General features: G+C 38.1%; 1 protein-coding gene and 1 pseudogene across 1 annotated transcript; both read left to right on the plus strand.

The window, feature by feature from the left end:
* Positions 1-10,282: 10,282 nt before the first annotated feature.
* Positions 10,283-11,116, plus strand: LOC149186236 (uncharacterized). Its single transcript, XM_089409268.1, has one exon. It carries the CDS (start codon positions 10,283-10,285, stop codon positions 11,114-11,116), a length of 834 nt encoding a protein of 277 aa, XP_089265394.1.
* A 9,436-nt stretch (positions 11,117-20,552) lies between these two features.
* Positions 20,553-57,386, plus strand: LOC149186237 (E3 SUMO-protein ligase MMS21-like; annotated as a pseudogene).
* The last annotated feature ends 14,703 nt before the right edge of the window (positions 57,387-72,089 follow it).

Consider the following 72,089-nt stretch of genomic DNA (forward strand, 5'->3'; position numbering starts at 1 on the left):
AAACACATTAAAAGCATTTAATCCCCTTCTCGGCGGTCAACAAAAACTTCACGCAAAATCTGACTTGTCGTGGGCCCGTGCACCTTCCGGAGATCGACGGCGGAGATCGCGCGTCCAAAATACTTGGCTGATCCAACGAGGTTCGCACACCAACCTCCAGCAAAACAAACGGACTTTAGCGTCTGGGGAAAGCAGTTTTCGGTCGCTCGTACATGGGACGCGTGGCGGCGAGTGAGGGTGTTCGGAGCCTCCGCTACGGAAACCGCCTTCAGCGAATGGTGGTGCGGGGAGACCAGGTGGTTTTCCAAAAGACCACCGCGCGCTGTAAAATTACAAATTTAACACTCCCCTTTAATTTTAACAGCCGCGCGTTCAGTCATTCCCAAGCACTTTCTCAAAAATTCGAAACTCTTCTGAACCAGTGGCTTTGTCAAGATGTCTGCAACCTGTTCCTGGGTCCTGCAATGTTCTAGGACAATTTCTCCATTGCTCACTAACTCTCTGATGTAGTGAAACCTTGTGTCGATGTGTTTCGTTCTCTTATGAAACACTGAATTCTTTGACAAAGCAATAGCTGAGCTATTGTCACAAAAGACCACTGTTGCTTTTGCCTGCTCTTGGCCTAAGCTTCTCAACATTCTTCTCATCCATACTGCCTGACATGCTGCTGCTGTCGCTGCCACATATTCTGCCTCTGCTGTAGACAATGCTACTATGGATTGCTTCTTAGAAGCCCATGAAATGGCTCCTGAACCCATGTTAAAAACATAACCGGAAGTGCTCTTCCGATCATCTACACTTCCAGCCCAATCGCTATCTGTGTACCCAACCAAATCTGAATGTTCTGAGGCATGATATAGAATTCCAAACATTTTGGTACCTTTCACATACCTCAAAATTCTCTTTGCTGCCTGCCAATGTGCCTCCTTTGGCCTCTCCATGAACCTGGAAATCAAACTAACAGCATACATAATATCAGGCCTAGTTGCTGTTAAATACATAAGGCTGCCCACAATGCTTTTGTACAGGCTAGGATCAAAATCCTTGCTGCTGTCCTCTCTGCTGAGTTTTAATCCCATCACTGTGGGAGTGATGGCTGCCTTGCATTCTTGCATCTTAAATCTGCCCAAAACTTGATTGACATATCTTGCTTGAGATATAAAAATTCCTTTTTCATTTTGATCTACTTCTATGCCTAAGAAGTATCTCAAGAAACCCATGTCAGTCATTTCAAATTCATTCTTCATGACTGATTTAAAATTCTCAATAAGATAAATATCATTTCCAGTGAAAATAACATCATCTACATACAAGACAACAATTAAAATTTTACCATCCTTTTCCTTGATGTAGACTGTGGGTTCTCCTTCACATTTGTCAAATTCATTCTCCAATAGATATGAATCTATCCTGCTGTACCATGCTCTTGGCGCTTGTTTCAGCCCATAAAGAGCTTTCTTCAATTTGCACACTTTGTGCTCTTCTCCTTTCTTCTCATATCCGAGACGCTGTTCCACATAGACCTCTTCCATTAACACTCCATTTAGGAATGCTGATTTCACATCCATTTGGTAGACTTTCCATTTGTTTTGAGCTGCTATGGACAGCACTGCTCTCACGGTTTCCATTCTTGCAACCGGGGCGAAAGTCTCCTCATAATCTCTCCCATACTGCTGCTTGTAGCCTTTGACAACCAGCCTTGCTTTATGCCTTTCAATCTTGCCTTCAGCATTGCTCTTGGTCTTGTAGACCCATTTCACACCAATGACTTCTTTGCCTTTCGGTAGCTCAACCAAATCCCATGTTTTGTTTCTCTCTATGGCATTCATCTCTTCATCCATAGCTTCTATCCATTTCCTATCTTTAATAGCTTCTTCAAAATGAATAGGATCATCAACATGACAATACAAGGCAAATAAGGAATTCATTCCTTCATCATAAATGTCACTTAGATTTCTAAACTTCTTACCTCTTTCACTTGGTGTGCAAGTGCTTGAAGATGCACTTGAATTTCCTCCTTGTGGTGTGCTTGGAGAAGCACTCTCATTGATCCTCAATGGTGTCCCTTGCTGTCCTTGTGTTGGTGCCGCTGTTTGGGGATTCATTTCAGCCACTTCCTCTTCATCTTCATCATGAGGCAAACAGCTTTTAATGTTCACTGTTTTCTCTATGCTTCCATCCCAAGCTTCCTCTTCAATGAATTGAACATCCCTGCTTACAAAGAACTTCTTGGTAGATGGAATGTACAGCCTGTAGGCTTTGGATTCATCACTGTATCCAATGAAGATACATTTCTCCCCTTTGCTGTCCAACTTCCTCCTTAGTTTATCTGGAATGTGTGCATAGGCCACACACCCAAAAACTCTCATGTGGGTGACTCCTTGCTTTCTCCCACTCCATGCCTCTTCTGGCACCTTGTTCATCACTGCTTTTGTAGGACACCTGTTTAGTATGTAAACTGCACAATGTACAGCTTCAGCCCAATACTCATTTGGCAAGTGCTTTGCCTTCAACATGCTCCTTGCCATCTCCATGATGGTTCTGTTCTTCCTTTCAGCAACTCCATTTTGCTGTGGGGTGTACCGAGTTGTGAACTGTTTATGTATTCCATTTTCTCTACAGAACTTTAGGAATTCATTGGAGATATACTCACCTCCTCTATCAGTTCTCAATACTTTTATGTGCAGCCCGCTTTGGTTCTCCACAAGTGCTTTGAAGTTTTGGAATTTCTCAAAGACTTCACTTTTGTTCTTGAGGAAATATATCCAAGTCCTTCTTGTAAAATCATCAATGAATGTCAAGAAATATAGGCTGCCAGCTAATGATGGAGCTTGCATTGGTCCACACAAATCTGAGTGGATAATCTCTAAGGGTGCCTTTGCCCTTATACTTTTCCCTGATGGAAAACTCTCTCTATGTTGTTTGCCCAATATACAACCTTCACAAAGGCTGTCCGGCTTTTCTATCAACGGTAATCCCTTTACCATTCCTTTTCTGCTCAATAAGTTTAGACCTCCAAAATTTAGATGCCCGAATCTCAAGTGCCATAACCAGTTCTCATCCTTTGGCACGCTTTGGAAGGCCTCTTGGGTGACTGCTGCCATTTCCCTTTTGTTTTTCATGTCTGCCCGGATCCGGAGAGGGAACATCCTGTTCCTTGTCATCTTCACTTCAGCAATGCATCTTTTGCTGGGTGGTATGTCCATGATGGTGCACACATCATTTACAAAATAAACATTGTAACCCTTTTGGATAAGCTGTCCAACACTCAATAGGTTACATCTCATTCCGGGGACATAGTATACATCTGCTATGGTTTTCCTTTCTCCTTGTTTTGTAAATATTTTTACCTCCCCTTTTCCCATAACAGACACTTTACAATCAGTTCCTAGTGTGACCTCTGATTTCAAATTCTGATTTAAGGCTGAAAAGAGGGCTACATTCCCTGTCATATGGTTGCTGCAACCTGAGTCTAAAAACCAAATGTCTTCACTATGTGTTTCAGCCATGTTACAAGCTAACAGGACATTTTCTTGACTGCTGTTTTCTCTTGTAACATTTGCATTCTGTCTGCTGTTCATATCATGATGTTTCTTTCTACAATCACTAGCATAATGTCCATACTTTTTGCAATAATAGCATTGAACATTAGATTTATCATACCTTTGTCCTTGAGCCTGATACTGATCTCTTTGTTGGCTGCTGCCTTGACCTTGGTTCTGATTTGGATTGCTGCCTCTTCCTTGTGCATTTGCTGGGCTGTTCCTTCCACCTCTGTTCTGGCTTCTGCCTCTTCCTCTTCGGTTTCCTCTTCCTTGACCCCTTCCTCTTCCAAAGGACATCTGGGTCTTGAAGGCTTGCTCAAGGGATGAGTTTTCATTCCTACTCAACCTCTGCTCATGAGTTATCAGTGATGCATGTAGCTCATCAACTGAATATTTTGAGAGATCCTTTGTCTCTTCAATGGTGGTGACTATGGCATCGAACCTTGAGGGTAAGACCCTCAATATTTTCTCCACTATTCTTCTATCTTCAATTGTTTCTCCATGAGTTCTCATTTGTGTGATTACACCAATCACATGAGTGAAGAATGAGTCAATGTTATCTGACTCCTTCATGTTCAAGTTTTCAAAATCCTTTCTCAGCATTTGCAATTTTGCTGTCTTCACTCTCTCCATGCCTTGATAGGCTGTCTTGAGAGTTTGCCATGCTTCATGTGATGTTGTAGCTGCTGCTATCCTTGGGAATATACTCTGGTCCACTGCTTGATACAACAAGACAATGGCCTTTGCATCCTTCTTCCTATTGAGCTTCAGCTGATCCTTCTCTCCCTGAGTTAATGCATTGAACTCAGTTTCATCTGCTGGTTCCTCAAACCCATATTCTACTAGTTCCCATATATCTTGAGCGATGAACAAAGCTCTCATGGTTATAGACCAGTAGTCATAGTTCTTCCCATTAAAGTGTGGGAGCTGGGTGTTGAACATACCCATGCTTGTGCTTGCCATTCCTTGCATCTTGAACTATGGTTTTAAATCCTTGACTGTGATTTTTTTAAAAACTGACTGTCTTCTGCAATAACAAGAGAAATGCTTTTGGGGAATACCTGAATCCTTCGCTGTCTGAGTCTTCTAACTGCCTGAGAGGTTTTGCTGCAGCAACAACCTTCTCCCTTCAGCTTCTTTGTCTCCTACAAAGAGCCTAATCCTGCTCTGATACCACTGTTGGGTATTTTTAAATGGAGAAATACCAAAACCAACAAAACAAAATTCACCACAGAGACAATACTCTGTTTCCTCTGTCCAGGATCTTTTGCAGACAACCTCTTAAAAAACAAACTCACTCAGAACACAGCATTACACAGTCACAAACACATTTCTATTAATTTAAAACTGAAACTCTGTTACATATTTCTTCCTCTGTGCAAAGAGGGAATAAAAAAAAATTCTGCTGCTCTCACAGATTTTCCACTGCTGTGGATATTACAAAAATTGTCCTCTGTTCTTCAATGGCTAAAAACAAAACATTTCATTCCAAATTCTATAACGCACTGCTGTGCTTTTTACAAAGACAATCGCACTCACGTGCGTAACCACCACTCACAACATAAAAAAAACTTACATGAACTACATACACTCACGGGCTCGACACAATGTTTTATATAAAACATACATCCCAAAAAAAACTGAACTACCGCACGTAGTCTATTTACTACATCATAAAAAAATATATAAAAAACATATAATAATATATGCCCATGACTATATTAAACACATGGGACGTATGCCCATTATCTCATTAATGGCCGCCACCAAAACTACGTAAACACATTAAAAGCATTTAATCCCCTTCTCGGCGGTCAACAAAAACTTCACGCAAAATCTGACTTGTCGTGGGCCCGTGCACCTTCCGGAGATCGACGGCGGAGATCGCGCGTCCAAAATACTTGGCTGATCCAACGAGGTTCGCACACCAACCTCCAGCAAAACAAACGGACTTTAGCGTCCGGGGAAAGCAGTTTTCGGTCGCTCGTACATGGGACGCGTGGCGGCGAGTGAGGGTGTTCGGAGCCTCCGCTACGGAAACCGCCTTCAGCGAATGGTGGTGCGGGGAGACCAGGTGGTTTTCCAAAAGACCACCGCGCGCTGTAAAATTACAAATTTAACAGTTTCATAGATCTTTTCTCCTTAGTCATTCCTTCTTTCGAATCTGAACACCTTACGATCCTGCTCTCCTGGGAAAGGGAAACCTATCAAAATGATCTTCCTTTTAAATTCAACCATTCATGGTTGGATCATAAGGAATTTTAAGACATTGTCCATCTCTCTTGGAATATTCCTTTTATTCATCAGAGCCCATCCTATATGAAACACCTCTGTTACAAGTTAAAAATCTTCAAGAGGGAGGTCTAAAAATGGGTTTTGACATAGAAAAAAACTGAATCTCTCCAATTAGACTCTATTGAAGTAACCATGAGTGATATTAATAATTTGGATGACCCATCCTTTTCCTCTGAATGTTGCAAATTACTGATTTTGTAATTGGAAGCCACGAAGATGTTTATTGATAAATCACAAGAAGAGGCATTGAGCCTAAAACGTTGGGCTATGTGGGTAGCAGCTGATGACAAGAAATCATAGATTTTCATAGATTTGCCTCTATGAGGAGGAGTGAAAATTCCATTTGGAGCATCAGTGATGATGGGGATAATATTTTCACTTCTCAGTCTGATATCACATTACCCGCCTTTCGCCACTTTAAGGGTTTTTTCTCTACTAGATACCTCTCCACACATGCACAATGGATTTAATTATTCATATGCCACAGTTGATACATGGGCTTTAGAATGATATATTGGGTAGACCAGTTATGAAAGAGCAAATTCATAGCATTCTCCTTGCATGTGCCAAGGACAAAAGTCTTGGACCCTGCAAATGTGGGGTGGAATTATGCATTCATTTATTTCAACTTATGACCTTAGAACTTCTGGGGGTGGCTGAAGAGTCTAAGAAAAATGGTTTTATCTCTGGAGCCATGAATGCTAATTTTATCACATTAATATCAAAAACTAAGTCTCCTATTTCTTTCAAATATTTTTTCCCCATCTCTCTCTGTAACTCGGTCTACAAAATGATCTCTAAGCCCATTGCATGCATACTTAAGATTTATCTGTTGAACCGTATCTCACGAAAGAAATTTGGGTTTCTCGAAGGGAGACAAATACAAGACACCGTGGGCATAGCACAATAATGCATTTATTCTATTAAGGTGAGGATCCTAAATTCTTGTTTAATGAAGGTTGATCTAAATAAATCTGTTGAAAATGTTGATTAGGAATTTTTTAGATTGATTTTACATAAAATCGGTCTCACTCAGTCGAACATAAATTGGATTATGGCATGCGTGATCCCTGCTAATTTTGTTTTCATCTTAAACGACTATCCAAAAACCTTTTTTAAAGCATACAAAGGTGTGCATCAAGGATGTTCTTTGTGTCCCATTCTTTTTCTCCTTGTCATGGAAGCACTCATCAGGAGGATTTATGAATTCTAAGATCGAGGACATATTTTGGGCATTATGATGACTAGACAAATTCGAATTTCTCATCTAATATTTGTCGACAATCTTCTCTTTGGTGGAGAGGCTACTATCCTAGAATGGTCCCGCTTTCATCATCTCCTCTCAAACTTTGGTTCGACATCCAGACTTGATATGAATAAGCACAAAACAAAACTGATCTCCGCTCATTAAGATGAAGATGTGAATTTGGATAATTGTGAACTTTTTGGACTTACATCTCAGCCCTTGGACTCTAGTTTTATTCATTTAGGTTTCCACATTAAGCGTAATCAATATATAAATTTAGAATAGGCTTGGATTATTCAGAAATTTGTTGGCCAATCAAAAAATTGGTCGTTCAGATGGCTTACCATGGGTGTTAGACTAATTCTGATCATACCTGTTTTACAGTCTCTTTCGATATACTGGATGCATTTATATATCTTTCCAATAGAAATAATCAATAACATAGATGTTATGTTGGCCAGATTCTTGTGGACTAGTACAAATCAAACTGGAAAAATTCACCTTGTTCACTTGTCATGACTAGCAAAAGTTGTCGATGAGGGGGGATGGGGGATATTGTACACACTTAATTTCAATAGGGCTTTAATATGCAAGATCTGTTGGGGAGGACTAAATGGCAGGGGCATTCGGTAAAAAATCATCAGAGGGAAGTACATGGGATATAAGGAGTATGAAGTATAGATCAAGGATGGTGCAAAATTCACACAAATATTCTCCTTCATTTTGCGAAGCATGATGAGGAACATGCATTGGTTATTTGGGGGCCTCTATTGGGAGGGTGGGAATGGATCTCATGTCGAAATAGGTTTGTATGCTATTCAGGGATTGTAGGGCAATTATTCCCTATCAGCACCTCTTCTTCTAAATCTTCATGGTAGAGGTATCATTTATCATTCACATATTGTTACTCTTCGGAAACATCAATTTTATTTTCAATCCTAGCTTAGTGCAACTAAAATTGGTCTTGTTGATTGTATGGTGACATAATGGGAGCATTACATATCTCAGATTAATGATTGAGGATAACTATTACGGAGGAACAGGGTCAGATGTTATGGGCAGGACAAACACTTAAGAATTTGATTTCTGTCAGAGAAATATACAAGAGTATCTTGCACTCTTTACCCCGTGTGGAGGATCACATATGGTATCAAAAAGTATGGTCTAGGGAGTTGCCATTGAAACTTAAGTGTTTTGGATGGTTGTCCTTACACAACAAAATTCTCACTTGGGAAAATATTACACATAGAGGCTTCTCTCGACCTAGCATCTGCTCCCTTTGTATGCAAAACTTGGAGGATGTTCTTCACCTATTTATGAGGTGTCCTATAGCCATAAATATCTAGAATTATGTCCTAAACATTTTATGGATTGTGGCTACATGGAATTCTAATTCTTTGGATTCATGCCTTAAACATTGGTTAAAGTCTCATAAAGAACATTGCACTTTACAACTCTACATTTTCTTGGGCATCTGGGGATGCAAAACCGAAATATTTTTTAGAATAAAAAGGTGGACATGATAAAAATAGTGTTGGGGATTGTGGCTTATTTCTCAAAAATTGGACCAAGGGAAAAAGTACAAAAACTGAGAAAGGTGCAAGCATTGGATTTGAGGCAAAGTTTCCCGGTTGGTTTTTTCGATGAAGCCTACTCTAACAATAATTATGGCTATAGTGCTCTCATCATTTCAGAACCAAGCACATTCTATCATTTTTGGTGGGAGGGAGGGAGGGGTTCCAACAATAGGGCATAAATTATAGCTTTATGGGGCACTCTCTTCACCGCAAAATAGCTCAACATCAACAAATTATAGATATTCGAGGACTCTAAGTGCATTATTGATTGGGTTTCGGGCCTATTTAGTTTCCACCCTCCATTGTTAACAAATTGGATAAAGCGCATAAGATTAGTTGAAGGTACTTTTCAGCAAATCACTTACAGGCACATCTACAAGGAACACAATCACATTGCAGACCAGCTTTCAAGAAGAGGAGTTGGGAAAACTTCATGAGTCATCTTTTATGCTACATACCATCATGAAACCAATCCTTTAGCATATGCTTCTTTTCACGAGATAGATACTACTACACTTTCATTGTTATGAGTTTTCACATTTTGAGACTACTATACTGTCATTGTTACCAGCTTTCACATTCTGTTTTGGAAAATGTCGGGTATAAAGAAACAGGTCTTCTCTAACGACTACTTATTAGGCATTATTTTGAGCAAAAATAAAAAAAAATATGTATCTATCTCGAAACTGTTTTGTAAATTAAAGACTACTTTTGAGGTATTTTTAGACGAAGAATCATTATGTAACTCCCAAACTGTATGACAGATCTATATACTGATTAGAAAAAACAAAATTGTAACCTAAACTTTCTTTTATAAATATAAAAGTGAGCGTTCTTTTCTCCTTGAAGAAAAATCTAGCTCCACAGAAATGCATGCCACAGTGCGGAATTGAATGTGTTAAGTCAAGAGACTCCAACCCAAACGTTTGGGGCACGTAAGCGTCTTTGTTCAAACTAGTCTAGCTACAGTATTTTCTGTCAAACAAGGTCGAGCATCACTATCATTGACGCGATCCACGCTCCACGCTTGACTTCACACTCTATTGGACGCTCCCACATGTTGAAAATCTATCCGAGTCTCAATACATTGATGAATTTGTCGTACCTTCGAACTTGGCATCATTCACATGGCCACCACCGTATTATAATGTGGTCTTCAGTCTCGAGGAAGCAACGAGGAGGGTAGCGTAGACTGTAACAGTACACGGGACTCTCTCAGAATAAACAAGCAATATGGGTTCGGCATGATTATAAATCATCTCATCCGACATATTATGGGCAGATATATCCCTATGCATTTCTCTGCTTGCAACTTGATGCGAGAACATCTATTTTGCGGTGTACAATACCATCGGAAGTAGGAGCCCTTAAGATTTGCTTTGGTGGAGGCGATCTAATCAATAGAAAAAACCTCAAGAAATTCCTTTTGTGCTCTTGGTTGTTAAGGCCATGAGAAGGACGAGGAACCCAATATTGTTCAGTGATATTTTGGGTTGTTGTTTGGGCTGTGTTTAGCACGATTAGCCCAGGTGAGATTCTCTGACCCATTTCCTGAATCGACATTACTGAAGAATCCCCAAAGCAGCGAGTACCAGGAATTCCAATCCTCGAAAGAGAAGATGCGAGGTGGGGTGCCACTGCTCTCTTGCTTCGCAGGAGAGAGTAAGCTCAACACCGCTGAGAATGTGGTGGTTTCCACTTATGTGACAGAAGTAGGGGAGGGCGTCCGTACTTCTATAACGGTTACTTGGTACAAAAATGTGACGGGTCAAGGCCTGTGCGTTGCTGTTGGAGAATCGTTGGCCAGCAGATTCGTCTGTAATGTGGAAATAAAGCCGTGGAAATTCTGGAGAAAGCAGGGATCGTGTAAGAGCTCGGATATTATCGATGGCAGCAAAGTCGAAGTATTCTGGAACTTGCGATCTGCAAAGTTCGTGGCCGGGCCTGAACCTGAACGGAGGTATTACGTTGCCGTTGTCTGCAACGAAGAAATGCTTTTGTTATTGGGTGACATGGAAGCGGAGGCATACAGAAAGAGCAAGTCCAGGCCGTCTCTCGAGGCGCTTCTGGTGTCGAGAGAGGAACACATTCTCGGCAAGGAATGTTTCGCTACCGTGGCTCGGTTTGGGTATGGGAAACGGGCACACGAAGTATCGATTGAGTGCCAAACCAAACGAGCTGGTGATCCGGCACTGGTTATCAGCGTTGATAGGGAGATCGCGATGGAAGTGAAACATTTGCTGTGGAAATTTAGGGGCAATGGTACCATCTATGTAGACGGGGTTCCTGTTCAAATCTTATGGGATGTGCATGATTGGCTGTTTTTTCCTGAACTGGGACATCATGCCTGGTTATTTTCAAGTCCATGGTGGGGCCACTCGACTGCTTCCAAGGGCATAAACGACTCTGGAACTCATGCGGATTTCTGTGCCTTGGTTAGCGCCTGGAAGTAGAGCATTAGCACAAGTAGAATTTTTTCTGTCATACGCTTAATATAGGCGTTGAATTTTGACCTCTTTAACGCTGCAATTGAAACAATAACAGCAATCAAGAGAAGAATGCATTCCAATTGTGTAAATAAAAAAATTATATTCCCGACAATTATATCCTACGCTTTAGTATCATTTAGATACCAAATAATTTAAATCTTCCCTGCTTTTCCGCACATAATAATCTTCTCATAGTAGGTTTAAGTTCCTGCCTCACATGGAACTTCAGCTTAATTACTTCATTTTATTATTTTATGCGCTTGCAAATGAAAACGTGTTTGACAAAAGAATTATCAGATACATTTCATGAGGTGGTATTAGTTGAATAATTAGTGTGGTCTAGATGGGAATGTTTATTTTAAATTGGTGTCGTTTTTAAAATAATAATTATTAATGATTATGGTGTTTAATAATGAAATATCAAATAAAATAAATTGTTTATAGGATTCAGTAATGGAGTTGTTTATAGGATTCGGTTTCTAGCTATGAGTTCTAAATCTCCAAAATCCTAATTGATCTGCTGCAATTTTTTTTTGGCATTTGCGTCTTGAGAGCTTGTCTTCTTGAGCCCCTCAAAGACTTACACCAATGCATTTAATGTTTTACATCTGCCTCCCACAAAATCAACCCAAGGTTGTAGGTTGTTAAAATTTATAAAGAAAACTGAAGAAATTCGAGAAGTCATGGCTAAAGTTACAAAAGTGTGCACTATGGCACTTTAATCGGCAAATTAAAGTTTGGTGAGTTATTCACAAGGATTTTCCGCTCCCCTAAATACTTATGTCTAGTTGCATAAGAATTTGGCCCTTCATAAAATGAAAAGTGTAGAAAGTTTTTTTTTTTACTTTTTATTTTGAAGATAAGTGTGATAGATTTATATTTACACATTATTATATATATATATATATATATTTAAGAACTCAAGTTTTATTATTATTAATTTATATTTATATTTATATATATATATATATATATATATATATATATACTTTTTATTTCAAAGATAAGTGTGACAGATTTATATTTACACATTATATATATATATATATATATTTAAAATTCAAGGTTTATTATTATTAATTAAGATATATATATCTATATATATATACATATATATATATCTATATCTATATATATATATATATATATTAAAAATTAATATAGAATAAGATTTTTAATGATGATTTACACTCACTATATAGTAGAGATTCTTAATTTTTGTTACAATAACATGGGTTACTACCATGACTTCTCAATATCACATGAAAAAAAAAACCATAACTCACTTCATATGACACTTGCTCATAGATTTTTTAATTAATCAATTTACTTAAAATGTTAAAAAGATCATAACTACTTTGGAGATAAATCTCAACCTTTGAATTGTGTATACTATTATGAATATTCTAGAATATTCCGACGAAGTTAAATCCCTACCATCCTCCTAATTGATGCAGGAGCATCAAAACTTCCAAGTCATCAAGCTTTTTCCAAGTCATCAAGCTTTTCTGGAGACAAAGCTCCAAACCGGGTCTTAACATGGAAAATGAATTTTATTTCCCTAATGTAAATAATTTTAATTTCTTATTTCCCTAATGTAAATAATTTTAATTTATTTATTTCTTAGATAACTATAGATAGAGGTAATATTTTTAAGAATAAAATATTCCTTTTAAGGCATGAAAAATTTAGGAAATAAATCATGAGAGGTTGTAGGAGAAAAAATCTTGGTAACAATTAGCAAGTTCTTAGGATAAGAAAAGTTTAGAAATCTTAGAAACTATTGGGGGTGCTTTTAGGATTTGGAAAAGCTATGGATAGGCAAGATTTTTTCAATAAGGAAAAAGCGAGTTTACCTTGAAAAGCACGAGTGATTTGTGGATTGATTTATGAATCGTGGAAAATAAATTTTGTTTGTATATGTTATTATAATTACTGTAAGCCTAAAGGGAAAAAAAATGGCCAAATGAATGTAGAATAAGCCAAGAGAGAAATCATTATGAGTTTATGCATGTATAATTTTCCTTTGTTGGATGGAAATGAAAATTTTCCAAAGGCTCTATATATGCCTCTTTATATTATTGTGTGTGTTATTTTAAATGCTTTGATATGTGGTGAATAATGTTTAATTGGATTTCCAGTCCTCTTTAGATTTCCAATTTCGCCAGTATCCCGCCTCGTCAGGCTTTTAGAAGTTACCGACAGTTGATGCCCCAGTCTGGGATGAAAAGGCAAGGATGGCATGGAGGTTGTCTTTTTGTATGAGACAGTCTCTTTGTTGCCAGGATTCCTCCCAGAATCTGGCTTTTTCCCCTGCCCGAATTTCCCAGAAACTATGCTCCCTTATCAGGTCCTTGCTGCCTCTCGCTATGTTCCAGATTGCAGAGCCTCTGGTGTTTGTCGTGCTTCTCAGTTTTTCTTTGATTTCCCCTGCCGCATCGTATATTTTCTTTCCCAAAGCACCTTCCACAGGTCAGGGCCACCCTGAAGCCACCTCCACCAAAGCTTCACACCCATAACTTGGTTGAGGGCGAAGGGGTTGCAGAGACCTAGACCGCCATCTTTTGGGAGTCGGCAAAGCCACTCCCATGAGATAAGGGCCCACTTTCTTGTTTTGCTGGTCCCCTGCCAGAGGAAGTTTTTGAACAGGGAGACTAGCTTTTGGCTTGCAGTCTTCGGAATTGCTTGGCACGAGAGCTGGTAATTTGGGATGGCCTGCAGAACAGCTTTCAATAAGGTTATCCGACTTGGGGCATTCAATGAGTGGTGGGTCCAGTTCTCCATTTTATTTCGGATTTTCTTTATTAGTAGATTCCAGTTGGCCGACCGGAACTGGTGCTCATGTAACATGATACCCAGGTATTTGGATGGGAAGGATCCCCTGTTGAAGCCTAGAGTACGAGCCAGGAATCTTTGGACTGCCAAGGAGGTATTAAAGAAAAACACTTCCGATTTATCTTTATTGATTTCCATCCCAGAGGCTTTGCTGAATTGAGATAGGGATTTGATAATTCTTTGGGCGTCTTTTAGAGTGGCTTGACCGTAAAGCATCACATCATCTACAAATTGCTGGTGGGAGATCGGAATGTCTTCTCCACAGATTCTAAGGCCTTTTATTTGTTCCTTGGAGACCTGATCCTTAACCAATCTACCTAGGCCTTCTGCGGCTAGGATGAAGAGGAAGGGAGACAAGGGGTCTCCCTGCCTTAGCCCACAGGAGGGAGTGGAAGCTTCAGAGGAGGATCCGTTTAGGAGAATTGACATGACAGGAGAGCTAACCATAGACAGGATCCATTTTATCCATCTTTGATCAAATCCATAGGCTTTTAGGATACTTGCCAAATAGTTCCAGCTAAGCCGATCAAACGCCTTGGCCAGGTCCAGTTTGATTAGCATGTCGGGGGCATGGGAGCTTTTTAGGGAATGAATCACTTCCTGGGCGACTATTATGCCATCTGTGATCTACCTTCCTTTGACAAAGCTAGTTTACTCCGGGGCAATGAGATCTGGCACGATCGGCTTAAGCCTGTTGACCATGATAGTTGCAAGGATGTTGACCATGATAGTTGCAAGGATTTTGTAGGCAACGTTACATATGGAGATGGGCCTGAAACCCTACGGTTCATCTGAGCAACCAAACTTTGGTATTAATGCCACAAAGGTGGCATTCAAACCTTGGTGCATGCGCTTGGAGCATCTGGATTCCTCCACAAGATCAAGCAGATCATTTCCCATGAAGCTCCAAGTCACTTGGTAAAATTCGATGGTGAAGCCATCGGGCCCTGGGGCCTTGTTTTTTGCCATTTTGTTTATTGTTTCCTCCAGTTCTTCCTTGGTTATTACCTGAAGAAGGGCTAGGTTTTGGTCTCTAGTGACTTTCTTTGGAATATGGTGGCTGATTTTGTCTATGTCCTCGGCTCTGTTGATATTTGGTTCAGAGAGAATACATTTAAAGTGATCCACCAAGAGATGTTCTATTTCATCCTGCTGAGTCACTCTGTTTCCTTCCTTGTCTTTCAAAGAGAAGATTATGTTGTGTTGGCGATGGTTTATCATGGCTTTGTGGAAGAATTTGGAGTTTTTTTCTCCTTCTTTGAGCCATTGGATTCGAGATTTCTGCTTCCACAGGATTTCCTCCTGTTTTCGCCTTTCCTCTAATTGGGTGATGACTCTACCTTCCTCCTCTGCCAGATCCTGACTTCTTCCTTCCAAGATGATTTGCTGCTGAATTCTTTCCATTCTGGATTGGATTTTGCTCTGCTCCTGTTGGATATTGCCAAATTCTTCCTTGTTCCACTTTTTGATTTTGCTTTTTATCTCTTTGAGCCTTAGCTGAAAGGAGTGCATTTTGTTGTGGCCCTCCTTTCCACTTTTGTTATCCTGCCACCAGCCTCTTACTTTGTCTAGGAAGTCAGGGGCTCTGAGCCAAAAGGACTCGAACCGGAACGGTCTCTTTTTGTTCTGATTATTTAAGGCTATTTCCAACTTGATTGGCTAGTGGTCCGACCCTGTTGAGGGTAGGATGGAGGCTTCGTAGAAGATATCCAACCCGATTATGTACTCTGAGATGAGGAATCTGTCTAGTCTTGAAGCAATCTATTTGGACACGGCTCTTCTATTATTCCATGTGAATTTCCCATTTATGGTTGGGATGTCGACCACTCTTAATTCTATCTGCACTTCTCTGAATCTTTCCATTTCTGGGTCTTCCCTGCTTATTCCACCTTTTTTCTCTTCTCGAGAAGCAATTAAGTTGAAGTCTCTTGCTAGGATCCATCTCTGCTCCCGGTGTAAACTTCGAAGCTTAGTTAGCTGAGGAGGAACAAGTCTTTGTCTGCTCTGGTGTGGGGACCATATATTGCCGAGATTACCACCCATTCACTTTGTCCTATTAGCCTGAATCTCCCAGTGAGGATTCTTGGCATTCCTATCCACCAGTCGGTGAGGACTTTAGCTGGGTTCCAGAGAATAGCTATCCCTCCTGCACTTCCTTTGGGATCTATAGAGACATGTTCGTATCTTGGTTTTATTTTGCTGAGGATTTCATCCATTTTCTGGCCTGGGATTTTGGTTTCTTGGAGAAGCATAATTTGAGGTTTGTCTTTTTTGAGTCATGTTGCCAGATGTCTCTATTTTCCTTTTCTATTTAAGCCCCTGATATTCCACGATGTCAAAATCATTGGTTAACTTGGGAGAGGGTTTGGAATGCCGCTAATAGCAGGACTACTTTTCCAGTATTGACTAATGTTTCTCCCATGAGTTGTATGGAGTCCTTAATGTTTCTTCTTCCTCTTTTCCCCCCCCTTTATTTTGTCCATTCTAATCTGGTCTGTTTTCCTTTTGAGTCTCTTGGTTTTCTTCGGTTGAGGCTTTGCCTTTTTCTAGTATGGTTTTGTATTGCTGCAAGGTTTCAGTATATAGCTTCTTTTCTTCTTCAGGAATAAACCTCTCGTCCAGGTTCTTCCATTCATGCAGTAAGTTTTCCAACACTTCCTCTTCCTGGCTTAGGTCCTCCCTACTGGATTCTTGGTCTGTCTCCATCCGAATAGATTGTTCGTCTGATTCCTTATCCTGTTCTGGTATCTCATTTGGAGCTTTTCTTTTAGCTGGGTTCCTTTCACTACAGTCTGAGCCTTTATCCTCCTGATTTTCCATGACCTGATCTTCCTCATCCTCCTCTACCTACAGTATAGCGAAACTGTTTGGTTTTGTTGCATCGGGTTGTTTGCTTTCCTATCTTTCTGGGGGGGGTCCTTGTTGGCTTTCCTTTTGTTTCTCACCTCTTGGAATTCCTCCTAGTCCGGCTCTCCCTTTTTTTTTGGGGCCCTCTGTTTTCTTCTTCCTCCCTGGTTATTGGGCATTCCTTTGCTAGGTGGCTGTGGGTATGGCACCTACGACACCTAAACGAGTTGTGTTCATAGTCTATGTTCTGCTGCCAAATTTCTTCATGGTATTCAAGCTCTATAGTGTCAGGAATGGGGTTTGCTAGGTTCATGTAGACACAGATCCTGACATACGAGATGTATCTACCTTTCTTGGTAGTTTCTGCTATTTTCATGAAGCTTCCTATTGAGTTGCCTATTCCTTCCAGGATATCCGGGTCCCATAAGTCTATGGGGAGCCCAAATAAGCGGACCCATACAGGAGCAGCCAGAAAGGTTTCTTTGTCAGGGTTATAACAGTCTTCCCAGAAGCGCATGAACAGACCAAAATTATTATAAAAATACAGGCCATTATTGAATACCTTTTCTCTATCTTTCAGGTTAAAGAAGAATACCGTAAAGAAGACTTTCGATCCCAGCTTGAGCTCAATGTGGCCCTGAGTCTGCCATTTCTGTTGTATCCACTTAGTGAGGTCTCTTTCCGATGGCTAGACTCCGACAAACTTGTAGATGAGGGAATGGTCCCTCATGTAACTTCGGTACTTTTCCAGCTTGTTCGCTGGGATCACATATCTGGGTTTCTCTATTGTACATGGTAGGCACTTTCCTCTGCGACCTAATTTCTAGGCCACTCCTAGCACCGGGCCTGTGTTCTTTCGTTCCTCTGACTCCTGGCTACTTTGTCCGTCTCATGCTGCCGTGTCTCAGTAGAAGGGGATCTTTCCCCTCCTGACATTCTCTGTCATGCCTTTGTTGCTTTGGACGCTGTCAGTTGTTGTTGGACTGGTCTGCGTTGGTTTTCCACACTTCCTTCACGACTTCCTTAGGTTTTCACCGCCTTGCCGCCATGAGGGTTTGAGTTGCAGAGCTCCTTTTTCCTCTAATATATATATATATATATATATATATATATATATATATATATATATATATATATATATATATATCTATATCTATATATATATATATATATATTAAAAATTAATATAGAATAAGATTTTTAATGATGATTTACACTCACTATATAGTGGAGATTCTTAATTTTTGTTACAATAATATGGGTTACTACCATGGCTTCTCTATACCACATGAAAAAAAAACCATAACTCACTTCATATGACACTTGCTCATAGATTTTTTTTAATTAATCAATTTACTTAAAATGTTAAAAAGAGCATAACTACTTTGGAGATAAATCTCAACCTTTGAATTGTGTATACTATTATGAATATTCTAGAATATTCCCACGAAGTTAAATCCCTACCATCCTCCTAATTGATGCAGTAGCATCAAAACTTCCAAGTCATCAAGCTTTTTTGCAGACAAAGCTCCAAACCAGATCTTAACATGGAAAATGAATTTTATTTCCCTAATGTAAATAATTTTAATTTTTTATTTCCCTATTGTAAATAATTTTAATTTATTTATTTCTTAGATAACTATAGATAGAGATAATATTTTTAAGAAGAAAATATTCCTTTTAAGGCATGAAAAATTTAGGAAATAAATCATGAGAGGTTGTAGGAGAAAAAATCTTGGTAACAATTAGCAAGTTCTTAGGATAAGAAAAGTTTAGAAATCTTAGAAACTATTGGGGGTGCTTTTAGGATTTGGAAAAGCTGTGGATAGGCAAGATTTTTTCAATAAGGAAAAAGCGAGTCTACCTTGAAAAGAACGAGTGATTTTTGGATTGATTTATGGATCGTGGAAAATATATTTTGTTTGTATATGTTATTATAAATATTGTAAGCCTAAAGGGAAAAAAATGGCCAAATGAATGTAGAATAAGCCAAGAGAGAAATGTATCATTATGAGTTTATGCATGTATAATTTTCCTTTGTTTAATGGAAATGAAAATTTTCCAAAGGCTCTGTATATGCCTCTTTGTATTATTGTGTGTGTTATTTTAAATGCTTTGATATGCGGTGAATAATGTTTAATTGGATAAATAACAGAAGTTGTACATGTAATCAAGATTGAGAAGTTGAGCTTTCTAGGAAAATTCAATTTTTGCTACATCAAGTGGTATTAGATCTTGGATGCTCTATGGATATTGGAGATGAATACAAAATATTGAAAGAGATTGTATGTTTTTTAGAGGGATTATTTTGAAAAAGTATAGAGCAGGTGTGCTCCTGGAAAGGAATTGATTCAGTGGAGTGAATCAAAGGAAGACTATTGAAGATAAGATCTTGGCACCGATCTTATAAAGATGGATTCAGTTTTTTTATATTAATTATGGTCATAAAGAATTTTCATTTGCAGGCAACAAAGAAGGCAAATTGGAGATAACAATCATTGCAACAAGTGAAGTTGTGACAGAGGAAGAGGGAGCATGTAGAGCTCTTAATTGAAGGAATTTAAGTTCTTTAAAGAGAAGGCGAGTACATGAAATTGCAATAGCGTAACAACTTTTGAAGCTTAGGATAAAATTTACTCGAAAAAGAAGAGAAATGTTCTATTGCATAGAACTAGGAGAAGGAAAACTTCCAATAAGCAGAAGTTGCATAGAAGTTGCCATAGGGAATTCCATAGTGAGTGTGGGTAGAATTGCCAAGGAAAAAGAGAATAGAGGAGTTACCAAGAGGAGAACTTGGTACCATGACAAGTAGCGGACTTGTTACAAAATGAAGAAGGCTTGTTGCAGCTCACGGGTGAACAAGGTGTATTCACAAAAGGAAAAGGTAAACATGGCTACTGATAGCCATATAGTGGTTTCAGAGAGAAGACATAATCAAATGAAAACAAGTGTCAAGACAACTACCATGAAGAAAATGAGCGATGAGGAATTAAAGAGGGGAATGGTTGAATTGAATGTACATCTTAGTGTACTAGTGGAGTTCTATAGGAATATGAGGAACACTCGTGGTACGATTGAAAAATGAAGAAGAAGAGGGTGAGATGACATTCATTGCAAATGAAGCTAAGGAAAAGGTTATATGTAATATTGAAGAAAGAACCCAGAACAACTGAATATGAAATGTATGTTCTTGAACAAGGATTATTTATTGATGAAGAGGAGGCTAGAGATGTTGAGGAAGAATTTATTCAAAGTTTGATGAACTATTTAACTAGTTTAGTTCAACATGAAGATGTGGTGGCTGAGGCATCATATGAGAAGCCTAATATTTTTTATTCTGACACTTTGTGTATACTAGAAAGTATGATAGATGATGACCAACAATTAAATGATGTGTTTATGCAAGTTGATGAAGAAATGAAGTTGTTGGGAGAGATGGTTGAGATCAATTTTTTTTATCAAGCATGTGTTCGCAGATATTAGAGATGGACAATTATTGGAATCTTCCATGAAGGATGATGATGATGTGGAAATTCTTCAAGAATATAATGTTGAGAAGATTATAGAGGCTGAAGATATACATCATGAAGACATACTCAAGGATATTCCAATCATTGGAATACTAAATGAAAGTCTTATTCGAGAGGAAGGAAGCACAAAAGAAGAGATGGAACTTTTGGAAGAGTGGTTGGCACAAGACCCAATTGATGGATAATTCATGGATGTTACAAATAAAATTCAAGATGGTTTTGTTGAATTACATGAGAAGCTTAATTTTTTGGAGAAAAGGATAATAAGGCAAATACTAGATAATCATTATGCAAAATCAGAATTGGAAGAAGAGGGAATTGTCTTGAAATACAATGAGGGGAACACTAAAATGTATGACCAACAGAGTGTAAATGAGGCATGTAAGTCAAAATTGAATAAAAATTTGTTAACTTTTATGACAAAGGAGGATAAGCAACAGGATGTGGAAAACAAGTGTGAAGTTCAACTAAGGATAGTGATAGATGATGAGATTGATGAAATGTGGATGTTGATGAGGAGAATGCCCAAATGAAGATACAACAAAAAATGGAAAACCAACAAGAATGTTCAACTAATTGAAATACTTTACATCAGCAAAGAAAGTGAACAACAACATGCAAAGATGAAACAACAACTACAACACTAGGTTTGGGATCCTAGAGGATTCAAAAATTGATGACACATGACTGGGAGGTCATGAACTTTTTCTACCTCAGGAGTCTTATGTAGTGGCATCAAATCTTCCAAGTCATTAAGTCTTTTTGGAGACAAAGCTCCAAACCGGGTCTTAACATGCAAGAGGAATTTTATTTCCTTACTATAAATAATTTTAATTTATCTAAATCTTAGAAAACTATAGATAGAGATAATATTTTTAATAAGAAAATATGCCTTTTAAGGCATGAAAAAATTAGGAAATAAATCACAAGAGCTTGTAGGAGAAAAAATCTCGGTAGCAATTAGCAAGTTGTTAGGATAAGAAAAGTTTAGAAATATTAGGAACTATTTGGGGTGCTTTTAGGATTTAAAAAATTATGAATAGGCAAGATTTTGTCAATAAGGCAAAAGCGAGTCTACCTTGAAAAGCATGAGTGATTTGTGGATTGATTTATGGTTCTAGCAAAATCTATTTTGTTTTTATATGTTATTATAAATATTGTAAGCCTAGAGGAAAAAAAATGGCCAAATGAATGTAGGATAGGCCAAGAGAGCAATGTATGATTATGAGTTTATGAATGTATAATTTTCCTCTATTTGTGTAAGACTCTTTTTATTATTGTGTGTGTTATTTTAAATGCTTTGAGATGTGGGGAATAATGTTTAATTGAGTAAATAACATAATTTGTGCATGTAATCTCGATTGAGAAGTTGAATTTTGTAGGAAAATTCAATTGTTCTTGCATTACTAATAATTATTGATAATTAAACTAGCTCAATTTAAATTAAGTGGTTGGTAAATTATCATAAGAATCAATTCATAATATGCATCAAAACACTTACTTAATGTTAAAAAAAAACATAAAAAATAACTATTATAAATTTATTTTAAATATTATTATTAATTATAAAAGAATTAATGAATAAGGTAAACACTTAAACATTTCAAAAAACATGGAACAACATTCTTAGCCATGGAGATTTACCCCCACTATACCATAATATTCTTAATTTGTAAAGATGCTTTGTTACAATACCATGGGCCAATGCCATGACTTAACAATACCAGATGCCCAAAAAAGTATAGTTTGCATCATGACACTTGTTCATATGACATTTTTTTGGTTAATTAATTTAATTATAAGGGAAAAATGATATAATACTTTGGAAATGAATCTCAACCTTTGACTTATTTAAAATACTATCAATATTCTAGACTCTTTTGTGAAGTTTAAATTTGTACCATCCACCTAATAATTATTGATAATTAAATTTAAATGAGGAAAATCCTATTACAAAATAAATACAATTGTTGACATAATTAAAATTCCAAGCCCCAATCCAAAATAAACAAGCCTGTAAGCCTAGATAAGAAAAATTTACAATATTGTTTTGTAGGTTATATCCATACCTTCCACCTAATAATAATTATTATTAATTAAATTAAAATTCTATAATCCCTCCCCGTGTTGGAAGTCTAGACGTTGGAGAATGGGAGGTAGGGTCCCAAGTTGTTGCCTCCCATCACATTTAAAGTGTGGAGGAGTGGGGAGTGGGGGGGTGTTCTGGCTAACACACCCAATGTAAGACACATGCGGACAAGATTTATCACCCTTCATTCATATGCTAGACAACACTCTGCATGAACATTGTGCAATGAGAGACCTTGCCCTATAGTCGTTCTGTTATGTTTGGTCTTCTCCTCCAGCACATATGAGTCAATTCCCATGGTTGGTTGATAGTAGGAGGCTTGCACTTGGGGGAAAATTCATAAAGCTAGGGTCTAGTCAATGGGCTTTCTGTCTGGTTCGAGCATTGGCGTATTTCCCTGGACATGAATTGACATGCACATCCTTTCTAACTAATCTTGTTGTAGGCTTTAACCCCGTACAGAAATTACCTGCATACGAATTCTAAAACACAGAAAGTAAACAATGCGAGAGCATAACACATAAAACATATATACACAGAGATTTTTCCCTGGATCCCAAAACCGGGACTACAAGCTTGATTTTTATTACTTTCCTTTCAATGTTACAATACATATTTATACATGCCAAAGCATCCAATACCATGGACTGAAAACCATCGTGTCCAAAAGCATGGACCAAAAACCATCGCGTCCAAAACCATGTGCGAAAATCATGCACAAAACCATAGGTAGGTGTGCCCAACCTAATATAGGGTCCAAAAAACATAATTTTTTAGGGTGCTTCCCCTAACCCCATAGAGTGGGGTTACCTGCACGCCTCAAACCCCCTATGACCCCCCCCCGTTACGCAATCGATGCAACGAAGGAGGGGATCTACGCCCCCTTTAACTCCCCGGTTAACTACATGGGCTAGTCGTGGAAAGAATATAACATAACCCAACATTCTCCCACTTGTTGTTTTCTTTCCACAGGGGGGCACAAGAGAGCTTAGTCATTTATCTAGCCCTGCAATGCCCTTTTTTTCTCTACGCTAAGAGAACTTCTTAGAGCTCACAAATTTTGTCAATGCATCTGTAGTATTCTTCAAAATGTCCACCTTTACCAACAACACCTTTTTGTCTTCTATCATATCCCTCACAAAGTGATACTGAACATCAATGTGCTTTGTCTTTGAATGATATGCAGGGTTCTTTTCCAAGAAAATTGCACTTCGGCTATCACAATCTATCCTTATAGCTCCTTGTACTAACCCCATACTTGAACATAATCTCTGCAACCAAACTGCTTCCTTGCTTGCATGAGTGGCTGCCATGTATTCCACCTCTGTAGTTGATAGTGCCACTATAGATTGTTTCTTACTCATCCAACAGACTGCACCTCCAAATAGGTTAACACATACCCACTTGTAGATCTTCTCTGATCCATATCTCCAGCCCAGTCTGCATCAACAAAGACACGAATATCCAACACTTTGTCTAATCCCGGTCTTCCTTGGTAGCACAAACCATAATCACTAGTGCCATGCAAATACATAAAAACCCACTTCACTGTTGTCCAGTGCTTCTTCCCTCGTTTTGAAATAAACCTGCTTAATACTTCCATTGCGTGTGCAATGTCTGGTCTAGTACAGACCATCACATACATTAGGCTACCGACTGCACTTGCATATGGAACACGGGACATGTCCTCTTCCTCTTCTTGTGTCTTGGGACACTGTTCAGCAGATAACTTTACACCTACAGGAATAGGAACCTTCATCAGTTTACTATCCTGCATATTAAACCTCGGCAATATTGTCTTGACATACATCCTCTAGTTTAACCAGAGCTTTCTCTTTGTCCGATCTCTTTTAATTTCCATGCCCAAAATATAGTTTGTAGCACCAAGGTCTTTCATGTCGAATTTTGAAGACAAATGGGTCTTCAAATACTGGATAATTTCTTTGTCATTTCCAACCAACAACATATCATCCACATACAAGACTAGATAAATAATGTGGTCCCAATTAATTTAAAATACACACAGTGATCTGCTTTGCTTCTGATGAAGCCAAGTCCCCGTCTAAATGTATCAAATTTCTGATACCACATCTTTGGTGATTGTTTTAACCCATACAAAGACTTTTTTAACTTGCATTCCAGTTCTTTCTTACCCTTCATCGCAAAACCTTTAGGTTGCTTCATGTAGATCTCCTCTTCCAAATCCCCATGAAGAAATGTTGTCTTCACATCCATCTGTTCTACCTCAAAATCAAAGGTAGCAACAACAGATAGAAGTAATCTAATAGAAGCTACCTTGGCAACAGGAGAAAAAATATCACCAAAATCAATTCTGGGCACCTGGGAATAACCTTTTTCTACCAACCGAGCTTTGTATTTCTCCACCTTTCCTTCTGCATTTGTCTTCTTCTTGAACACCCATTTGCTGCCAATGGGTTTCCTTCCAGCCGACAACTCCACCACATCCCATGCCTCATTTTTGTGCAAAGATGCCATTTCATCAAGCATGGCCTCTTTCCAGAGTTTTCCATCCTCTGAATCTACTGCTTCCTTCACAGTTCTGGGATCATCATCAATAATAGATAAAGAAAAACTTGAATAGAAAGCAGATGGACTATACCTTTCTAGCTGCCTTCTTTCTCGAATTGATCGTCTCACACCCGGAGTTTGTGGCTCCTCATCTTCTGATTCCTCCTATGCTGTAGAGTCTAAATCTTCCTCCTTAATCTCAAACCCTATCTTCTCAGCTTCCTTTGGTTGGAATTCATGTTTAATAACATCTTTCACCTCTCTTAACACCACATCTCATTTGTACACAACCTTCCTTGTTACTGGGTTCCAAAGCTTATAACCCTTTAAACCATCCTTATACCCAATAAAGATGCACTGTTCAGATTACCTGTCCAACTTTGTACTTTTCTCCTTTGGAACATGTACATATGAATCACATCCATATACCCTCAGATGTGAAAGAGAGGGTTTCTTACCAGTCCATACCTCTTGTGGAGTCTTATCCTCCAACGTTGATGAAGGTGATCTGCTAACCAGGTAACATGCAGTCTCCACTGCCTATGCCGAGAATTCTTGTCATAACCCTGCACCACTGAGCATGCTCCTTGCCCTTTCCATCAATGTCTTGTTCATTCTTTCTGCAACTCCATTTTGCTGAGGTGTATATGGAGTAGTCTTCTGCTATGCTATACCACACTTCTTATAGAATTCTTCAAATTCCTTACTGCAAAACTCTCCACCGTTATCTGTCCTCGACACCTTTATCTTCTTCTTTGTCTAGTTTTCCACCAGAGCCTTAAATTCTTTAAACCGGTCAAAGACTTCTGATTTCTTCTTAAGGAAATATATCCATGTATTCCTTGAGAAGTCATATATAAATGATACATAGCACACAGACTTACCCAGTGATGGAACCTTCACAGGTCCAAACACATCACTATGCACAAGCTCTAATATTTGTTTTTCCCTCTTACCACCAGAGGGGAAACTCACCCAATTCTGCTTCCCATATACACAATTTTCATAGAAATCAAAATCTGGAGAGCTATTACTCATAGCTTCTACTATACATTTACCATGAAGTATTCGAAGGCCCTTCTCTCCAATATATCCAAGCCTTTGATGCAACAACATCGTCTTCTCTCCAGAGACCAATAGATTTTCTGCTCCACTTTTTTAAGAACCACGGAACTGTTGCACCCATCAACAACAGTGCTACCTTGCAGCTTGTCCAGCGTTCCAATCCGAACTCCCCACATCAATACTAGTGCTCCCTGAACCATATTGCAGGTATCATTTTCGAACACTGTTTTTACACTTGCATCATCTAGCTTGCTTACAGAAATCAGATTTTTGGCCAATGTAGGAATATGCAGAACACCCGGAAGTGTTCTAACCCTTCCACCTTGCAACTTCAACTTTACTTTTCTGCGACCAATGATTTTGGCCTTCCTATCATCGCCTAAGAAGACATCACCACCATCGTATTTCTCATACTAGCAGAACCACTCTCTATGGGGAGTGAAGTCAAAGGATGCACCTGAGTCAATCAACCATGCCTCATTATCTACATGTGTACTTGAAGAAGCCAAGTACACATCCCCACCTTCATCTAAGGTAGTTTTCGCCTCTACAGAAGGAGCCTCATCAAATCCCTTTCCTTTGTCAGGAGCTTTAGATTTACAATCCCTTTTGTAGTGCCCTTCCTTTCCGTATTTCTAGCAAACCACTTTTACAGGCTTTCCTGGAGATTTAGATCTCCCTCTAGATTTAGATCTCCCACTCGATGACTTATTTTTGTTTCTATTCTGGGACCGTCCTCATACAGAAAAGGCCTCACCTTTCTGGCTCTCTATATTTTTCCGTCTCATCTCCTTCGTCAGTAAGGAAGAGACTGTTTCATCAAACTGCAAGACAGTTGCATTGCTACCTATTGCAATACCCAGACTATCCCATGAATCTGGTAGAGAACACAAAAAATTAATGCACTTATCTTCATCTGAAATTTTAATATCAATATATAATAATTGACTTACCACAGTATTAAATGCGTTCATATGCTTTGTCACCGAGTCTCCATCTTTCATCGTCAGGTTATACAGTTTTTTCCGTAGGAACAGTTTATTCACCAGAGACTTAGATTGGTACAAAGTCCCTAACTTGTCCCACAAAGCCTTAGCTATAGCTTCCCCTAATACATTCAGCAACACTGAATCTGAGACACACAATCGTATTTTGCTCTTTGCCTTCCGATCCAATTTCTTCCATTCTTCATTGGACACTCCCGCTGGTTTAGTACCTGGATCTACCGTGACCTACTGATCTTTATCCACCAACAGATCCTCCATATTGAGTTTCCACAACTCAAAACTCTGACCATTAAATTTCTTGATCTCTATCTTTCTACTGCTTGCCATCTTCTTTCACCACCAAAATTGATCCCACAGATCTCCCACTGAACAAGGTCTACCACAGTCTCGAGCAAAACCCCTCAGCAACAAAGGCATCCCCTTGAACCCAAAACAACTCTAATACCAAATGTAGGTTTTAACCCCGTACAAAAATTACTTGCATATGAATTCTAAAACACAAAAAATAAACAATGCAATATCATAACACATAAAACACATATACACAGAGATTTTCCCCTGGATCCCAAAATCGGGACTACCGGCTTCATTCTTATTATGTTCCTTTCAATGTTGCAATACATATTTATACATGCTGAAGCATCCAATACCATGGACTGAAAACCATCGTGTCAAAAACCATGGACCGAAAACCATCACGTCCAAAACCATGTGCGAAAATCATGCACAAAACCATAGTTAGGTCTGCCCAACCTAATATAGGGTCCAAAAAACAAAATTTTCCCATACAGTGGCATTACTTACACCCCTTAGGTCAAAAAAACAAAATTTTCCCATACAGTGGCATTACTTACACCCCTCAAACCCCCTATGACCCCCCTGCTACGTAATCGATGCAACGAAGGGGGTGCTTCACCGCTTCTCTAACCCCCCGATTAACTACGTGGGCTAGTTTTGGAAAGAATATAACACAACCCAACACTTGCTTCTAGGATTGAAGGTCTCTGGTTCATGCATTAGCCATTACATAATGGAAAAGATAGAAACGTGGGGAAAATAGAGGACACATCTCTCTAGACACTAACGACAACCGTAAAGCTCGATGTTGTAGGAGTGGAAAGCATAAATATTCATCTAGCTTGCACACCCTCGTAGCTTCAGGTCTAGTGGACTCAAAAGAATTAGATAATTATCTATATATCCAATTCCTCTAGTTTATTCATTTGATTATCTGGTTACATTTTAGTTGGTGGATGATAGCTTTTTATGTTCTGAGCTCGATCAGGGTGTGTGGAAAACTAAATACTGATGTCTCTCGGTGGTTATTAGACCCTATTAGGATTCTTTCATCTACCCTCCCTTTTCATTTGTCTTCCTTTGGAAGTCCCCATAGATTTCTCTAGAAATCTATAACTCCTTAGGTTTTTCCTTTATCAGGTTTTCTTAGTATCAATCCCTTGGGTCTCTCGGTCTTGTAAGTAAGATATCTATCTTGGTTCTTACTTATTTGGTGTCGTATTGCCCAACAACAAATAGACTGCCACAGGGGGTTTCCGGTAGGGGTCCTCAAGGAAAGCTACGAGCCCAAGCACAAGCCCATGAAGTTGTAGTTATCTTCCACTTCACCACTCCCTTTGAAATTCGTGAGGAAATTCATCAATTTGAAGCTTTGACCACTCATGACCGACAAGCTTATTATGATTCAAAAAACCGAGCAGACATTGCCAATAGTGTTTGTGACCCTAGACATACTAGGGATGGACAAACCTACTAAATGAACTCCATCACATTTCATTTGTGGGTGAAAAAACTTTTGGTCAGGGCTTTGAAGGAGAAACATGAAGATTACAATAATATAATTTCTTCTCTAAATGCAATCAAGCAGGTGCAATGCCATCAACACTCCTATCTTTGTCATTTGATTGATTTCCTTTCTCACCTCGAAATCCATCTTTACTGTGAACTAAATTTTCTTACTATCGCTGGGAAAAGTGCTTAGTAGTCAGCCATGCTTGGCTTACTCACCTTAAAATCCATCTTTATTATGAACTAAATCTTATTGCTGAAGCTAGAAAAAGTGCCCATAAGCCAACCCTAATTACTTCATCATATTCTTGAAATTATGCTTTGCCACATGGTAGTTGTTTTTACTTTGTTTAATTTAATCTATGGAAAATATTAATAATTTCTTAAAGTTAATTTCTTTTATTTCAAAGTATTTGAACTCGGTTAATAACATATATACTTTCCCTATATAAATTGAAATAAAACATTACATGAATAGTAAATTCAAATTAAACATTGCACGAATAGTAATATACATGAAATTGTTTTAAGGAAATACGATTTAAATTTACAAGGAAAAAATTATAAAATCCTTACTCTAAATTAAACTTTCATATATATAGATAGATATATTAGTCTCAAAAGTTCAAAGTGGACTAACTATTTGGCCAGGCGAAGTTCAAATCTTGAAGGGTCTTTGCTATAAAATTTAAATTTGTTTCTAGCTTCACAAATTCTTCACACATCAATTGATTGAAGATCTTTTAAGGAAGCAAATTCTTTATTTTCATTTATTCTAAATTTATTTCCTTACTATAAAATAAATGTATTCATAGTTTTACATCATCTTTATTTTTTAACTTAAATTGACTGAAGCTTTTCTTCTCACTCTTATTTCTTCTTCTTCACTACCTCAAAAATCTTAATTTACATTTCTTCTTCTTATTTTCATTTATTTCATTTCTTCTTCTTTTCTACCTGAAATAAAAAATTCAAAACAAAATATATATTGTTGAAAATGCTTATAAAGCAAAAGATGCAAGTCAAGTCATACATAAAATATGATGGCAGGGCTTCTAACTCGTTTCTAGATGTTCATATTAATTCCCAACACTAGGAGTCCACAGACTTTGAAAATTAGTCTTTACTTGAAGATGAACCTATAGTTGGTTGCAATGGTAACATGCAGGTCATACAGCACATATTGACACGGATTTGGAGCAGAGGGTTAAGCACAGGTCATATTGACACAGATTTGGCGCATAGGTCCTCTTGTTTAGAAGTTGTTTCTAATTTCAAGCACAAAGATTCAATCCATTAAGAATTTTCACAAGAAGATATATTTCCAGGTGAAGCATACTGTGCATCCAGGTCTCCAAAGGGAATTTAAGGAAACATGTAACTCTACAAAAGTGCATCCTAGTCTGATCGCATTGTCGAGAATGATGGAATTAGATGTCTAACAAGTCAATAGACTCGACCTCCAACGTTTGGAGCACGTAAGCGTATTCCGTCAAACAATTCTAATTAGGGTATTTTCTGTCATTGACGCGATCCACGCTCCACGGTCCCACTTGTTGAAAATCAATCTGTCTCTCCATACATTGATGAACTTGTTCTCCCTTGGAGCTCGAAAGATCAATTAGATCATTCAGCTGGTGATCAGTGCCAAGCCAAATAAGGATATATCATAATGTGGTCTTCAGTCTCGAGGAAGCAGCGAGGAGGGTAGCGTAGACTATAACAGTATACGAGACTCTCTTGTTAGAGCAGAAGCACAGGAGAAATTAAATAATTCTGGCAATAGACAAAAGCATCACACACAATGGAGCAAGACAACAGAATTTTCTCACATATTCTATCCTTAATCACAGACAACAACAGACAACAGACAAGAGCAAACAACAGAAATTACTTAAGTGGAGAACAGAAATCACTTAGCATTACATAACAGGCCTGGGCCTTGGCTTGCCTTCCTTGGCCAGAGAAATTACAAATATATAGAGGCTGAAGGAGGATCTAGAATCTTGCATGTGATTTAGATGGAGATCTAGAAGATAATGGCGGTGTGGTAGGTTTGGTGCAGGTGTGGTGGTGATCGCTGGGACAACGGAGTGTTAGGTAATCAACGTCATTAGTTGCATAGTGTACCATAGTTTGGATTCACACTTAACATTCTCCCACTTGAAGCCAAATAAGAGTCATGAATCAAGTCACATCGAGTCCTATCATGCCTCTACATAACTCATGTTTATTTCTTGGTAGAATCTTAGTGAGCATATCAGCAGGGTTCCTATCTATATGGATCTTTTCCAAGGATAATTTTTCTTCCTGCAACACATGCTAGATCCAATGGTACCTTAAGTCAATGTGCTTGGTTTTTGAATGAATTGTTGGGTTTTTCGCCAATTGAATGGCACTTTGACTATCACAATATAACACATACTTGTCCTACTTTATTCCTATCTCTCTTAGGAATCATTGCATCCAAAACATCTCTTTACAAGATTCTGTTGCAGCTATGTACTCTACTTCTATTGTGGAGAGAGCTACTATTATTTGTAGCCTTGACAACCAAGATATTGCTGCACCTGCAAATGTATAAAAATAACCTGTAGTGGACTTTCTGGTGTCCATGTCTCTAGCCATATCTTCATCTGTAAATCCTTCAAGCATATTCTCATTATGAACAAAACATAAACAATAATGACTAGTACCCTTGAGATACCTCAAAATCCATTTTACTACTTGCCAATGTTGTTTGCCTGGATTGGTAAGCAACCTACTCACTACTCCCACTGAATATGCAATGTTTGGTCATGTGCATACCATGGCATACATCAAGCTACCGACTGCTAAAGCATAAGGAATTTTGCTCATCTCTTCCTTCTCCTTTTGATCACTAGGACAGAATTCAGTACTCATCTTGAAGTGGGATGCAAGGGGTGTACCAACTGGCTTGGCATCCTTCATATTATACCTTTCAAGCACCTTCTTGATATATTCTTCTTGTGATAGCCACAACCTTTTGTTTTTCCTATCAAGCATAATCCACATGCCCAATATCCATTGTGCTGGTCCCAAATCTTTCATTGCAAATTTTCTACCCAAATATTTCTTCAACCTATTGATCTTATTCCTATCGTGCCCAACAATCAACATGTCATCCGCATATAACAATAATATGATATACTTTCCTTGATCATACCTCTTGATATAGACAAAATGGTCAACTTCCAACCTCTAAAAACCATGTTCCAACATGAATGAATCAAATTTCTTGTACCATTGTCGAGGTGCCCGTTTCAACCCATAGAGACTCTTCTTCAACCTGCAAACAAGGTCTTCTTTGCCTTTTTCTATGAAGCCTTCTGGCTGCTCCATATAAATTTCTTCCTCCAATTCACCATGAATGAATGTAGTTTTTACATCTAACTGTTCACATTCTAGGTCTAAATCAACTAGACCAAGAATGACTCTAATGGATGACATTTTAACAACAAGTGAGAAAATTTCAGTGAAGTCAATACCTTCTTTTTGGGAAAATCCTTTCACCACCAGCCTTGCTTTATACCTCTCCTTCTTTTCATCACCTTCATGCTTAATCATGTACAACCATTTGTTTTGTAGAGCCTTTCTTCCTTTTGGGTGGTTTACCAACTCCCAAGTTTTATTTTCCTGCAAAGAGTTCATTTCTTCTTCCATTGCTTTCTTCCATTCTTTACTGTGCTCAACTTTACAAGCTTCTTGAAAACAATTAGGCTCACCTTCATCAGTCAACAAAATATAGTTTGAAGGAGGATACCTTTGTGAAGGCTTATGAGGCCTAGAAGATTTGCGAACCAATTGTGGCGGTGCATTATTAGGTTGCATTTCCCGTAGAGGTTCCTGCAAGATTGCTTCTTATTGTTCATAATTTTCCACTTGTTTTTCTTCATGCTCCTAAATTTTCTATTCATTTTCTTGCATTGGTGGGATGTTTTTCTACTGCTCTTTAAACCTGTTAATAACATTCTTGATCTCTAGCTCACCTTCAGTCCTCTTAAACATTTTTGACTCATTAAATATAACATCCTTGCTTCTAATAATTTTATGTTTGACTAGATCCCATAGACGATAACCAAATTCTTCATCCGCATATCCCAAAAAATTGCATTTCATAGATTTATCATCTAGCTTAGTTCTATTTTCTTTGGGAATATATACAAATGCTTCACATCCAAAGATTTTCAAGTGAGAATAATTCAACTTCTTACGAGTCCAAACTTCTTCAGGGATATCGCCATCCAAGGCTATAGTTGGAGATCTATTTATGAGGTAGCAAGCAGTCCTAACTGCTTCAGCCCAAAAATTCTTCTCCAAACCAGAATTGGACAACATACTTCGCACCTTTTCCATAATGGTGTGATACATCCTTTCTGTAACACCATTTTGTTGAGGAGTACTAGGCACAATGTTCTCATGCTTTATGCCAAACCTTTTACAATATTCCTTAAATGCATTTGAGCAATATTCTCCACCATTATCTATTCTCAAACACTTGAGCAATTTGTTAGTCCCTCTTTCAACAACAACATGGAATTTTTGAAATATTCCAAACAATTCACTTTTACTTTTCATAGGATATGCCCAAACCTTCCTAGATGCATCATCTATAAATGTTACAAAATATGATGCTCCTCCTAATGATTTGATGTTAGCATGCCCAAACACATCTGAGTGTACCAATTCTAACACATTTTTCTTTCTGCCATGGCCACCTATAAGGAATGAAACCATTCTTTGTCTACCATATAGACAATGCTCACAAAGATCAAGCTTGTAGGATTTCAAACCTGACAATAAATTTTTACCAACAAGGATTTTTAAGCCCTTCTAGCTCATGTGACCCAGGCGCTTATGCCACAAATCTGCTGAATTTCCTTCTTTTGTGACAACAGCCAAATCTGATTTTCCTATTAGAGCCTTCAATGTGTATAATGTTCCTGTCTTGGGTCCTTTGGCCACGACCAATGCTCCTTTGCTAATTTTGCAGCCTCCTTTTCCAAATATTGTGGAATAGCCCTCATCATCCATTTGTCCCATAGATATCAAATTCATGTGCATTTCTAGTACATGTTTGACCTATCTCAACAATATATCTTGTCCATCCTTCATCCTGATCTGGACATCTCCCACTCCGACAATACTGCAAAAATGATTATTCCCCAAATGCACTCTACCATAATCACCAGGATTATATGCAAAAAAACTATCTTTGCATGGGGTTACATGGTGAGATGCCCTAGAGTCAAGGATCCAATCAAAGCTACATCTAGATGTATATAAACATGCATCTTCTACTGAAACAGTAAACAACACATAACCATCTGTGGCTACAGCAGTAGTCTCACCTTCATTTGTGCTGGATGACTTGTGATTTGTACTGGACGGTCTCTGATCCTTTTTTCCTTTCTTCCAAAATCGACATTCTTTCTTCATGTGCCCAGCTTTGCCACAATGAAAGCAAATGATCCTGCCTCTCCCTGATTTTGCTCGACCTCTCAATCTTGATCCCCTTGCCGGCCTCGATCCATTCTCCTACCACGATCAGATAGAGCTATAGCCTCTCCTCCCTAGTTTTCTGCAATTGACTTACGTCGCAGCTCCTCATTCATTAAACTACTGCTGGGATCATCAAACTTTAGGGTCCCTGCAGTTGCTGAAGTGCTCATAGCTACAATTAAATTTTCCTAGCTGTCCCGCATAGAACAAATTGGCAAAATGGCTCTAATTTCATCATCTAAAGTGATTTTAACAGAGGCAAGTTGATTAGTAATAATATTAAATTCATTCAAGTGCTCAGCAACTGAAGCACCCTCCTTCATCTTGAGATTATAAAGCTTCTTCATCAAGAACACTTTGTTTGATTCCGTGCTCTTCTCATATAGATCATGGAGCTTCTTCCATATTCCTTCTACCGTCTTTTCTCCAAACACATTGAAATAAACATTCTTTGCTAGATATTGACGGATTTTTTCAATCGCCTTTCTATCTAGCTTATTCCACTCTTCATCTGTCATCGATGAGGGTTTCTTTGTTGTGCCCTCAATTGGAAAACACTGATCCTTTAAAATCAGTATATCCTCCATCTGTGATTTCCATACGGAAAAATTAGCCCCGCTCAACTTCTCCATATCTGTAAATTTTGTCTCCATTTTCAATGATATTGATGCCCCAAAAACCAAAGGACTCCACTTAAAAATAAAACTTTAATTATTACAACTTTTGCCAAATCAATCTCCTTTTAACTCTTTCATTATTATTATTATTTATTCTCTTGCCACTTTAAAAAAACTTATTTACTCCTTCAAAACAAGCAATAAACCTCCTTATTTTAATAAACTATACTTTTATGTTTAAAAAAAAAAACATAAAATCCAACCTTGAACATGTGTGAGGTCATAATAATAAATTTAAAAAAAAATATTTTCTGCTCAAGTTTACACATACATGCATAGCACTTTAAAAAGAACATAAAGTCTTCACACTTCATATATAAGTGGCTAGGTTGATTTGAAAAAAAAACACGGTCACCTATACGTGGAAGCTTGATGTAAACAAAACTTACGAACTCCACGTTTCAACTCCAGCAACACGTTTCAACATAGGTCCACGAACTCGTTTTTCTTGTAGCAACTGTCTTTCAGTTCTAACATTCCTCAGCTATTTTCTAGATAGATCCTTTTCCCGGACTTTCTTCTTTGCAACAATTTCTAATTTCCTGGATAGATCCTTCAACACCCATCTTTTTTTTTTTTGCGAATTTGTGCACCATTCAGAGAGGCGCCCAACAGCTAGAGCAGTTCGGAGCAGAGTTCACTCACTGAGTGGCATTTGCTTCCGTTCTTGTTTAGATAGAGATCGATGATTCAAGGAATAACAATTTCTCGAGAGGTAACGACCAACATTTTGGTGAATGCTACCGGAGGTAAGGCAATGGAACTAAGATGCTAATAGTGGATATTCGAACCAGCAAGGGGCGACATTGGTAAGTGTTCGTTGATTTTATGTTTTTTTTGCGATTTTTCAAATATAATAATGAATTTTGAAAAATGTTTTTGATAGGATTCAAATGACTAATATGATGATCATGTTCCAGATATTGGGCTGGTACGACCCGATGGGTTCCCACGGCATGGACGTCGCGGCCGAGGGGCCGAAGAGGCGGCTGCAGATACAGAGCGACTACTACACACAGTTCAGCAGCACTTGGTGAGACTAACTCACCGAGTACCGATGGCAGCCATAGAGGATCTCCCTAAAGATATGCAGCGTCATGTGGTTGGCATGCCACGAGACTGGGTTCGCACTCTTAGGCGTGTGGCCAATGCGATAGTTACCTACTTAGCCGCTCATCCTGAGCCAGGGCATTAGATGTGCTGGACATGATTATGGGCATTTGAGTCCCAATTTTTGTATATTATTTTGGACACACTTATGTATACTCGCGATGTTCTATGATATATATATATATATATATATATATATATATATAGTTTGACGTTTTGATGCTTGATTTTGTTGTGATGAATGATTGATGTGCCAGTCTAATGCTTCATTAGTGATAAAATCAGCTAACCAATTATGGATCTTGTAATGTGCAAATAATTAATATAAGTAAACGATATTTGCAACAACCTCACCCTTAAATATTGGCGATATAAACATGGATCCCTTACCCGATAAATGTTATTCAATTGTGACACTATCAATTGTGAATCAAGATAAACTACCAATGAGTCGATTTCGTGAGAAATTGCCTCGGATAGTAAATTAATGACGGTAGTATACTCAACCATATTATTTGAAGTGGGGCCAATGCATACTCCCCTTGATACCATCAACTGACCAGTTGGATAGTAGAGTACCCAAGCTATGGAAGCGAGCTTCCGAGTGTGCCGACTAGCACCATCGATGATTCCAAAATAGACCAAGTCCTCCATCAACACCTACCACAGCAGACCAAAAAGTGTTGATATCAAAAACTCTCGATGCGATATGTACAAATATACATAATGTACAAAGAATCCATTTCCTAGCCGCTACTTAAGAAAAATACTTCTTGAGGTAGAGCCTGTTTCGGGGCTCCGCCAACTTGTTTCCTTCAAAATTGATTAACTCATACACCCCTTTTTCTAAAACTCGTTTAATAATGAAGGGACCATACCACATAGGCTTAAACTTTCCTGCCCCCAAGGTGTCCTTATCTTGGTCATAGACCAAGACAAGGTCACCTTCAGAAAAGACTCTAAGGTAGATAGCTTTATCATACTGAGTTTTAACCCTTGTCTTATGAGCCTCATTCACCGTGGCGTCATCTCGACCCTGCTCATCGAGATGTTCCAAATGAAGGAGGCTCTCTTCGAGACTAGAAGACTCTAGAAGGAGCTCAATAGCTAACTTAAGAGATGGAATTTCAAATTCGATAGGAAAGATAGATTCCATCCCATAAACTAACTAAAAAGGTGTAAAACCAATAGCAGTCTGCATGGAGGTTCGATATGCCCAAAGAGCTGAATACAACATAAGATGCCAATTGGACTGATTTTTGTCGATTGTCTGTTGTAGGATTGTCTTAAGAGTTTTGTTGACTGCCTCAACCTGTCCATTGGCTGGAGGATAATAATGAGATGAATGCTCCTGCTGGAAACCCAATTTGAGAGCCAATTCAGACATTAGTTGATTTTGGAAATGACTGCCATGGTCAGTGACAATCTCTCTCAGGATACCAAACCTTGAGATAATCTAATTAAAAAGGAACAATGCTGTTGTTTCACTATCATTTTTATAAGTGGGCATGGCCTCGGCCCACTTCGTAAAGTAGTCTATAGCCACGATAATGTACTTGTGATTCGCCGTTGAAGGTGGATGACAAGTTGTAAAATCAATACCCCACTTAGTAAAAGGACCGACAGTGACAACAGGAAAAAGAGGAGCTGGATGTGCACGCATCTTCTGAGTATAGATTTGACAGGGGTGAGTGTTTGACTGCTTCAACACAGTCTTTGAAGAGCGAAGGCCAAAAATAGTTGGCAAGCAAGATATGCTGGGTTGTAGCAAGCCCTGATAGATGACCACCACAAGCTCCACAATGGTAGTCATTGAGCACTAACTCTGCTTCCTCTAAGGTTAAAGATCGCTGAAGGATTGAATCAACCCCTCGATGATATAATGTATCACCAATGATAACATAATTTTTAGCCAGGTGACGTAACTTTTGGCGTTCATCCTTAGAGAAAGTAGAGGGAAACTTCAAAGTCTAGAGATAGACCATGATATCTCCATACCAAGGGTCGAGTGAAGAGATGAGGAATAAATGTTCGTCGAGAAAACTTTCTTCATAAATAGTATCTTCTCCACAAGGCAAATCTAAAATTAGCTCGGCAAAAACCATGGATTTCTTAGACTTGGCGGACAAGAACTCGAGATCAAATTCTTGTAAAATGACTATCCATCAATTGTATTTGTCCCCAATAACTTGTCTACTAAGGAAAAACTGAAATGGATTGACTGCCGCTAAGACAAAAGTTTTGCGTAGAAAGATATAATGACGGAGCCGCTAGACAGCATGGACAGTTGCCAAAGCCAACTTCTCAACCGGAGAATAGCAAAGTTCAAGACCTATCAAGCCTCAGCTCAAATAATAAATCACATGCTCCGTGAGAGCATCGTCTTCCTGAACGAGAACCATACCAATGGTTGATTCTACTGTAGCAAGATATAAAAGGAAGTCCCTACCATAATCCGGTGGACTCAAAAGCGGGGCAGATACTAATGCCTTTTTCAAAGCATCGAATGACCGTTGTGTAAAGTCGTCCCACATGAATGGAACTCCTTTGCATAACTAACGCATAAACCCTTTAGTGATCTTGACATAATTCGCTATAAACCATCTTAGGAAATTAGCCTTCCCTTGAAGACTTTGAAGTTGTCGGATTGAGGATGGGGGAGGCAACTGGATTATTGCCTCAACCTTGAAGGGATCAACCCGAATCCCTTCATTTGACATAATGAACCCTAATAACTGACCGGATGTAACCGTGAAAACGCACTTATTGGGATTCAACAGAATTTTATAAAAACGACATTGCTCAAAAACCAATCGAAGATGACTAAGGTGATTAGTTCTCTTTCGAGAACGAGCAGCAAGATCGTCCAAGTATGCTTCGATGATATGTTTAATGTCGTGGAAAGCATATGACATGGCCCGCTGGAAAGTAGCTCCAGAATTTGTAAGACCGAAAGGCATATTTCTGTATGCAAAGGTACCCTAGGGACATATAAAAGCTGTCTTATGTTGATCTTCAGGACGGATAGAGATTTGATTATAACCGGAAAAACCGTCCATGAAAGAAAAAATCTCATTACCCGCACACTCGTCAATAATCTTATCAATAAATGGTGTGGGGTAATTATCTTTGGGACAAGCTTTATTTAGGTCCCTAAAGTCAATGCAAACTCAGATTGTTCCTTGCTTTTTATCCACAGGGACTGGATTAGAAACCCAATCAGTAAGAGGAACAGGGTATATAAAACCCGCCTTGAGCAACTTCTCTACTTCAGCTTTAATGGCTGCCACATTCCTAGGATTAATCGGCCGAAGCCTTTGATGAACTGGTTTGGAGTTTTCATATGTCTTGATCTCATGCTGAACTATAGATGGATCAATGCCAGGCATTTCTTCATAAGAACAAGTGAATACATCTCGAAATTCCTTCAAAAGGTTGGTGTAAACTTGAATTTCTTCAGGGGAACATTCGACTCCGATGAAGAGATTCTCGATCACATTAGGGTTCGTAGAGATGTTTATAGGTATCGTTTTTGAAATCACCGACATGTTACCTTTGGCACGAAAGTGTGCTGGAGCCAAAGGATTTGATACTGTACAAACATCACCAGTAAAGAGCTTGAATAATCTAGATTCTACTTCCTGCAATGGAGGAAGAAAATATGCACGATGTTGTAAGTCTTCCCAGGGTCGATCTACACCCATCATTACTTCTAGGATTACTTCTATAGAAGGTAAAATCGTGTCTAAGCAGTCCAAGGTGGAGGTAGAATCAAGGGTCCAGGCCGGGACCACATCACCATCTAGCTCCTCCTTAGAAAAAGGAGTAGAGTGGTCGTCTATAGAGTTAATGATAGACTGGTATCTAAGCTCAGCTAAAGATATAGGGAATGCCATTCGATTAACTTGTCCTTCAGCTAATGTGGTCATAGGTGAAGGCAAGGTCCAAGGGTCCGAAAAATAATGAGTTCAGAAGAACTCTTTTCAAGGAGACTCCTTAGATGATGAAACGACATTGATTCTAGCGATAGGAAAGGGAAGGTCAAAGGTACCCATCAATGAAGAATACATACCAACTCCTAAATTCTCAGTAGGCAGATGAGGGTTATCCACTAAAGGAACAGTAGAGTCAGAGATTGCCTGAGGATCGACCAGACAATAATCCAATTGATCAACCTTAACGATTTTCCCTTCATGAGGAAAGCAAATGACACGAAAGAGAGTTGAAACAATGGTGATCCAATAGCCTTCCAGCATGACATTGACATGACACATGTGGAAGCTCCTTCATCAATAACGGTACGAAAAATGTTAATTTTCCGGTATGTAGACTTTATTTGGAAAGCCATACGATGAGGGAGTCGCTTTTCGACATTTTACATGTTGAAAGTGAGCAGTTGGATCAACTGCCCCAATCGCCAAAAGTAAAGCGCTTCGTTGAGCTGGACACGACTGGAGAACCTCTAAAGCGGACATGGCGCATGGACTCTGAGCCAGATCCTCAACAATGGAGTAATTCTGGGTGGCCCTAGCATTAGGATTAATAGTCGCGCATTTAGCAGAACCTTTCAGTATCCGTGGTATAGTCTCGACAGGGGTCACTCAATATGAAGGTTGGTATTTCCAGGAGCAGTTTTGTCCTTGGAAGTTTTTGCTTCACCATAATCACGTGATCGAGTGGCCACATGGACATTAGAACTCATCATGAAAACATTTGATGATTTTTCCCCTTCCTGGCTGCTCCCTGCGGAGGTACCAGCTTTTGAACTCGCGCCAGCAAGAAGTTGTTGCCCTTGGGGAAAAGGGTTGGTTAACATAGCTTGAGAGCTAGAAGTCCCTTGCTGCCCTAACAAGTGTTGAGCGTCTTGAATCTTGGGGCAGAGATGAGTTAAATGGTCTCCATTCCAAAACTTGCATGGAAAATTAACTTTCTTTTTAGATTCATTTCTACCACCACTAGCATTATTGCCGTATTTATTTGCGTCAGGCTTCCCATCCTGACTCTTTTTATTACATTGTCCTTTCTTTTTCCCATTGGAATTTTGATTTCCTTTGGGGTTATCAGATTGGACGGCATTAATAGAAGAGGGTTGGGAAGATGAAGGGTTAGACGATGTGACCTGGTTGTTAGAAGTAGTTTGTAAAGACAACCACTGTAATTGGCTCAACAAGTTTACCACATTTGTGTGTACTGATCCAACAATACCATCCGCATGGGGACCTGGCTTCGACTTGGCTATATCAACCTTAAATCCAGGAGCATCTGGCAAGATTTTTTGTAGGATCCCAGACTGAGAGTAAATCAATTCTAATTGCTGGGCCCTAAAAATAGCTTACTCCTCGGAATAGACTTCAGACATGGAGACATCCTTAGAGATTTCAGGTTGTAAGGATTTAAAAAACCATTCGAGATGGTATTCCGAAGGAATTTCAGCTTTAATGAGCCTCTTTCTCCGTCTCCATTCCTGAATATGGTCAGAAATGTGAGTTGTCGTGTCCTGATGAAAAGTGGCTAGAAGTTCAGTTCCGGCATCATAACGGACAGGCAACTGGAAATGATTTAAGAAAATATTAGCTAAGTCAGCGAAAGATGTAAAGCTGCCCCCTGGAAACTCTATATACCACTTGGCCGCATTACCAGTCAAGGTGCGTTGAAAAAGTCTCAACCTAATCGAGTCATCAATAAGGGAGTTTGATGAGCACCACAAATGGAATGTGGTTACATGGTCACCTGGGTCTTCACCGCCCTTCCCTTCGAATTTTGGAATGTCCGAAGGGAGTTTGGTTGGGACCGGAGGCCATGCCGAGTTATATTTGATTGGATTGTTTGTTAATTTTGTAAGATCTGGAAAGTTCAAAGTTTCCAGAAAAGGAAGCCTAAGAGGACCTTGGGGGTTCCACCCTGCCTGGGCGGAGTTCCCAAAGTTCTGAAAAGATGGGCCTGGATTTTGGAAGGCACCAGGCTGCCCGAAGTAACCCGCAGAACCAGCTGAACAAAAAGGTATACCTTGTGATCCAGCAAAACTCAGAGTTTGACCAACTCTGGCTGCAAAACCTCCATAACTGGCGAAGCTTCCTCCTAAAGGATTATAAGGAGTCGATAACCCTTGATAAGGATTCCAAGGAGAAGCTAAGGGAGGAATACTTTGAAACGAACTAACTGTGGAGTACGGCCTATTCCCTTGGTGGCCCAAAAATAGATTCCCAGTTCCCATGCCACTAACCACAGGGTTAGTCCAACCTTGGAAAGCATTGCTGCTTTGTCCTGTAGAAGAAAAAGGCATAGATCCTACTGTCAGGTTGGAATGTGGTATATGACCACTTCCAGAAGGAAAACCCTGAAATGAAGCCAATCCACCCATCATGGATGTGGAGACACTAAACGGAACTGATGGAATACCCTGTGAATGGGTGCCAAATGGGAAGAATCCAGTACTAAAAGCATTGGCTTGGGAATTTCCACACATAGAAGGAATGGAGGTAAACCCAACTAAAGATGTGCTAGCAAAAGACCCAAATAAAGATGCAAAGGGGATGGAAATAGTTCCTCCCCCTTGTTCTGATGTTGGAGTCTGCATAGTTGTAACACTCATAGTAGAAGCCATGCTTCCAATAGTGGTTATCGATGGTAAGTGTGTAATGTGACCTGGACTTGACGGTCTATGTGTCGGAGTCCCAACGTATCATAATACTTCTGGATAACTAGAAGGTAGGGGAGAATTCGGAGACACTAACGAATCTGGGAGTTCTTCTACCTCTATGTTATCTTCCGTATGAAAGAGAACTCGAGAAAGAACTGGAGTGTCCCTCTCTTGTTCTGTGGAAGTACCAGGCCTATTCTGAACACTAATGCCCCCCAGAGGAGGATCAATCCCCGATGCATCAGCTGCCACGGGATGAAACCCACTGGTATTATTACCTCTGCGCCTTCTAGGAGAAGGCTCTAAACTTGGTGGTGAAAGACCACGAAGTCTTCGAGACTGTCTAGGTGATCGGTCAGCCACTTTGAATTTTTTATTAAGATCTAGCTAAAGACTCAAAAAATTGAAAGGTAGGCCAACTAGGAGCACAAAGCACACAATATAAAGTCCCTAAAAGATATCAGCCAGTCAAACAACTTTTCAGTATTTCTGCTCTAGGTGATGAGGACCAGACACCAAAATACAAGAAAGTGAAGTAAGGGGCCTTCCAAAGGTAGTCTGGGATAATTACGGCCCAGTCCTATCAGCGAAGGTAATAGAGGAAGTTACGTTGACCTCCTAACAACAGCGTGTGCCAGTGCAAGCCCCCAAGCTTCGCAAGGGTGCCCTCCAGTAGTACCGTTGAGAGTGATACAACGTCGACCTGAGGTGCCATTTGATTCCCCTCCGTAGCCACCTATGTAGATCCCTAGGAGTAGCAACTGAGGTTACCAACTCGTATCAGAAGCCAGGCAGAACAGTCTTGAGGTTAGATCCAACAAGTGGGAGAGGTGGTATCTCTCTTCCCTGTCTTCAAAAACCCTCGTGCTTAACTCCCAGATCTGGAGCTTTCCTGGTCTCCCTAATGCTATTGGATTTTCACTCACTATTCAGACTCCTATGTTTGACAGTTTAAATGGCCTTGGAGGGTTATCTCTCCACTCACCTAATCCAAGTCCCTAAAATATCGTAAAACTTGTTGGTGTGTCTAACTTGATAATTATAAAATGTTCTAGTATATTTTAATTAGTTCTTGCTTTTAAATGGGTTGTTCTTTAAGTCAAGGGATAAGTGGAAGTGAAACTGGTGGTGTTTTGATGCAAAAGAAATTAATAAAAACCAAACTATATGCAAATGCACTTGTTTTTGTTTTTCGATGAAAGAAATTTCTACTAGGTTCAAAGGAACTTCAAAGAAAGCAACAATTTTTTTTTCTTTTCTTTTACTCATGCTTCACACTCACAAAAATTAACAAAACTATGGATGCCTAAAAAGATGCACAAATTTATCCTAATGTAACAAGTACATGCTAATGCAAAACTCAAAACTACTCTTAAATGAAGAAATGAAAGTTACTTGTTTATCAATTTTTAATTTTCCACTTAAAATGTTTATATGGAATATGAGTTGCTAATGCTCATTTTCATCTCTACACTAAAATAAAGTTTCAAGACAAACAAAAATGCACTTTCATTCACTAAAAGAAACTAAATCAAAACCAATTTCAAGAAAGAAAAACCAAGTTTCAAGAAGTTTTCTTCAAAAGTAAAACAAAAAATGACTTTTCAAAAGTGCTCTCAACAAGACTAAAACTTTATGATCGAAAAACAGGCAATGAAACTCTTTGTGAATTTGCAACACAAAACAAGTGAGAACTCAACAACAATGTGTTTCAAAATTCTCTTAACAATCAAAAAGCAGCAAGAAGAGCTTGGCAATAAAGACCAAAAGATTGAAAAGATAACTTTCAGAAAGCAAGAAAAGCAGATGGTCATAAAGATACAGTTTTGACATGCAAACCAAAAAGTCACCAAAACAAAACTTGACACAAAGATTGAAATCAATCTTTCTACCCTGAAGACACAGAGCAGCCAAGATTCCTAGCAAGAAATCTTGTGTGCTTAAGCAAAAAACGATGACGTTCGCAAGAAAAACAAATAATACCAACACTTTCCACAATCAGAGAGAATTTGAAATCAGATACTTGTTGTAAAACTAAAGACTGACACAGAAAAGTAACTGTTCAGGACTGAACCAGACCAGCAGACAGACCTTCAGAAACAAAAAGATTTGAAAAATCTTGAAAATTACAAGATATATGCGACTGTATTGCGTATACGTGGGTTAACTTAAGGAAACATGCATATATACTCTTCTGTAAACAGGAAAAACAATGTATATAAAATATTTCAAGAAAAAACAAGAAACAGTCTAAAGAAACTGATCAAACTTACGATTCAGGTTCCTACAGGAACATACTACACAACAACAGTAAGCAAACATACAGCTGAGCCCTGATTGGGTTGAATAAACCCAAACTAGGAACAACAATACTGTTGTCCCCAGCGGAGTCGCCAATTTTGTTAAGGGATAAATTCCCCTAGGGTCTTGGGTTGATACCCTAGCAGATCAGAGGTTGTCTATATAGAGAAACACACATTCCATACATCCATAATGCTAATATAAGCAAACTATACGATAAGGGGCATACTTGGGGGTCCTTCGTTTGATCCTACTAGGGTCCAAACCCTCGTGGAGTTCCTTTTGCTCCTTCAACCTGCAAAACAATCAATTCAAGAAAGTACAACAGTATATGGACTAAACATCATAAAGAAATCATCTTCATAATATATTCAAAGGTATTTAGTTATGCAATTAAACAACCATTCATATATGAATCATAACATGGATATCATAAACATGAAGAAGATTTATATCAGGAACAAAGACAAGTGTTTCTTTTATTATAGACAAATAAAGTACAGAAAGGAATAATTTTACATGATTCGTCCTTTTGCAGGCTCCAAGCGGAACCGTCCTCTAGATTCGTCCAGTCTTAAGCCTTTAACAAACTCCTTCCATGAATTACTCCATGATATCTCAAGTAGTAGATAGACATCATCACACAAGGAAACAAGGGTTTCCCGTAAATCGGGGAAGTGCAGGAGGCACTAGGATCTTCAGACATGGTCAGGGAAATCTTAGCATAGTAACCTTTCTCTCTCTTCTCTCCTCCCTTAGGCCTTCCCATTGAAGCCTTTTTATACTTCTCCCAAAGTAGTTTTTTAGTTGGGAATTCGTTGGGAATCGTTGGGCCATGGGCACTAATAGGTAATCAGCAGGTAAAACCCATGATCTTCACCCGAAATTAAGGAGTTTTATTTTTTTTAAGTGTTTTAAGACATATACGCGGGTTGGGTATACACAGACCCACATACACACGTGTTTAGCTCAAGGCAATGTCACGTATAGGGAATAAAACACTGTTTTTTTTAAATTTTGGACCACGTCTGGAAGGAGGGGTTGCCCTAGGCCATGAGTGCAGCGTCACAAACATCAATAGTGAGGTTTGGAGCTATAACAGAGTGTGATGTAGGCTTGGAAATGACAGCAAGGAGGTTTGAAGATGTTAATAGGGATTATAGGTTCCTCATGAAGCTTTTCTTGTCCATCAAACTGCCTCCTGTAGACACTTTTGGCTCTCTGTAATTCCTACAGGAGCCTCCGATAGAAAACACAGTTTTGGAAGAAGAGGTACAGTATGGTGAAAGAGATGCCAAAAATGATGGAGGAAGGTGTGGAGAAGATGAGATGGATGATGGTATGAATGTCAGGTTCTCCTTTGCACCTTGTTCTGCTCCCTCTAGTCCTCCTACAAACCTACAATGTAATAAAAAAGCATTTTTTCTTTCTCATTTTTTTTTTGAAAACAACTAGGGCACCCTAGAGAGGTTTTCACCTTAATTGCATAGCCTGGGTGCCTCCAAGGGAGGTTTTCACCTAGGGATATTATTCTTTTCCCTTTTTTTTAACATCACTGGGCCGCCTCAGAAGAGGTTTTCAACCCAATGATGGGTCTCAAGCACCTCATGGAGGTTTTCACTTGAGTCCTTACTTTTTCTCTTTTTTCTTCAGTGAGTGGGTGAAGTGGAAGTTAAGACATGCTCCACTACCATCATTGTTTTATTCAAATCTTAAATAAATTCTCCCTTGGAGAGGGGTTCCTTGTAGACTTTCAACCGATGTCCATTGACAAGCATGGGGATGACTTCATCATCAATGGTTTTGATCAGAATTGAACCATTGTCATTGCATTTCTCCACAGTGTAGGGTCCCAACCATCTTATCCTCATCTTGCCTTTGAAATCCTTATATCCTGAATCATAGAGTAGTGCCCAATCTCCCTCTTGGAATTGCTTCTCCTTAATATTTCTGTCATGCCATATCTTTCTCTGAAGCTAAACTACCTCTGTATGGAGAAGGGCTTGCAATCTGTATTCATCCAATCCATTGATCCAAAGTAATATCTCCTTCTGTGCATGGTTGAGGTCTAGGTCCAGCTAAGCTACCATCCTTAGGGTATTGAATTCAAACTCTATTTACAACAAAGCCTTCTTCCCATAAACCAGTTCATAGGGTGTGAATCTGGTGGTGGTCTTCCATGTTGTGTTGTAGACCCAAGTGGCCTCAACTAATCCATCCACCCGATCTTTTCTATTGCTGCTCACTACCTTGGTTAGGATCCCTTCCAATGCTCTGTTAGTGACCTCCACTTACCCATTGGCTTTTGGATGGTAAGAGGTGGAAGTCTTGTGCTTTATCTTATGATGTGTGAGTAGGTCTTCAATTAGGTTGGAAGTGAACTGACTGCCTTGGTCTATGACCAACTTTCTTGGTTACCCGAACGTGTAGAATATGTTTTCCCTCGAAAACTCAACTACTTTTTCCTCTGTCACTGCTTTGATTTCTTTTGTCTCCGCCCACCTTGTCAGGTAGTCGGTGCACACAATGATGTACGACTTCTGCTTTGAAGGGGTGTTGATAGGCCCCAAAAAGTCCATGCCCCACTTCTCAAATGGATCAAATGTCACTTGAGGTTGCATGGGAATTTCATCCTTTGGAGTGGGTTTTCCCATCCTCTGACACCGATCACACTGCCTCGTGTATCTCCTCACATCTTGATGAAGAGTGGGCTAGTAGTAGCCTGCCTGCAATATCTTGAAGGTGGTTCTTTTTGCTGCAAAATGACCTCCATGTTTCCCATCATGACAGGTCAGGAGGATGTCAAAGTCTTCCTCCTCCCTGACACATCTTCTCAAGATCTGATCCGGGCCAAGTTTGAAGAGATTGCCTCCAATCCAGGTGAAAGGGGAACTTTTCCTTACTATCTTTCTCTTCTCTTGTGAGGATAGGTGTGGTGAGAACTGTGTTGAAACTAGATAGTTTGCTATATCAGCAAACCATGGAGAGAGTACTGATATAGCAAATAGGTATTCATCTGGCATTTGGTCATCCGCCATTCCTTCTTCACCTACAGGAAAATTTACTCTAGACAAAAAGTCAGAAACAACATTCTCTTTACTAGGCTTATCAATAATGGTCAGATCAAATTGCTGCAGTAAAAGCAAACATCTAATAATGCAAGCATTTACATCTGTTTTTCATTAAATGTCTAATTGTGGCATGATCAGTGTGCACAAAGGTTTGATAGCCTATGATATAATGTCTGAATTTGTTTAAGGAATGCACGATAGCTAGGAGTTCATTCTTGGTCACTGTATAGTTTAACTCTGTCTTTGACAAGTTTTTGCTTATAAAGTATATGGCATAAGGTAACTTTTCATCAATTTTTCCTAAGGCTACTCCTATTGCTTTATTTGAGACATCTATGTGAATGTGAAAGGGTAGGGCCCAGTTCGGGCCTCTGAGAATTGGGGTAGTCACTAGCTTTCTCTTCAAGGTATCTAGGGCTTCTTGAAAGTTTTCCGACCATATGAACTCAACATCTTTTCCTAAGAGGCCAAACAAAGGAGAGGGTAACTTGTTGAAGTCTTTAATGAATCTCTTGTAATATCCAGCTAAGCCTAGGAAGCTTCTGACATCTCTCACCTTTTGAGGAGGTGGGACCCTTTGGATGATGGCAATTTTGTTGGGGTCCACCTGCAGTCCTTGTTGAGATATTGCATGACCTATCACGGTCCCTTCAGTCATAAAAAATTCACATTTTTCCAGACTAAGGGATAGGTTCATCTCAATACACTTATCTAGAACTTTTCCTAAGTTAGATAAAGCTTCCTGAAAGTCAGATCCATAAGGAGTAAAATCATCCATGCATATTTCTACTACATCATGAACCAGTTCAGAAAATATACTCAATACCGCTCTTTGGAAAGTGGCTGGAGCATTGCACAAACCAAAAGGAAGGACCCGGTATGCAAAGGTACCCCAAGGATAAGTGAAAGTGCTCTTATCTTGGTCTTCCGGTCTGATTTGAATCTGATTGTACACGTTAAACCCATCTAGGAAGGAGAAAAACTTTTTCCCTGCCAGACAATCTAACACTTGATCTATGAAAGGTAAAGGAAAATGGTCATTTTGAGTGGCTTTGTTCAATTCCCGATAGTTGACACAAATTCTCCACTTACCATTTTTCTTTGGCACTAGCACCAAAGGAGAGACCCATTCACTGTCAGAGATGGGATAGATGAATCCCGCATCAAGCAATTTTTGCAATTCTTCCTTAACAATATCTTTAAGTGTTAGGTTCATCCTCTTTTGAGGCTATCTAACTAGCTTTCAATCTTCCTTGATGTATATATGATGAGTACATACTGAAGGGTGCACTCTGTTCATCTCCTTATAACTCCAGGCGAAGGCATCTAGATGTTTTCTCAGTATGCTGCATAGCTCCTCCTCCTGGGAAGTAGATAGGGATGGATTGATTTTCAATGTTCTTTCTAGGCCAAACTCGATATTTTTAACACGAAGAGAAGTGGGGTCAGCCACACAAAGATCAGTTTAGGGGTTGTTTTAGGTTTCTCTTACTATGTCTTCTAATGGTGATACACTGAGAGGTGGATTCTGAATCAAATTTTCAATCATATCATCCTCATCTTGTGGTTTCCCCCCCATGGCACTTTCTAATGTACAAAGTGGTGCAGAATAAACTTTATCCTCATCCTCCTCCTCGAACCAGAGAGGTAGATCATGTTCTAGCAAGGGTTGGGCAGGAGGATATAGGATTAACTGCTTGGAGATGTGCCCGTTCTTTATGGTCATGTTCCCAACTCGGCAGCTGATATAGGCATCGGCTGTAGCCAACCAGGGTCTTCTCAGAATGAGAGGATACCCAGTGAGCTTTTCCTTTGGCTGCAGAACTATGAAATCAACAGGGTACTCCCAAGAATCAATGGAGACCACCACATCTTCCACAATCCCCTCAAGGGTCACTGTAAAGTGGTCTTCTAGCTACAACATTGTCGTGGTCTTCCTCAAGGAGCCTTGGAGGTTAAGTTTGAGCACTGTGTCCTTTGTCATCAAATTAATGGCAGCTCCCAGGTCAATCAAGGTATGTGGGACCATTGTGCCATTGATGTGGACATCAACTACTAGGCTTCCAGGGTCTAGATATTTTTTACAGATTATCTGTCCTAACATCAGGTCAGAAAATTGTCCTATGACATTGATGGTTGGGGCATCTCTCTTACACCTTCCTGGATGCCTAAATCACTTCTCTTTGATCAACCTATTGTAGATAGGCACATTTTTTATTGCTTGGAGAAGTGGTATCTTCACACATAAATGTTTCAATTCTCCCAGGGGTTCAGTCTCTTCTGGGGTAGGTTGGATTGTCATGGATAGTCTCTTAGGAAATTGTGCATTTGCTTTAGGTTCACTTTCCTCTTTATCTTCCTCAACCTCCCTAGGTGGAGGCTGGCTATCTGGGAGAAATTTCCCGGATCACAAGTTAATTTCTTGAATCTCCACAACATAAGTTGGACATGATGGTTCCCCACTGTACACTTGTTGAGCCTGTCTATTGTTCGGGTTTAGATTTGGCTGGGTAGGCACTTGGGGTTCCCTTGGTGGAGCATAAGGTAATAGTTATGGTTGGGCGAGTGGTGGAGGCAGAAGAGTAGGAAGAGAGTTGTATTTGGGCCTCCACCCCTGGTGAGATGCATTCCACTGAGGTTGTGGCTGAGCATAGGATTGAAATGAATGGATGGCTAGTTGGGCATGATATTGAGATGTGAAGGACCAAGGAGGAGGCGTGTACCAGGAAGGATGAGCATGGGGGCCCTAAGAAGGTATGGAGGTGACTTGTTTGGGGTTGTAGTATGCCTGAGATGTCCCTTGCATCCCCTGCTGGTATGGTCTAGGTCCATGTAGCCTCCTTTTGTTTATGTAATAGATCTGTTCAGTGACTCTTTCGACCCCTTGGTATACAGCATTAAGTCTAAGCAAGGAAGGGCACTTATCTGTAGAATGATCTTCTTCACAGACTGAACAAACCTCTATAGAGTTCAATGGGCATTCATTCCTAGGATGCCTCCTCATGCATCTAGTGAAAAAAATGGTCAAAGCCCTCTCTACCTCCTCTTGTTTTCTTTTAATATGTAAGGTATCCATTTGCATGGAAAGAGTCTGCAGCATCTCACTCTTGAAGTCTTCCAGCATGTTTCCAATTTCACCTTTAATGGATGAATTGGAAGAAGAGGTACTCGCTATGGGTTGACTCCCCCTACCTTTATTTCTAACTGCTTTAAAATGGTTTCTAAAAATAGTATTTATGTCCTCATAGGATAGTTGGTAGATGTCTCCCCCAGCCAGTAAATGGAGGGTGTCTAAAAGGTCTTCCCAAATTCCCTTGAGCAGGACCAACTTCAGACACTCAGGGTCAAGTGTACACCTGGCCCTTTTGTAACTGAGTTGGAACCTCTCTTCATTGTCTTCTAGGGACTCATCACTTCCTATGGTCATTCGGAAGATTTCTTCTTTAGTATCTTTTTACCTACAATAGTCTTGATGCTTGTTGTTAAAAAGGCCTGCTGAATCTGAGCCCAAGTTGTGATTATATTTCCAGGTAATCCCATGAACCAGCGCAGTGTTGCATCCTTGAGAGTAGAAGGGATAAATTTCAACTTTTGCTCGTCTTCTTCATAGTCATAAGCTCAACAAATGACAGCAAACTTGAAAAAGAAGGTGTCAAGATCTTCTGTAGTTAGACCATGGAAGTGAGATAGGGATGAAGGACTTATATTCTTCATTTTGGTGTCCCCATTGGTCTCCCGAATGGGGAAGGTACCCTCTATTCTCTCTCCATTTCTCTTAGCATTTCTGTTTTCAGCCATTAGCTCCAGAGGAATGTTTTCTTCTTCTTCTTCCCCTTTAGGTTCTTCAAATATGTTTGGATGTTCACCTAAGGGTTCTTCTTGACTGCAGCCATCGAAGAAGAGAGAAGGTTGGCTGTGTGAAGCAGTGGGGGTGTTGGGCAAATTTTTTCCTAAGTTATCTCTACTCCTACGAGGCATGAAAATAAATATTTTTGGTTGGTTTTTTGTTTCTTTTTCCCCACACTGAAAGTACCTGTAGAAATTGAAATTGTGATTGAACAAAACAAATTTCAACTAGCTAAAATGAACTTACTGAATGGAAATTTGTAGAATTGAAAAGGAAAGCAAGGAAATGCAGACCTGAAAGAAAAGAAATGACTAGTCTACTTTTGCTGAAATAAACTATTAGCAGAATGTTGCAATAGGAAATAGAAGAAAGTAATAATCACAGAATACTCTGACGCTTCCCTGGAAATGATGCCAAAAAGTGGTGAGTGCCAGTATTGCAGCAAGAATGTTGCAACTCCTGGGCTACCAACTTTACTTTTATCAACCTAGTAATTCGTAACAAACTTGGAAGCATCGGTGTTATATGCACAAGTACTAGTTCTCACTGCAGGTTGTCACTTGGTCAGCCGACGTGAGATCACTAGGAGCTCAAGCCAACTTATATAGATTTCAGAAAAAGCTCTATGTGTGATGAAAGGAAAGAAAGATTACTCTACATATGTTATTCTCACTGTAGAAAGGAGAAAGACTGGAATGTAAAGCAAAACCTAGTAAACCCTAATTAACAAGATAATTCTACTTTTGCCAAAAACACTATGAAAACCATGAAATAAATGCCATTGCCTACTCAAGGAAGTAAACAACATATAACCATGCTATTTTTGGAAGTAAATAAGAAAAAAACATATTTTTGGAATTTTATGAGTTTTTATGTGAATTTAACATGAATCTAATTTATTGTGTGTGACTGTGGTAGCAAACAGGTGGCATTAGAGGGCAATTTTGGAGATTGGGAGGATGTAGGATGGTGTGGATGGGTCCAAGGAGGTCTTAGGTAGCCTTCTGGAGGCTTCTCCCACACTTGACCTTCAAAAGAAAGCCTACAAGAAAAACTACAGGAGGACACAGGAAAACTACAGGAGGAAAACAGGGAAACTACAGGAGGCCTACAAGAGGAGGCTGAGAGAAATTTTCGCTATTTTGAGGGTGTGAGAGTGGGTGGAAAAGGTGGATGAAGGTTGGAATGAGGTGTTATGGTGCCTAAGGTCTACCATGAATCACCAGGAGAGAGAAAGATGATTGGTTTTGCTCAAGGAGAGAGGAAGAAGTTCTATGAAAAATGAAGGAAACTAGGGCTAAATTGAGGTGATGTTTGGGAGACCTATATGGCATAGATCAGATGGAGGGTGTGGTTGCTAGTAAGCTGGCCTATTCTTGGAGGAGATCTGCTACATAGAAACTGACAGTCAACTAAGAAAATCAAGCAACCAATTAAATGAGTGCATCCCAAGAAAAACAGAGTTTTGCATTAAAATGGCCTAAACTATGATGTATGGAAGAAAACGCTGGGAAATGCTGTAAGAAAGGAAATCATGCAAAAGGACTATTGCAAATTATGAAGTGAACATGATAAAAAAGATCGAAACCAAAGAAAAACTGGACTATCAACCTACTAGAGAGCTGCAAGAACTAGAAGCCCTAGGAATGAGGAAAATCTGTGTTTTTGGGGCAGCAAGAGAGTCTTTGCCTCAAATCATGGTCCCAGAGGGAGGAAGAGAGGTGAAGACACTATTTCTAACCTTTTGAATCTTCTCTGATCACTGCTTAACCTGCTACAGAAAGCAAAAATGGAGCAAGCTACTAAATCATCAAAAGCAACCTATTCTTAACCATAAGAGAAATACATCTAACAGCAAACTAATCTACAAACTGAAGTAAAGCATATTAATAAAAATAAATAGAATCTTGGCTGCTTGGATTGGGCCCTAAACTAAGAGCTTCAGCCCTCTAAGGTAACTTAGTGCTAGCTCAAAAAGGATTCCATCTTCATTATAAAAAATTAGCAAGACTACATAAAACTGTCATAAAATAGTAAGCTCAAAATTTGAGCAAAGTTTACACAAGAAAAAAAAAAAGTCAACCCTAGTTAGGCCCTAGGCCTCTCTACTTATACATCTAAAGCTACCAACAGCTTTCTTAAAATCAGGGAGGCTTGGCTTCCAAAACTCAAGATAACTATCAATCATCTTCCACTTTCTCGGTTGCCTTCTAGTGCATGATTCGACTGCTAGTACTCCAAGCTGAATGAAGGGGAATTCGAAGTGAGGAGAAATAAATGAGGTGGATTCCCTCCTATAAGTCCTCTCCTCTCTCTACTTCGAGTTATTGTTGCAGTTTGACCACTAGATCCTTGACATTGACCTCGAAATCCAACAATAATCTGCATTAAATACATGTTAGACCACATGGCATAATAACTAGCTCAACTCACCCTATAAGCATAAATATAATAAAAAAATCATACAATAAGCTAAGAGAATGGTTGATTTGACTAGGTTAGGAGGTAGAATGAGCCCATATAATTACCCATTTATGAGGCTCATCAATAGCATTAAAAAAATAAATACTATGACATGTGTTTTATATTTAAAAAACAAAAAAATGTCGATTCTCAAGTAAGCAAGATTATTAGAAGTAGTATGTTCAATATACAAGTTCATAAAGTTTAATTACAAGTTTACAAATGACTTCAATATATAATTTTAATATACTTTAATATAACATCATAACTATGAAATATAATGTAACGCTATAACAATATTACTTTATAATTTTTATATAATTTATAATTTAAATAATCTAATTATAGAATTCATATAAAGTTTTCATGTAGGGGTTCTCCATTTATAAATTAATTATCAAATTATTATCGACTTCATATGGTTGAGTTTAACAATTCATTTCATTTCATATTGTTGAGTGTGGGAATTTGGTGAATAATGGTTTGATATTTTCCTTTTATCATATTTTTTATTTAAATTTTTAACATTGTTATTAATTGTTTTAAGATGTATGGAACTAGTTTTAATTGGATTAGAAAAGTAAAATATTATATTTATTTATTATTTAACATTTATTAGATTTAATAGTTTTTAAAATTTAGAGTGGAAAGGATATAGTGTATTTATTACATTGTATAATAATAAATTTATATGGGATACATTGTTATTGGTGGGATTTTATTATTATTATTATTAACATTAACTTAAGCTGTGGGAGAAGTGAGCCAGTTTTCTAAATGATTGATGGAAAGCATGATACTTATAGAAATAATTGAGTAAGAAAAGTTTATTTTTTCCATGACAAGTAATTTAATCATTGTAAGAGGCATGCTTTTATATATATATATATGGTTTAAATTAGTTGTTAACATGTACCTGTTAGAGTCGGTCTTGTCAGTCCTCTGTCAGAGATCAAAACTCTTTCTGCATTTCGGTTTTAGGTGTCTCGCTCCATTCACTCAGCTGAATTCCGCTAGGGGCATGCCATAACCTGACGAGAGGGCCTTATCATTCATTCCCTTCATGTCTTGTACCTGCTGGCTTAGGTCTTTTCATCAATGTGTATTAAAGTCCATGACAGTCAATGTTTGATCTTTTAATGGACAAGAGTCATTTCGGTCTTTAAGTCTAGGGCTTAGTCATTAGGTCTTCAAACAATGTCCAATAAAGCCAGCAAGGCCAGAGGGAGGCTCTTATAAAGTTGTGATTTAAAGATTTTCATCATCATATCGATAGATTACGACTGTTCTTCAAAACTCTGTTTTGAAGAAAAGTCAACAGTTTGTCATTTGTAATAATTTTCAAAAGTTTCTTAGTGGATTTCTCCAAGCGCAGCCCTGGTCTCCTTAGCCAAATTCCATGTCGGCTATCCCTGCAAAAATGCAAAAAAGATTCATCATTTAAGCCAAAATCAAAAAGGAAATTTGCAAAATGAAATGTGAAAATGTGCCAATGCCAAACAATACAAAATGGGTTTTTGAGGAGAAAAATCAAACCCATTACTCCATGAGACATTTTCATCGCTTGGAACATATATTGCTAGGCCAATAGGTCAAAGGATATCTATTGGAGTTTTGGAGGAGTGAATTTCATGTTTAAGTGTCAAAGCTATGTGCTGGAAGTGTGCGCGGCGCATTGGAGTGGGTCGCGGCGCACATAAGGCACGCGGCGCATAGAGCCGCATTCCGCAGTGTAAAATTGTGCATGCGCGGTGCATACAGCCTGCGTGGCGCACTGGGTTTGTGCGCGGTGCACAGAGCCGACAGGCCAGCTTTATATCACCTCTGCCACCACAACTCAAAAACATGCCATTTCTTCTGCTCCAAGATGTTTGGAGCTTGTGTGTGACCATCAAAATGATTACAGAGGAGTTAGAGATGGAAAATCATTCCAATCTGGTATTTTTTGTGTTCTTGGTTTCACATTCGTCTCAAGTTTTAAATAACCTTCAAGGAGGGTTCACACAACTGTCAGGTGCTCAACAATTCTTGAAATTATCACAAGGAGCCTATATGCCTTCCATCATGGTTGGCAGTTGAAAATAGATACAGATGTAAGATAAAAAGGTAACGAAAAACACCTTCTTTGACATCCGTTTACGACGTTTTTCCATTGAAATCCGGTAAAATTCGGCTTTGCATTGATGGAATGGTGAAATCCAGTTGTCGGGATTGCATATTTCGGCTGCCCTGGGGTTTTTGATCCCCTGAATCGGGCAGTGGCATCGACAGCCCCCATTTCGACTAGTCTTTGGGTGTTTTGGGCTGGATTTGGAAAATACACCATGTCGGAAAAGGTGAAGCAATTGGATGAAGCAGCTCTGGAATTGATTCCCGTTTCTGATGATATCGTATGGCTAAGCTCAGCTCTTCAGGAAATTGGCAGAGAATACGATTCTTCAAATGAGACGACAAATTTTAAGAAACTTATAGATGAAACATATTTCCAAGCTTGAAGCAGATTCCCCTACGGTGCCCGAAAATCATTTGTTCTATAAGCAGTTTAAAGAAGCAGTTTGGAGGGTTCATCATGCAGATGAGCCAATGCCTGGAGAGGAGCAGGACGAAATTATTATGACTAGCAGTCAGTGCAGCTTGGTAAACATGACTTGTCCATTGACTGGGAAACCTGTCACTGAACTTGAAAATCCCATGCGCAGCACAAAGTGCAAGCATATATATGCAAAAAGGCGTGGTTGCAAATGCGTTGCTGCAGGGTGCCCGAAAATGCTTACAGCTGACAACTAATATGTGATCCTCTACTAAGGATAGAAATTGATGAATTACGTTTGAGAGGAAACCGCTCTACTCAAGCCCAAATGGTAGTAGATTGCACTGAGATTGATGAGGATTGATGGCTTAATATTGAAGATTATAGAATCCTAGTGTACATTATTCACCAAGTCCATCCAAAGAAAGAAATTTTATCAAGGAATTACATCTTTCACTCCATATATTCTAGACCTTAGCATACTTTAATAAAGGAAGTCATGATCTCGGTGCAACACACTATGTCTCAACATATGGAATGAAGTCATGATTTCTACGCAAGTGTACTCTGTCTTGACATATTGAAGATGAACTAAATGAAGTCATAATCTTGGTGCAAGTATTTATCATGAAAGGATCTCAATGCAATTGCCATAGATGTATTCCGTGATGCGTTTGCAACAACTCAGATTGATGAATGATTGGAATACGCCAATGTTTTTTCAGGCTAGAGCTGAATTTGAAAAATCATGTACTTATGTGGATAATTATCTGTCACTGTGGACTTTTGTGGTTGGGTATAGTTTATTTGTCGCTGTTATAGCAGTTTGATCCGATCTAGCAGGCATTGGGCAAAGATAGGAAAGTCTCCGTGAATCAAAGAAATTTCAGAATCTATTCCAGCGGTATAATTCAATATTGTCAGAATATCCAGTATTGAGTGAAGTAATTCAAAAATATGTAGGCAGCAGAGGAATTGGCAATGTGGTTGAACATATTAGGCCTTTACCATGGTATCGTGGCAAACTTGCTTGGCACTTGAACTTTTCTCGCATGTAACTAAGGAAAAACCAAATGCTTGAAAGGATTCATGAATTCTTAAAGCCAGAAAACGAGGTTGGGAACATAACTCGACAAGAGGCCGTGAGCATGGTGCCACCCCTTTTCTTGGATGTACAGTCACACCACTATGTTCTTGATATATGAAAATCAGTTATGCTCGCATTTCTACCCAAGGGAAGGCGAAAAGTCCTAAACTGAAAAGCTAAATTTAATGTAGATATCCACAGTGGCAAAGGAATATGGTTCGATGTTCTATTTGGGCTTCAGTTACAACTTAGGATGGTCTACACCACAGATTTGATTGGTCATCAACAGATTTGAAGTAAAAAGTGTAACGCTGCTCCCTTTAGCGATGACTGGCTTTTCATCTTCAGTTAACAATGATTAAATCATCCCATATTCTGAGTCGATTCATTTTTTGATATAGTGAGTCTATTTATTGTATTGAAGATTTTTGTTGGTAAGCGGTTAGAGAGTTCTGAGGAAAAAAGTGTGGGAGGAGAAAACCCAGCACTATCACTGTACAATTTTGACAGAGGATTAATTAAATGGTGCAGCTCTGATTTATAAGATTCTTGCGGTATGAATTTAGCATGTGTTTCTTCCTTTATGTCTCATATGTCTTTGTTATGTTTCACCATTGATTCATGATCATTTCCAGCTGAATACTTTTAAGTGAGAAAGGTAGAATTCAGTCATTGCTCTGCCTTTCAGGAAGTGTTCAGACTTTATGTGTTTTCTTCTTCTTGGAAAGGATTCATACATTAATGCCCTTTTCAAATTTCTTAGACAGTCTTTTCACCCCATTTGAATTCAATTTGATTGCTAAAACCTCATGCCTATCTCGCCTTATGAAATATCCTATGCCTTTGGTTAAATCTCTGCTCATGCTATTTCCTTGGTCCCATGCATCCCAGAAAACTCAGTCATTCATCAAAATACCTCTTTCACATTTATTTACCTAGCCTAAAATCAGTGTCAGTATACATTTAAGTCATCTCAAGCCTCACTGAAACACTTTTGCTGAGAAAGACCCGGAGAGAGCCCTCTCCTATCCTCATAGGGCTAGCTATGAGGCTGAGCGTGGTTTGTGGTTACCCTGAATTTTTCCTTCCTTCAGCCTAAGGCAAATTTAGGTGCTATCATAATGGCAACTCCACTGGGGAAGAAAATGGTTTGCTTGAAGATTGTTTTTCCCCAGTACATATCTCAAGTTTAGAGCTGATTGTTGATGGTGAACAACGATCAGACATAAGAAGGCTGAAATCATTCACCTGGCGACTCCATTCACTGAAGAATCCAACAATCAATCCTTCATGATGACTCCACTGCAGAGAGATCAGTAGCTTTGAGATTTTCAAAATGGAGCGGGTTGCAAGAATATACGCTCCCATGAGTCGAGATCATATCCCAGGTTTTCCGAATAAAATGCCCAAGGTGGATTGGCTTTAGAATTTGCCTATGTTCAGAAATGTGGAAGGTAATGATGCTGCTCTTCATCTGGTGAAATTTCACATTCATGTGCATAAACTAAAGATCAATTTTCTTGAAGACTATTTGATGAAAATGTTTATGGCTACTCTGGAAGACGAAGCTCGATCTTGGTATGAAAGTTTGCCACCTGCTTCTATTTATTGTTTAAAGGATTTTCATGCAATATTATTTGAAAGGTATAAAGAATCATATCCATCCTTGGCTTTAGTTCAGGACTGTTGTAGCCATGTTCATAGTTCTATTGAATATCTTGAGAATTTTTATGGGCATGATGACTTGGTGGACGGAGAAATCATGGAAGCATTGTATGAAAATTCATTTCAGCAGCATAAATACGATCATGAAAATTTGCAGCAGGATCAAGATCTTAGTACGATGGAAGATGAAGGAATTTTGCATCTTGACAGTCAGCAGAAATTACATGAAATGGATCAGCTGTATAAGGAAAATTTGTATACACCTTCACTTGAAATTAATGAAGAAAACCACTGTTTGAGCAGAAGACAACAAAAAGTATTATCTCCTCAGTCTGAAGATGAGATAGATAAACTCTTGCACGGCTATGTTATAGCTCAAGTCAACGCAGATCTACAGTGTGCACATGGTCAAGAAGGTGATGGTGGAACTTCTTCCTCTGCTGAAAAGGATGACAGTCCTGTAAACAACTTTATAGATCAGCAGGTTGAAGATGTCCATATGGCTGAAAGTGATGAAATAAAAAGTGTCGTTTCAGATCTATCCATAGAAGAAGACATCATGCAAGGAAGTCCAATTCTAATTCCAGAATGTGATAATGTCAAGACAGCTATTTCAGATACAGAGTCAGATTTTAATGACCAAGAATACAGTGTGCTGAATCTCATGAAGGAGAACCCCGCTGCTGAAATCATCTGGAATAAAGAAGACAGAGTTATGAATCCAAACGTTCTCATGTCATCAGAACGAAGCCTTCATAAAGAGGTAATCCAGTCTATTCATGAACAACAAGATGAGAATTTTGTTCAAGTAAGTAAAAAGGTTTCTCTGGATGAATCTGTGGTAGATGATATAAATGTTAGTGTTGGGTTTCAAGAATCATTTGAAGTTTCTTTTCTCATGATTGATGAATGCAAAGACAATTTGGTTTTCATATCATATGAAGATGACATACAATATATTCAGACTACCGAAGATTAAATCATTCAGGACTCCATTTCAGATTATTCTTCCTATGTTTCATGTTTTGAAATGTTCTTTGAAGAGGAAATCTACTCATCCACTTGTTCAGAATTTTTTGAGGACCAGGAACACAATCTTATTGAAGCACAGTGTGAAGAAAGATCAAAATGAAAGGAGAAAGATATCTTGTTTCCTCAACAGGAGGGAAATATTCATGTTTCTCATGATCCAATGGCAAATATGTTGCAGCCAGCAGTAAAGGTGATTATTGCAGTATTCGGTGATGAAGGAGATCAGGGTCAATTAGCTTTTTGGACCCAGTTACAAGTATCTACTATTGACCTGGAGATCTGATCGGGAGAATTAGTCAAGAAGGCGTCTGCTTGATTGGTTACATTGACATTTTGATATAGTTTGATCATATATTTCCTTGTAAGAAACATAGATGGCCATGTAATGCCACCAAGCTTTAAGTTTTAAGTTCAGGTCTTGGTATTTTGAGTTAGTTTGTTAGAGTCAAGTTTTTCAGTCATTTCAGTTTGCATTGAGTCAGTTTGAGTCAAGTTTCAATCAATAAATTGAGTCATGAATTGGTTTGTCGGAATAATGGACTCCATAGCCCAATGGACGAAGGAATTGTCTAGCTCTTCCAGAGATTTGTTGTTCTTGGCACCTCCAAGGAGCTACCATCCCCCATTGGAGCCAATGTTAGAGTTGGTCTCATCAGTCATCCGTCAGAGATCAAAACTCTTTCTGCATTTCATTTTTAGGTGTCTCGCTCCATTCACTCAGCTGCATTCCACTAGGGGCATGCCATAACCTGATGGAAGGGCCTTATCATTCATTCCCTTCATGTCTTGTACCTGCTGGCTTAGGTATTTTCATCAATGTGTATTAAAGTCCATGACAGTCAATGTTTGATCTTTTAATGGACAAGAGTCATTTCAGTCTTTAAGTCTAGGGATTAGTCATTAGGTCTTCAAACAATGTCCAATAAAGCCAGTAAGGCCAGAGGGAGGATCTCATAAAGTTGTGATTTAAAGATTTTCATCATCATATCGATAGATTACGACTGTTCTTCAAAACTCTGTTTTGAAGAAAAGTCAACAGTTTGTCATTTGTAATACTTTTCAAAAGTTTCTTAGTGGATTTCTCCAAGCGCAGCCCTGGTCTCCTTAGCCAAATTCCATGTCGGCTATCCCTGCAAAAATGCCAAAAAGATTCATCATTTAAGCCAAAATCAAAAAGGAAATTTGCAAAACGAAATGTGAAAATGTGCCAATGCCAAACAATACAAAATGGGTTTTTGAGGAGCAAAATCAAACCCATTACTCCATGAGACATTTTCATCGCTTGAAACATCTATTGCTAGGCCAAGAGGTCAAAGGATATCTATTGGAGTTTTGGAGGAGTGAATTTCATGTTTAAGTGTCAAAGTTGTGTGCTAGAAGTGTGTGCGGCGCATCGTAGTGGGTCGCGGCGCATAGAGCCACATTCCGTAGTGTAAAATTGTGCGTGCGTGGTGCATACAGCCTACGTGGCACACTGGGTTTGTGTGCGGCGCACAGAGCCGACAGGCCAGCTTTATATCACCTCTGCCATCAAAACTCAAAAACACGCCATTTCTTCTGCTCCAAGATGTTCAGAGCTCATTGGTGACCATCAAAATGATTGCAGAGGACTTAGAGAGGGAAAACCGTTCCGATCTGGTATTTTTTGTGTTCTTGGTTTCACATTCGTCTCAGGTTTTAAATAACCTTCAGGGAGGGTTCACACAACTGTCGGGCGCTCAACAATTCTTGAAATTATCACAAGGAGCCAATGCGCTGCTGCAGGGTGCCCAAAAATGCTTACAGCTGACAACTAATATGTGATCCTCTACTAAGGATAGAAATTGATGAATTACATTTGAGAGGAAACTGCTCTACTCAAGCCCAAATGGTAGTAGATTGCACTGAGATTGATGAGGACTGATGGCTTAATATTGAAGATTATAGAATCCTAGTGTACAGTATTCACCAAGTCCATCCAAAGAAAGCAATTTTATCAAGGCATGACATATTTCACTCCATATATTGTATACCTTAGCATACTTTAATAAAGGAAGTCATGATCTCGGTGCAACACACTGTGTCTCAACATATGGAATGAAGTCATGATTTATGCGCAAGTGTACTCTGTCTCGACATATTGAAGATGAACTAAATGAAGTCATTATATTGATGCAAGTATTGATCATGAAAGGATCTCGATGCAATTTCCATAGATATATTCCGTGATGCGTTTGCAACAGCTCAGATTGATGAATGGTTGGAATACGCCAATGTCTTTTCAGGTTGGAGCTGAATTTGAAAAATCATGTACTTATGTGGATAATTATCTGTCACTGTGGACTTTTGTGGTTGGGTATAGTTTATTTGTCGCTGATATAGCAGTTTGGTCTGATCTAGCAGGCACTGGGCAAAGATAGGAAAGTCTCCGTGAATCAAAGAAATTTCAGAATCTAGTCCGGCGGTATAATTCAATATTGTCAGAATATCTAGTACTGAGTGAAGTAATTCAAAAATATGTAGGCAGCAGAGGAATTGGCAATGTGGTTGAACATATTAGGCCTTTACCATGGTATCCTGGAAAACTTGCTTGGCACTTGAACTTTTCTTGCATGTAACTAAGGAAAAACCAAATGCTTGAAAGGATTCATGAATTCTTAAAGCCAAAAAATGAGGTTGGGAAGATAACTCGACAAGAGGGTGTGAGCATGGTGCCACCCCTTTTCTTGGATGTACAGTCACACCACTATGTTCTTGATATGTGAAAATCAGTTATGCTCGCATTTCTACCCAAGGGAAGGCGAAAAGTCCTAAACTGAAAAGCTGAATTTAACGTATATATCCACGGTGGCAAAGGAATATGGTTCTATGTTCTATTTCGGCTTCAGTTACAACTCAGGATGGTCTACGCCATAGATTTCATTGGTCATCAACAGATTTGAAGTAAAAAGTGTAACACTGCTCCCTTTAGCGATGACTGGCTTTTCATCTTCAGTTAACAATGATTAAATCATCCCATATTCTGAGTTGATTCATTTTTTGATATAGTGAGTCTATTTATTGTATTGAAGGTTTTTTTTGGTAAGCGGTCGGAGAGTTCTGAGGAAAAAAGTGTGGGAGGAAAAAACCCAACACTATCATTGTACAGTTTTGATAGAGGATTAATTAAATGGTGCAGCTCTGATTTATAAGATTCTTGCGGTATGAATTTAGCATGTGTTTCTTCCTTTATGTCTCATATGTCTTTGTTATGTTTCGCCATTCATTCATGATCGTTTCCAGTTGAATACTTTTAAGTGAGAAAGGTAGAATTCAGTCATTGCTCTGCCTTGAGGAAGTGTTCAAACTTTATGTGTTTTCTTCTTCCTCGAAAGGATTCATACATTAATTCCCTTTTCAGCTTTCTTAAACAGTCTTTTCACCCCATTTAAATTCAATTTGATTACAAAAACCTCATGCCTATCTCGCCTTATGAAATATTCTATGCCTTTGGTTAAATCTCTGCTCATGTTGTTTCCTTGGTCCCATACATCCCAGAAAACTCAGTCATTCATCAAAATACCTCTTTCACATTTATTTACCTAGCCTAAAATCAGTATCAGTGTCCATTTAAGTATTCTCAAGCCTCACTGAAACACTTTTGCTGAGATGGACCCGGAGAGAGCCCTCTCTTGTCCTCGTAGGGCTAGCTACGAGGCTAAGCGTAGTTTGTGGTTACCCTGAATTTTGCCTTCCTTCAGCCTAAGGCAAATTTAGGTGCTAGCAGTACCCACCTCTAGAACACTTCCTGAATTTCAATTTCTATGGGGAATCACATTTTTTGTATTGAAATCCAATCTTGAAATTGCTACATATTTTTTTATAGTATATTATCTAAGTATGATGTTTTTTGTTTCTATCGATTTGAGGATACATATAAGTATTTTTGTTTGTCTCATTTTGAACATATAAATAAATATCATTGTCCTCTAAATGTTTTTTCATGTTACCAATGTTTGTTGTGTCCATGCATGGTTATATAGACATCAATTTTATGTTAGTAATCATATGCACTTTGATATGAGAGAAACGTGATACTTTCTTATAGAAAAATGACACCCATAAATTTGGATGAATGGTTTCAATGAAGAATGATTGCATTAATACAAATGAATTGAATTTTTGAATGAAATTTCTCAGTAATTGCTTTTCAACAGGAACCTAAATTGTCACAAATATCAACTTCGTTGAATGCACTATTAAGACTGTTTTTCCTACTTTTAGGGATGCTAGAAAAGAACAATAGGGACAACAATGTTAAATTGCAATAATTGGGTTGACGTATGTAACATATCACATATGTCTTCATCTATATTATTCTTCCAAATGCTATCCACTTACTATGTTTCCTTTGCAACATTTGGTGCAATTGCTAGTTATAAATCTCCTACTTCCCATTTTAGAACAACAATATATATATCATTGATAAAATATAATATTTTACAAATATATTATTGGTAATAGATTAAATTTTAAATTTTGGTGACAGTTGATTATATTCAAAAATATAAAAGGCATAAACGAAGAAAAGATAGAAGGAACTAAGAAATAGACGTTTAAAAAGATCTAAATGTTTATTCAAAAAATTACTTTCAAAATAATAAAATCTAAAAATCTAAAATCTCTATCAAACCATAAAAGAAAAAAATAATGAAAATAAAAATTAAATATTTTAATAAAAAATTATCAAATATGCAAAGCTCCCAATTATCCAAACCCTAAATACTTCATTTTTATTTAATTCTCATTCAAAATACTGGAATCCAACATATATAAATATAATACTCTCATAAATTTTAAACCAAATTATTTAACAATTATATATATATATATATATATATATATATATTATCCTTATTTTCTAGTTCATAAATTTAATTACTTTGTTGTTAATTTGGATTTGTTTTTTCTTTTCAGAAGAATGTAAAGATTTATTTATAAATACCTTTTTAAGCCCACATTGAAATATAAATGCGGTAGACTGATATCTGAGAGAAGCATGTTTAGCCATCATTCAAGTTTGAAGTCATTGTTACAAGAATCGCTTCAAATTATCAAAGTCATAGTTCAATAAACAATTGCTCCACTGGTCTAACCCATTACACAATAAACTTTTAATGATAAGCTGCAATGATCTCCGTAACCCAAAAGACTTTTAAATCATTAGCTGCTATGAGATTTTTTAATGTTTATGGCTTGATGGGATAGTTGAGAAAGTTAAACGCTACTTACAAATAAATACAATTTTATTGTAACTCATGGTTTCTGCTGCGTAAGATCTTTTTAAATTTAATTTGTGGATCATTTTAAATATAATTTTTGGACCCTTCTTGTTTCCGGTTAGGAGACAATTTCAGTATAGTAATTTTCTTTAGAATAAATATGCCTTTTTTGTTATGTTTAGTCCATATATTCTTCTTTCATCTGTAAAAATATCTATCCTGACATAGTCTGTGTAATTTTGTTCTTGGAACGGATATGGTTGATGTTAATACAATTTTGTTTATTTTATTAAGTTTTGTGTTATGTTTAGTCCATATATTCTTCTTTCATCTCTAAAAATATCTATCCTGACATAGTCTGTGTAATTTTGTTCTTGGAACGGACATGGTTGATGTTAATACAGTTTTGTTTATTTTATTATGTTTTGTTAGTCAACGCCATTTTGTTTATTGATTTTTTTGGGTGGGGATGGGGAATCATGAAAAATGCACTGATAGAGTTTGATGCCATGGCGTGAGTTTATAACTTGTTTTATCCTTACTGTTATGTCCTTTTTCGGTTGGCTTGTGCTGATGTTTATATATATATATAGATATATTTTGATGTCATGGGTAAGTTTCTAATTTGTTTTTATCTTTTTGGGTTGGTTTTTTTTGTTGGTTTGTGCTGTGATATATATATATATATATATATATATATATATATATATATATATATATATATATAAATGTTTAATTGTAATTCATTTAGTTTTTTTTTATTTTTTTTCATAAAGAAAGAAAATAATTATGTAAGATATTTTAGTGCTTTTAAATGGAGAGATGCACAACTAAAAAGAGTATGATAGATGTATTAAAATATTTTTGGTGTATGTTATGTTGTTTTTAGAATGTATCATAACTATTATCTAGAACTTCTCAGGATATTTTTTGTAACTTATGTACTTTTTTTTTTGTCAATATTATTTTTGCACACATAACCATGATTGTTGTATATTTAATGTGTATTAAGCTCATGTGAACACTCGATGCACAAAGGGAAAATAGTCTGTAAGGAAATAAATTATTCAACCTACCACCTTAATGATTACCCGATCCACATTAATGAGATAATGCATCTTGAAGGATTGGTGTGCCTCGTTAGTTAATTTATTCAAATCTATCGAAGACTATTTGGGTTCTAGGAATTGCCTCCTTTAATAGATTGGATAATCTCTCTCTCTCTCTCTCTCTCACACACACACACACACACACACACATTCCTAATTTCATAGCTCAAGTGGTTGAATAGAAAATGTTTCATGTGTAAGGTTTCAACCTCAATTCCCCCTAGGCTACCTACCTCTATTGCATGCCTCACTCGATGCCCTTACTAGTATAGGGATGTAATAACCTCAACATGTTTACTCTAAATACTATCTACAAAATGTGGGAAGTACCTAGGGATTTCCTCACAAGCTTCTCCTTAGAATATATGTGTGTATATGTATGTGAGTATATGTGTGGATGAATTAGGAAAACATTGAGGGAGTTGAGGATAGGTTTCTATCTCGGATATTTGGGATTAGGTGTGTATAGAGGGAAGTCTATAAGACTTTCCAAGACTTAGGTTTGGTACTTTATATTTAGTTCATATTGAGAAAGAATTAACTTTTCCTTAATTTTTTTTCTTTATCATCTTATCTAGGAGAAAAGGGTTGGGACCCCTCATTTTTGGGCTCCTAATCCAAGAAAATGATTCTTTCTAGCTTTCTCATCATGACGTAAAGTAGTCTCCTTCAAAAACCCATCAACTACTTAATTGCTTTTGCATATCTTGGGGATCTATAAATTGTCATGGATATACCATTAGATATCTCATTAGAACATATCTAACAAAAATAAATATGAAATCTATACTATGAGGATTAATTTCCATAGATTGGATATTTATTAATTATTGCTTTTTTGCTTATGCATGCAATAGATAAAATGTGGAAAATATAGAATAGTGAAATGCAATCACGCACCAACCACAATGAACATAATATATTTTATGGGAAACCCTCTAGAGAGAAAACACATCTAGAAGGTGAGGTTTCTTTGCTCTCTATTTCTCTAGAATGGTAATAATGCAAGTACAAAAGGTCAAGGAACTCTCTATGGAGTTGCCTTATATTTTTGGCCTAATAGGACACTATAAAGACGCAAACCCCTATGTTATGCTCTCTCACTCCTACTCTCTATTTTTCTACTCTATTATGGAACAAGCTACGATAACAAATGAATGGAACCCTTTTTCCTCCTAGTGACCTAGTTATAACATAGTCTGATAACAACCTAGGGGTCTGATTTAACTCCTTCAACTCTAAACTACAATTACAAATTTGAACCTTCTAGAGTATTTTCAAAGATCCCATGTGACAAACCCTTTCTTCATGAGTATCTGGGGATGATGGGTCATCCTATTGAGCATGACAATTAAATTGAAAGGTCAACTTCAAGGTGGCATAACATTTGCATACAGGAAATTGGCATCTTTCATTCACCATTGGAAAGTTATATAAGTAAAGAAAAATACTAAGGGGTATGGAAAAAGTGAGATTTTTTGGGCCCCAAAATTTTATTTTTTGATGACATAAACTTCTGTTAGAAGGTTTTAGACCCCAATACTTCATACTGGGACCCATCAGTAAAAATTACCTTGTGACCTAAATCCTCACTTTTTTCCAGTCTAAAAGGATTGAAATAGATGAATTTAAAGTCCTTTGGAGGACCCTTCCCCCATTGAAAACTCTTTCCACTCATTGTTATATCATGGAGTGTTGTAGCCACTCTTGAAAACGTAGATATGAATTTCCTTAGGTATCATGCTACTCTAATGAAGTTCCTAAATTCAAAAACATTTATAGAAACCAGCCACTTAATGATGGCCTCCATATTTATGGGATTTACCTTAAGCTTGCATCCACCAATCACATTACCTAAATAGACAAATGACTGCTTCGAAAACTCACATTTTTAAAGATTTCCAATAACTGGTTCCTCTTCGAAGTATAACACCTACATCAAGTGTGAGATGTGCTCCTCCTAGGTATAATTGTAAACTAGTATATCATCCAAAAAAATAGTAAGAAATTATTCTAGATAAAGGTGCAATATATCATTCGTTAATATCATGAATGTACCTAGTGCATTTCATAGAGAAAATGGCATGAATAACCATTCATACAAGTTGTTATGCTTTTGAAGGTTTTCTTTAAAGTATGTCCTTCTTTGAATAAAGCCTTATAAACCTTGATTTTAAATCCATCTTGGTCGAATATTTCAATTGCAACAACTAATCTAATAGATAATCAACCTTAGGTAGGGGGTAGCTATTTTTGGGTGAAATATTTTTTAATGTTCTATAATAGATACACATTCACTATGTCTTATCCTTCTTTGACAAAATTAGGATGGGTGACCCACAAGGTGAGGTACTTGATATAACCATACCCTGCTCTACTAGTTGTTTCAATTTCCACTTCACTTTGCTTGCTTCCAAAATGGACTATCTATACAACACAATATGTGGAAATGAATATTTTGCAAATAATTGGATTTCCTTCTCCACTTCCTTCTTGGATTCTAGCCTTTAAGGATCTTGGAACAATCCCTTGTATACTTATAGCATCCCTTCTAGTTTCCGCATCTCCTCGTTAGTACACCCTTCTAGGGATTCCTTTGGCCTTATTGACTCATCACTAGACTCATTTTCCCTTAAAAATAATAAATCATATTTGTTTTTAGAACTAATAAATTTATTTTGTTAGTTGAAACTTACTAGTGAAACCTTGGACTTCCCATTGTGCATGTTTATGATGAATAATTTCCCATCCTCGATGAGGTGATAGTAGTATTCATTCACATGAAGATTTCATGTTGCATATACATGTAGGGACTCCCAAACTGAACTCCACATACATCAAGTGGAACTACATCTAATTACACTTCATGAATAAAATCATGAGTCATAGAAAATTTTATCCTACATTGTTTCATTACCTTAATTTCCACATCCTTCTTTACCCATCCTAATAGATATCGGCTAGGATGATCTCAAACATCCAAGCCAAGTTTCTTGACTAGATTCGCGATGACCCCTAGTATTACAACAAGATGTCACAACTCCCAAGGCATTCAACTTCAATTATCAATTTGAAGTTCGTACAAACTTAAGAGGTATCAATACTATATGCACAATAGGAAATGGTCTACTTAGGTTGATCCAATGTAGTGTAGTGAATTAAGATGCACAAATACCACATGCTACAAGAAATACTTGAAAATTTTAGTAAATGGAAAACATACCTATCTTAATATTGTAGAAAAATAAATGACCGAAATGGAACCTATTATATATGTAGAGAATCAAATGACATAAAGGAAACCCTAAGATGATTGCATGAAAGTAAATCACCAAAATAAACATTAATCTATTTTGTAGAAAGTAAATGACAGAATGCAATCCTAATCTAGTTTGCAGGAAGTAAATATATCCTATTGTAGGAAAGGAAATGACTAAAGTAAATTATATTCTACTTGCAAAAAGTTAAAGAAAATGCTCAAGAATGTTGAAGGTAAATCAATCTCATTATATATATCAAAAATAATAAACAACATAAGGTAGTTTCATAATTGAAACTACAACTATGAAAGAAAAGTAACTAAGGGGTATCTGCACTTCTAAAATCCATCTTCAAGGCTTAAATGGCATTATGGAGTGATGATAAATGAAGGAAAAACTTGGATGCAATTGTGGAGGAGATTTGGTGAAATCTATATAGTGCTACAAGATGCCCTGTTTCACCGCAGGAAGCATTCGAGAGCATGTTTATGGAGTTTAGTAGCATGTTGGAGGATTATTATAGGCCATTTTATCACATCTGCTCAATAGGCCTTCAGATGAGATCAATTCACATCATTTAACATATTTTCATCATCCCTACAGAAATCCCTAAGAATGACTCTACTAAATCCCTGAATTTATACTCCTCATTGCTGAGTTTTCAAGATCTTAAGGCCCAATGCACCCTGGCAATTTAGGGACAAAAATTGACCACCACGTTGACCCTATTTATGCCTACATTGATCACCAACAGGTTGCTCAGTCTTAGGGGTGTGTTGATTCTAGAAATTTGGGGAAAGTAACAAGAAACCCAAAGCTTCCTCTTCCAAAAGCTTCTTGAGGTTGTTTCAACCATTTACCTAGGATAAGAGTCTCGAATCCTATCCTACCCGACCTTGAACTTTTCACCACTTATCCCTTGATCTCATCCTCCTGTCTCTAGTCGATCTCAAGCCTAGATTGGTAAATGGATAAGAATCTGTAAACTACCTCCCTCATATATATATTTACAACTATCCATGGGTAAGGGGTTGGATTTTGTAGATTGATTCTACGCTCATGTTGTTTCTTTGAGATTCATTATTCCATACATTACTGCTACATAGAGGCATACTTTGTGGAAAGGAAAGGACAAGTCAACTTGGAGAGCTCTTCTACAAGATCAACTCCTATTTTTGGTCATAACTCTCTCCACTTCCATTAATAGAAAAAGTAGATTATTTTCCTATATGTTATGTTATGATTTCATATATTTTAATACCATGTTTACCTATTGAATGAAGTGATTTGATTATGCTACATATATATTGTAGATATTTGCCTTGTCTTGTTTGATTTTGTAGGTTCTAATTATAGTGATCGGAGCTAGGATTGGAGCGTACAAGCCAAGGAAGGAGTAAAGCTTGTGACAAATTGCAGGTAAGCCTCATCCCATAATTCATTTACTTTAAGGAATACATTGCACCCTTTGCTTTCTGTTATTCTAGGCCATTCCACCATGCTTAGGGAATACACTTCTGTCCGCAGTCATAGATTATGTATAATTGACAACCATTCTAGGGATTGATTCAATCCCTTGGTCATTTCTATTTTCCCTCAGTGTCTATTTTTCCTCTTTTTTTTATCTTTATAGTTTCACTCAGTCATGATTAGACATGGGAAGACCTGTCATTG

The sequence above is a fragment of the Pinus tabuliformis genome, chromosome 3_1 (genome assembly GCF_031772625.1).
Source record: "Pinus tabuliformis cultivar Carrire ecotype Pingquan chromosome 3_1, CPIR1, whole genome shotgun sequence".
In the NCBI taxonomy this organism is placed as follows: Eukaryota; Viridiplantae; Streptophyta; class Pinopsida; order Pinales; family Pinaceae; genus Pinus; species Pinus tabuliformis.

Excerpts from the sequence above, each read along its gene's own strand:
- LOC149186236 (XM_089409268.1), top strand. The coding sequence starts at position 10,283 with ATGCGAGGTGGGGTGCCACTGCTCTCTTGCTTCGCAGGAGAGAGTAAG.